General features: G+C 47.0%; 1 protein-coding gene and 1 pseudogene across 1 annotated transcript; one reads left to right on the top strand and one right to left on the bottom strand.

The window, feature by feature from the left end:
* The first annotated feature begins 50,705 nt into the window (after window positions 1–50,705).
* Window positions 50,706–52,159, top strand: LOC123127815 (putative pre-16S rRNA nuclease). The gene is made up of 6 exons (XM_044547657.1): window positions 50,706–51,079; window positions 51,169–51,228; window positions 51,328–51,440; window positions 51,579–51,647; window positions 51,782–51,833; window positions 51,916–52,159. The coding sequence occupies exons 1-6, from the start codon at window positions 50,795–50,797 to the stop codon at window positions 52,030–52,032; spliced, it is 696 nt and encodes a 231-aa protein (XP_044403592.1). The 5' UTR covers window positions 50,706–50,794; the 3' UTR covers window positions 52,033–52,159.
* A 445-nt stretch (window positions 52,160–52,604) lies between these two features.
* On the bottom strand, window positions 52,605–55,820 carry LOC123127806 (putative glucuronosyltransferase PGSIP8; annotated as a pseudogene).
* Between the last annotated feature and the right edge of the window lie 16,269 nt (window positions 55,821–72,089).

Genomic DNA, 72,089 nt, shown 5'->3' with positions numbered 1-72,089 from the left:
GGCGAGTGGGAGCATTGAACTGCGACCAGAAAAGCTTCTCCACTTCTTTATCACCTTGGCCCTCGAAAAAGTTAGCGGCGTCAGCTGTACTATTCGCCAAGTCTGCATATGCATTTGCAAGACTCCAGCGCCCAGCCAGGGGAGCATACTTCAGATCCAAAAACTTCGTCCGCAGTAAGTAGGAGTCCCCAGCCATGATTTTGTCGGCCTGTTGGAGCTCCTCCCGCATACCCCTGACCTCGGTCCGCATCTCCTTGGTGGCAATAAGTGCCTTGTCCAGCTCGGCCGAACTAGCCTTATTCTCCTTTTCAAGGAGTACTACTGGTCGGCGGCATTCTTCAACTCCTCAGCCATTTCGGCTATCTTTTCCTCGCTTCGGCGATGAGCAGCCTGTTCGGCTCTCAATTCTTCGGCCGCCTTTAGGGCAGCCGCATTGCTAGCCCAAGATTGTTCCTTGGCCTGAGCAAGTTTCGCCCTCAGGGCCTCCACGGCAGCAGCACCATCTGCAGTACAAGCACATGGCATTAACATTATGCCACTCTCGAATTTTCCCATACAACATAATAATGGAAGTAGAGCACATACCTTGTGACTCTTCCGGTCGTTTGTTTACCAGCGTGATATCAGCATCAATAGATCTGATCTGCCTCCTCAGTTCGGCAACTTCAACAGACTGGTCGGCTGCCGGATCCTTATATACCTGCGCATATGTACGGCTCAGCCATTACTATATGATCCCCCGTCTGCCGCCTATGGCGGGCAACCTGAGTCTCAGGGGCTACTATCCATAGGGAGCACACCTAGCGCGTGCTTCACAACCAAAAAATAGTGTATTTTTCACTACATACCTCAAAGCCTTTGAGCAGGCTTGTAAATGCCTCATTCAAACCGCTGGTAGCGGATGAAATCTTCGTGAGCACCATGCTCATTAAAGAGCGGTGCTCCTCCGAGAGCGCGGCTCGCTCCAGAAGGCTCGTCAGTACGCCCGGCCGGATATCGAACTGTGCCGGACCCTTCTCATCGCCCCCGTGGGAGCCAAACGCTCCGGGCTCAGGGCGACTGACGTGTTTGCTTCCGGCTTCGGCAGATCCGGACTCCTCCGTGACGACACCTTAATGTCACCCGCTTCATGAGGTGGAGAGGTGGGTGGGGTCTCACTCTCCATCATCTCCGGAGGAAGATCCCCCGAAGACGAACTCTGTCGAGAGGAGCTGCTCGCCAAACTGCAAAAGACGAAGTCCCGGTTATGAATCTTGGAGAAACACCATACCTTTGAATTAACGATTAACTTACGGCTCGGTGGAGGGCTGGCCCGTTGGTGGGTGAGGGAGTCATGGATAAGGGGGTATCCGGATAGCCGGACTATATACATCGTCCGGACTATAGAAGCGTCAAGATGCAAGACTCAAGACTTTGGCTCGTGTCCGGATGGGACTCTCCTTTGCGTGGAAGACAAGCTTGGCGATCCAGATATTATGTTTCCTTCCTTGTAAACTGACTCCATGTAAACCCTAGCTCTCCGCTGTCTATATAAACCGGAGAGCATGGCCCTTAGAAGGCCGATCACAATTAGAATCATACCATCATAGGCTAGCTCTTAGGGTTTAGCCTCTACGATCTCGTGGTAGATCTACTCTTGTATTCCACATATCTTCAATATTAATCAAGCAGGAAGTAGGGTTTTACCTCCATCGAGAGGGCCCGAACCTGGGTAAACATTATATCCCTTGCTTCCAGTTACCATCAACCTATAACGCACAGATCGGGACCCCCTACCCGAGATCCGCCGGTTTTGACACCGACATTGGTGCTTTCATTGAGAGTTCCTCTGTGTCGCCGCTGCAAGGGCTCGATGGCTCGTCTCGTTGTCAAGGACGATATCACTTCTAGGGGAGCGTTGGCTGTAGGCCAGACTCTCCGGCTTGGCGGCTTCATTATGACCGACCCATCGGCTGTCGTGCCGACGATGGCCTCTCGGGTCATCACGCATAACCTTCGCATTGGTTCGGAGCTTTCCGAACAGATGGATCCGATGGAGCTCTCCTCTCTTAACGAGCTCTTGGATCGCATCGCTGCCTTGGGAGTCGCTACGGACTATGACCGGATTGGGCTTAAACCCGACCAGAGGGACATTACATCCCCATTGGCCACCCATGAGATAGCGGCAGTGGAGGAATCACACGTGGGTCGCCCCTCAACTTTGAGGACGAATTATGTTCGGATCACCGAATTCAGTGAGCCGAACACCCACCCAAAGGACTACATGACTCAGGTCCCGGACTTAGAATCGAGCGCTGGGCCAAAGGGATTAGGTAATACTCCAGATCCCGAACTGTCAGGCTCGGTACTTCCCGTGCCCCCGGGCGTCAGATCGGATCAAAATCCGGCTTCAGCCAATGACGCCCGCTTGGACTTAATCCGTCTCTCCCGTGTCCCACAGGAGCCCCAGGAGACGGTACATCGTTACTGGGCCAGATTTCTCCTTGCTCTGAATAAGGTCAAGGACTGCCACGAGGAGGACATAGTCTCTCTTTTCTGCAGAAACTGCACGAACAAAGGACTCCTTAATGCTATAAGTCGCCGTGACATAGAGCACCTTACAGACTTAGCAACCATAGTACAAAAGTACTGTGCGATGGAAAGTGCCTGGAAAACCCAGACAAAATTTTGGGATAGTACGGCCCTCACCGGAACCCTTGTCCGAACTAAACGGCCGAAATCTCGTAAGTTGACCAACTCAATTCCCAAGAAACCAAAGCCCGCCCCAGGGCGTGGAACCGTATTGGAAGGATGTCTCAACGGGCCATGTAAGCTTCACAGCACGCCGGACGCTACGCCGACCCATAGCCTTAGAGTATGTTGGATACTCCGGCAGGTAGCTAAGAGTGGCGATGATCTCCTCGAGAGCCATAAAGCAGAACCACATCCCACCAAAGAACACAATACGATGCTAACAATCTTCGAGACCTTTGCCTCAAACAATAGGCGCAAGCGAGCGCATCGAAGCTCCGTTGAAATTTGCCATGTGGCAAAAGTAAATCCAAGGAACGACACTGCTATAACCTTCAATGCCAGTGACGAACCCCAAGTCCAGTCCGTCCGGGCGCCGGCCGCTCTGGTCCTCAGCCCAATAGTGGATGCTTTCGGCTCACTAAAGTACTCATGGATGGCAGAAGCAGATTGAACCTAATCTATGAAGAAACCCTCAAAAAGATGGAGATTGTCAAAAGCTGCATTGAACAAAGTGGCACGACCTTCAGGGGAATTATCCCTAGTCGGGAGGCTCGGTGTGCGGGAAAAATCACACTCGACGTGGTATTCGGCACCCCAGAGAATTACATGTCCGAAGAAATCACATTCCAAGTGGCTCCTTTCAACAGCGGATACCACGCCCTTCTAGGGCGGGATGCGTTTGCGATCTTTCAAGCCATACCCCATTACGGGTACATGAAGCTTAAAATGCCCGAACCCAATGGAATCATCACTCTAGCTAGTGATCCGGACGTCCCACTCCGCGCTGAAAACAAAACTGCAGCGCTGGCCTTGGAAGCATTATCCGAAGCCCTAGCGGCAGAAGAATTAACCACGCTACGCGCCACCATGGACAGGGACAACGTGATACTCGACAAGCGACCCAAGTCCACCTCATTCAAACCCGCAGATTAGATAGTCAAATTCCAAATCCACCCAACGGACCCCATGAAGACAGCTTCCATTGGGACATAGTTGAACCCCGCTATGGACGCTGCACTACGCAACTTCTTACGCGAGAATTGGGATATCTTCGCCTGTCACCCATCGGACATGCTGGGCATCCCACGTGGATTGGCCAAACACAGCCTTAACATACTAAAGGGATACAAACCTGTTAAACAGACCCTAAGGCGATTTTCGGAGCCCAAACGGCAAGCCATGGGGGAGGAGCTAGCCAAGTTACTTGAGGCCGGATTCATCAGAGATATCAAACATCCGGATTGTCTGGCGAACCTGGTAATGGTACCAAACAAGGAAAAATCCTGGCGCATGTGCGTCGACTTCAAAGACCTTAACAAGGCTTGCCCCAAGGATCCCTTTCCCCTCCCTCGCATCGATCAAATCATCGATGCCACAGCCGGACACGACTCGCTGTGTTTCCTCGACGTATACTCTGGATACCATCAAATAAAGATGGCAGAGTCCGACCAAGCTGCAACAGCTTTCATAACGCCATACGGCCCTTTCTGCTTCAACACTATGCCTTTCGGGCTTAAGAATGCCGGAGCAACCTATCAACGCATGATTCAAACATGCCTGGAAAAGCAAATCGGCAAAACAGTGGAGGCATACGTGGACGACGTAGTCGTTAAAACAAGACACGTCGAAACCCTAATTGATGACTTGAGGCTTACGTTCGACAACTTACGAACATACGACATCAAGCTGAATCCGGAGAAATGCGTTTTCGGCGTCCCCTCTGGAAAACTGCTGGGCTTCATCGTTTCCAATAGAGGAATTGAAGCTAATCCAGCAAAAATCCGAGCTTTGTCACAGTTGGCTATACCAACAGACCTCAAACACATCCAGAAATTAGCTGGATGCGTGGCTGCTTTGAGCCGCTTTATCTCCAGGTTAGGAGAAAAGGCATTGCCTCTTTATCGCCTCCTTCGGCGCACCGAACACTTCGTGTGGACGGATGCAGCCGCGGCCGGACTAGATGAAATAAAGACCTTATTGGCCAGTAATCCAGTCCTAACAGCGCCAACTATCGGCGAACCTATGCTGCTATACATAGCTGCAACACATCAAGTTGTAAGCGCAGCACTCATCGTTGAACGAGAGGTTGACGGATACAAATTCCCACTACAGAAGCCGGTTTATTACGTATCCACGGTCCTCACCCCATGCAAATCCCGATACCCACACTATCAAAAAATTGCATACGCAGTCTTCATGGCATCCCGAAAGCTACGACACTACTTTCAAGAGTGTTCGATTACGGTGGCCTCCGAAGTACCACTCAACGATATAATAAATAACCGCGATGCCACGGGCCGGATTGCTAAATGGGCCATCGAACTCCTTCCGTTTGACATAACGTACAAGCCCCGGCAGGCTATCAAGTCACAAGTATTAGCCGACTTCGTCCCTGAATGGACGGAAACCGAACTCCCTAAAGAGTACGGCGCATACTCTAACTGGATCATGCACTTTGACGGCTCTAAAATGCTGGCCGGATTGGAAGCAGGTGTAGTCCTGACTTCTCGCACCGGGGACACGGTCCAGTACGTCCTCCAAATATTATACACAGACTCCAACAATGCAGCCGAATACGAGGCTCTGTTGCACGGTCTCCGGATGGCAGTCTCTATGGGCATTCAACGCCTAGAGGTGCGCGAGGATTCAAACCTCGCAATATCACAAATAAATGGAGACTTTGATGCCAAGGATCCGAAAATGGCGGCCTATCGCAATGTTGTCCTTAAAATGTCAGTTCGGTTTGAGGGGCTCGAATTCCACCATGTGGCTCAAGAAAACAATCAAGCGGCAGATGTCCTTGCACGCATCGGCGCTAAACGCGACCCCGTCCCACCTAACATATTCCTGGAAAGGCTGTTCAAGCCATCCGTGGTATGGGAAGGGGAGTCCGGAAATACCAGCACAGATCCGAATACATCCCCAGATTCCGAACTATCAGACATAGTCGGAGGTTCTACCACCGAAATAACATCGTCAGCCCACGAAATAATGGTTGTCATCGCCTCGTGGACTGAGCCTTTCTTTGCCTACCTAAACAGGCAGGAGCTCCCTGAATACCAAAATGAAGCACACTGCATTGTCCGGCGCTCTAAAGCTTACAAAGTCCATGAAGGAGAACTCTATAAGAAAAGTACTACCGGAGTGCTCCAAAGGTGCATCTCCGAAGAGGAAGGGCGGCAGCTCTTGGCTGAAATCCATGCCGGACTGGGCGGGCACCACGCTGCGGCTCGAGCACTAGTCAGCAAGGCCTTCCGTATAGGTTTCTATTGGCCGACGGCCCGAGCAGACGCACAGGACCTTGTCCAACACTGCGTCGGTTGCCAACTCTTCGCCAATCAGAGCCATATGCCCCCTACTACTCTCCAAACAATCCCCATAACTTGGCCCTTCATGGTCTGGGGGTTGGATATGGTTGGACGCCTTAAAGGGGGAAGCCATAAGAAAAAATACTTATTGGTCATGGTGGACAAGTTCACCAAATGGATAGAAGCCAAACCAGTGAAAATAGCCGAATCCAGAACAGTTATAGACTTTATATCCGGGGTCGTACACCAATACGGTGTCCCCCACAGCATCATCACCGATAATGGCTCGAATTTCACGGCCGATGAGGTGAAATCTTGGTGCAGCAAAATGGGCATTAAGCTCGATTATGCTTTCGTCTACCATCCTCAAACAAATGGCCAGGTCGAACGGGCAAACGATCTTATTATGAGCGGCATCAAACCCAGACTAGTGCGATCCTTGACAGAGTCGGATACTCAGTGGGTCGAGGAGCTCAACTCCGTACTCTGGGGGCTGCAGACCATGCCGAATCGCACCACCGGATACACACCCTTTTTTATGGTGTACGGCGTGGAAGCAGTACTACCATGCGACATAATACATGATTCGAAGAGAAGGAAGCCGAGTTAGATCGGCAGGATAATTTGGATGCCCTGGAGGAGGAGCGGATGTCGCTAAGGCCCGTTCCGCATTCTATCAGCAACAGGCTCGACGATACCAAAGCAGAGAAGTGCGGGCCAAAACTTATAATATTGGCGAACTCGTTCTACGCTTACCAGAGAAGAAGAAGGACAAGCTCAAACCCAAGTGGGAAGGCCCCTTTATCATCGACAAATTTCTCACTGGAGGAGCGTACCGCTTACGTAATTCATCCGATAATAGACTCGAGCCGAACCCTTGGAACGCGGCTAGACTCCGGAGATTCTACGCCTAGCGCCGAACTCAGTGTTCGTCTCCTTAACCCTCTTTTTTCAATTATGCTCCCTCCCTTTTTCCTTTCTCAATCTCCTTTTTCACACAAGTATTTCATACAGTGCAGATTCCCGGCCGCACTATGTGTGTAAACTTTACCTGGGGGCTTCCTATATGGAAGCTTAATATAAATTACTTTAAGGGCTTCTTGCCCATCACACATGCGTTTCTTTTTCCATGTGTGCCTTTTCTTCACCATTATATGCATCGATATGACTTAAGACATGGCCAAGCTGGGTTGCCTGGCTCCTGTGTTTATGCCCTACGTTCCCGTTAATTCGGCTAGGGCATAAGGGGAGCACCTCTGCGATTGTTACTGCCAGTTGAGCCGGATGTGTACCTCAGACTGGGTGAAGCCGAAAGCTAGTTTCCTTAAGAGAATATTCGGTCAGTGAACAAAAGATGCCTTCGTTTATTATAACATTAATCCCCAGAAGTTTCGTATCCTGCGCTTTGGTTCGCAGTCCGGACATGTGCCTTGACACATGCTTACCCAGGGAAAGGAACCCTTAACGGAACTATTGTCCCTCGAAGATGTTTCTTGCTAACCATGCAATATAACATAACTAGTTGGGTACTTGTCTGTTCAAGCACTTATGACCCCTATGCCTGGTCTCCACGCATACTCCGATTTTATATAACCAAGCGGGTATTCGGACACACCCCAGACTTTAGGATCCGAGGGCTGAAGCGAAAAGGTCCGCCACGACAAATGATTTTAAATCCGGCTAGGGGCTACTTATGTCCATCGAATTACACAGTCATTTGGACTGACTATATTCATCCTCTATACCATCCAACAGGCTATCTAACTTACAATCCAGTTGAGAATACTTTGCGGCTAACGCCACCTGGTCATATACCAGACTCACGGGAATTTCTTGCCCATCTGGCCCGGCCGGTCCAACTTCGACCATATGGTTCGGGTCCAGCTTGGTGTAGCGCGTCTTCACCATCACCCATGCTTCTCTTGCACCTTGCTGACAGGCGGATATCTTCCACAAACGGAAGCGATGCCGTGCTCCCTGAAGCATGTCCACAAGCCCCCCCCCCATGCCCTTCGGCAGGGAGCTTGATGGCCACAAAGACCACGCAATGCCCTACATCACCTGCCGAGCTCGCTGGTGCAGTTGTGACGAGCTCGCTCGTGCAGTTGTGAGAGGTCCTGCAGTAAATCACCTGCAGATGCGGGCATCTCCTCCTCAGGGCAACCCGTCAGCATTCCTGCAACCATAACTTTTTCAATATGCTTCCTCGCTGAACTATACTACAGTTTGTTTAGGCACTTACGATAAACGTCGTGGCGAAGCCTTTTGTTCTCCTTCACAGAGTCCGCCAGTTGTGCACGATGTCTTTCATTTCCACATCCAGCCGAACATTGGCATCTTGGAGCATATTCTTATCATGCTTTACTTGCGTCAGGATGCGCTCACCGGCCTTTAGTTGCCTCTGGAGATGCGACTCGTCCTCCCTGCTGCCCTCCGGATTTACTCCGGGGTTGTCTACAGAACTCACTGTTAAATTTGTCATACTAGCCGGTTGCCAACTGGTGCATTTTCAAATAATTCAGATAAATATTACCACACGAGGCCTTCTAGGATTCCTCTAGCTTGGCAACTATGGCCCTCAGTTGAGTCTTGCACTCCTCTAGCTCCCGAGCCAATTGCTCATTCTTATCAACAAGAACCTGCGCATGAATTGATACTTAAAACTGTTGTTTCAACCGTTTCAAGTCTCAGGGGCTACTACTATATATATGCTCATCAAGCTTTCTTACCCGTATATCTTTGGTATACTGGAATGTCGCCCGGGCCAGTCCGCTTTGAGCAGCTCGGATGTATGCGTCTCCCGAATTGAAGGCATTAAACGCCTCTTCGGAGAAGATGTTGTTGCAAAGCACAGCCCGTCGACGCTGATGATCCAGGGCGCTCTCTACCTCTGAATTGGTGGCAGAGAGCATATCTGCATCCTCTGTCGGAGGACTATGAGGCATCGGCCCTACGTCCGCCTCCTCTCTCGAAGTTGGTCTTGGAGCCCGACTGGTGGAGGTGTGGTTGGCAGGATCTCCGCATACAGTCCGGATACTCCTCTTCCTGCCAAAATGTATGAAGGGCATTGTTATACTTCAAACGACAATAAAATTGCATGACAAGTTGTTTTCTTACCTCTGTAGAGGCATGTCGGCTCTAATTGCTTTCCTCTTGAGTCTGCCCAATCCGGACGGCTGTGGCTGAAGGGTCCCTAGGGGCTCGGCCCTGCGCTCCGAACGTCGCTTCCGTAAAAGCATGACATATTAGGGATAAGGTGTGACATCAGGAAAGAATTCTCTTCGGAGGATCGAGTTTTTGGCTTGGCTTACACGCGACAAAGGTAACAATCCGGGATAATCGGCGGTAATAGCCACTGGGGCACCTTCACGGCTCGTCCGATAAAATATCCTATCGACAAGCTCCACGACCGCATCTGGGTCTTCTTCGAGTCCTGGATCCAGGGCCCTTTCGGGGTCCTCTGGGTGCGGAGAAGGGCTGGTGATTCCTTCCACGTCCCTGCTCAGTTCCTGCTTGGAAATATCGACGCAGGTAACTTTAGCCAAGAACACCACAATAAGTGAAGCGATAAAATAAATGATGACTTACCCAGTTTGGGGGATTGTACATGGAGAATCCGTCCTGCGGTTTGATATGGAGGAATTCTTCCTCTTCTCCTTTGTACAGGTCGGACAGTATCCTTGCCAAAGCGGTGGGGGAGTCCGGACCCTTACGGCCGCAACGAGTGGCGTCGTTTGTCCCGTTGTAGTGCCACATGGGATTGCTCCGATATTAAAGCGGTTGCACTCCCCGCATTATGCATACTGCCATCACCTCGACTATCGTCAGTCCGGATTTGGCCAGTAACTTTATCATGTTCATCAGGAAATGTACTTCCCTGGAATCCTCTTCTTGGGGGCCTCGGGGGTGCCAGCTTAAACGTACCCTCGGCGGGGAGTTACTAAACTTGGGGAGTCCTGTCCGGACTGGATCCGGAAGGGGAGCATCGTCAATATAAAACCACTCTGAAGCCCATTTGTCTGGAGCCTTCTTGGGAGTACCGGACAGGTATCCGGTCTAAGCAATACGCCATACTTCGGCCCCGCCCACTTGACATAAGGATTCTCCCTGGTTGCGGGGGACAAGGCAGACCAGCTTCTTCCACAATCCGAAATGAGCCTCACAGCCTAGAAATAGCTCACAAAGGGCAATGTACCCTGCTATATGCAGTATGGAGGCTGGGGTAAAATTGTGCAGCTGTAGGCCGTAAAACTCCAGAAGCCCACGAAGGAATGGATGAATAGGAAACCCGACGCCCCTTAACAGATGCGGAATTAAGCATATTCGCTCCTCTGGAGACGGATTGGGGGATCTCTCTGCTTGTTCTCCGCCGTTATAGGTAGCAACTCCGGCTCGAATAGGAACCATGAATGCTGGCGGGAGGAGCCCTTGAGTTTGTAACTTTATCAAACGGCTATGAGAAACTGAACACTCTCCCCAGTCTCCCAGCTTGGGGCAGGGGGAGCGAGCAGAAGAGCTGCGACGACTGGCCATGCTGGAATGGTTTTTTTTGGGCGCTCTATTAGATGCTTCCTCGAGGAGGGAGAGTGAGGTTTGGATCTGGGAATCCCCATCTCTTCAAATAGACGGCTAGCCCGAAGGGCCGAGGGTGGCAAATGCAAAAATGCCTCGACTCCTCACATTCGCTCGACACGTGGAAATGATCATTATTGATACACTGAAGCGAGGAGTACAACATTAATGAAGATGTCGAACACTGTTTGTCGTGATGGGAACCTTGGAGTATTCAGAGGAGGAACACGCCTTGCAATGCCAAAGACAAGACTGAACGCCAGACTCATCGTCATTGAAGCCTGGTTCAATGTCTACTGAGGGAGTCCTGGATAAGGGGGTATCCGGACAGCCAGACTATATACATCGTCCGGACTATAGAAGCGTCAAGATACAAGACTCAAGACTTCGGCTCGTGTCCGGATGGGACTCTCCTTTGCGTGGAAGACAAGCTTGGCAATCCGAATATTATGTTTCCTTCCTTGTAAACCGACTCCATGTAAACCCTAGCTCTCCGGTGTCTATATAAACCGGAGAGCATGGCCCTTAGAAGGCCGATCACAATTACAATCATACCATCATAGGCTAGCTCTTAGGGTTTAGCCTCTATGATCTCGTGGTAGATCTACTCTTGTATTCCACATATCTTCAATATTAATCAAGCAGGAAGTAGGGTTTTACCTCCATCGAGAGGGCCCGAACCTCAGTAAACATTGTGTCCCTTGCGTCATGTTACCATCAGCCTAAGACGCACAGATCGGGACCCCCTACCCGAGATCCGCCGGTTTTGACACCGACAGTGGGCACGGTGCAGTGAGGGTGCCCGTCGCGGCAGAGCCCCCTGGTGATACATTCTTCCCTTGTTTGGGCATCTTCGCCTCCAAGTCTTCGGAGGCGGCCCTCTTCCTCCCGCGCGGGGAGGAGGCTTGAACCTCCCCTTCCCGACTATCATCCGTAGGAGAGGTAGCGATTACCCCGGTCTAGATGCGTAGTGTGTGAAGTTCGGCTTCACTGCCCTTCCCTTCGCCTTTCCCTGAGGGGATTTTGCTGAGCACCCGGCCAAGCATCTTGGCAACGGTCAGACCAAGCGAACCTTCAGGAAGTGGCGCCGGACACCTAATTCTCTCCGCCTTGTTGAGCCATTCCTGGCCACGGAGGGATTTTCAGAATAATAGTGATGATAAATATAAATGAAGTGTCCAGCTTTAAGGTTACTTACTTGGGCATCTAGGCGATTGCAGCTTAGGCCCGCATCCTCGGTGGCGTCCGGACACTTTACTTGTGGTCCGAAGAATAATTTACACATCCCTCCGAGCTTCAGGCCGAAGAAGTGCTTAATAGTCCGCGGACCCTCTGGATTAAACCCACATACAGAGAGGCCGGCGTTTGCATGGCAACATCCGTCAGATTAGCATCACTTGCATTATGCTGACAAGATTTATGTCCCTCTCAATGAGTTCCCAGATGCGATTCTCCAGTTCTGGTACATCACGAGCGGGCCCAAAATTCCGTCCTACGTCAGTCCAAGACGCTAACTGTGACGGAGGGCCCGAGCGGAACTCGGGGGCAGCTACCCACTTTGTGCCTCTGGGAGCTGTAACATAAAACCACCTCCGTTGCCATACGTCGGATACTTCCGGGAAAGAACCCTCTGGCCATGGGGCATCCGCATTCCTGCTTATTATGGCACCTCCGCACTCCGCATGTCGCCCCTCGATCATCCTCGGCGTCACATTGAAGGTCTTGAGCCATAAGCCGAAGTGTGGGATGACGTGGAGAAAAGCCTCGCACACAATAATGAACAACGAGATATGGAGGATGGCGTCTGGAGCCAGATCATGAAAATCCAACCCATAGTAGAACATGAGCCCCCTCACAAAGGGGTCGAGGGTGAGGCCCAGGCCTCGGAGGAAGTGAGGAACGAACACAACGCTCTCATTGGGCTCCGGCATAGGGATGACTTGTCCTGGAGCAGGAAGCATGTGCTGGATATTGGCGGTCAGGTATCCGACCTCCCTAAGCTTTGTCATGTCCTCCTCTTGTATCGATGAGGCCACCCACCGGCCTTTTGCATCGGATCCGGACATGTTGGAGGATCTGGGGTGTTGGAGCTTAGGTCTTGGGTGCTAGAACTCAAGGTGCGAGAAGAGCAAGGGAGGTGGAAAAAAGGCGTAGGCCTTGACCCCTTTATAAAAGGGCTGAATATTAAGAGTCCTCGGCATGACCGCTTGAGACTTATCTAAAATACAAGGAGTCATGCCAACGGTCGCCGTAGGGTCACACACGCCCATATTGATGAAAGATCCCGTAATAGGAGGAACACGATCTCTGCTTTGGCAGGACGTGCCAATAAAACCGCATCGCAATGCAAGTTGAGGTGGGGCAGGAAATGCTGGTTCGTGTTGGACCAGGCCATGATGCAAGGGCACGATGTACAAGGATTGCCAGCAGAACAGATTTATGCTATGTTCCCTACAATGGTGTGTGAATATCATCTTGCAGAACCGGACACTGTTCATCGTATCAGATCCGGACACGGTCTACGTGTTCGATAATTACCTTGCAGTATTCGGAGAAGGAACCCGCCTTGCAATGTCGAAGACAAGACTGCGCGTCGGACTCACTGTCATTGAAGCCTGGTTCAGGGGCTACTGAGGGAGTCCTGGATTAGGGGGTATCGGGACAGCCAGACTATATATATCGTCCAGACTATTGAAGCATGAAGATACAAGACTCAAGGCTCCGGCCCGTGTCCGTATGGGACTCTCCTTTGCGTGGAAGACAAGCTTGGCGATCCGGATATTATATTTCCTTCCTTGTAACCGACTCCATGTAAACCGTAGCCCTCTCTGGTGTCTATATAAACAGGAGAGGATGGTCCTTAGAAGGCCGATCACAATTACAATCATACCATCATAGGCTAGCTCTTAGGGTTTAGCCTCTATGATCTCGTGGTAGATCTACTCTTGTACTACTCGTATCTTCAATATTAATCAAGTAGGAAGTAGGGTTTTATCTCCATCGAGAGGGCCCGAACCTGGGTAAACATTGTGTACCTTGCTTCATGTTACCATCAGCCTAAGACACACAGATCGGGATCCCCTACCCGAGATCCGCCGGTTTTGACACCGACATGCGCGTGAGTCGACATCGAGAGAACGTGTTTGTTCGAGAGACACCGAGGAAGACTACTATATATCGATGGTGCATGTTGGCGGGAATTAAGTGAAGGGATGGTCTTATTGGTTTCAGGGATATAGGGGAAGAGTGACAAGAGGGGGTGGGGGGTAGATAGAAGGAGATTGTTAAGTGTGAGTGTGTGTTTTACCCATCGAGGCGGAAGTTATGTGCACACAAGAAGAGAACGATTTGATGTAGCATTAGGGTTCAGGGTAATTAACTATGTATGGAGACATAGAGACCTTGAACATGCATGTGTGAGAGGTATACATGTATACATGGGATGTGTGTGTGTGCGCGCGTGCATGATTGAGATAAAAAGAAAGAAGACATAAGTCATAAGATCAACGACATGGGCGAGACGGATCAGTATGACAATATGCATGCATGTGAGAATGCAGGGAAGAAGGCCCGACAATTGAGCATGTGTTTTTGTCTTTAAGAGATAGTGGCGTGGGCTGGAGCATGCATCAATGGCGAGCAGAGGGAGTGAGGCACAACGATTGTGCAAAAGAGATAAACCTATAAATGCATATGTATGGAGAGACATATATAGTGTGGGTGATAGGAAGCAAGACTGCGTGCTAGAAAGAAATGTTGACGGAGAAAGTACGGATAGATACAGATATGGAGATGCTGGCTAGAGGGACATCCGCTAGTTTGAGTGTTGGAGATGACCGCCGGGTGGTTCAAAGGGTGAAGTTATGTGTGTGTGTGAGAAATATAAAAAGAGGGCACTTGACTGCATGTAAAGACAAACATATGTAGTGTGCGTGATAGGAAGCAAGAGTGAGGGAGAGAAAGAAGGTTGATGGAGAAACAGATAAATAGAAAGATAGAGATGCTAGCTAGTGTGCGTTAGAGATAGGTGTGGATCAGAAGGCTGAGTTATGTCTGTGGGTGTGGGAGAGATAGAGAGAGGGTGCATGTGAGTCACATCAAACAAATATAAGAGAGAAATGAGATCCCGAGAGACGGAGTTTTGTGTCTGCAAGAGAGAAAGATATTTCACAACGAGAGTGATAGCTAGAGAGACATATGAGGGAACGCAAGATATCTCTATGGAGAGAGAGTGTGTGTGAGCGACATACAAGAGAACAGTGGAGAAATATGAGACCCTGGGAGACAGAGTTTGTGTTTGTGTGTGAGAAAGAGATATTTAAGAGGAAGAGTCGTAGGTTCTCATACCTAAGGAGTGTAAGACATCTCTGTATGAGGGGTGTGCGAGTGGCACACAGGGGAATAGTAGAGAGAAATGAGACCCTGGGAGACAAAGTTTTGTGTTTGTGTGAGAGAAAGAGATTCTACATGGAGAATCATAGTTAGAGACACATAGCATGGAGCGACATATACTTAGAGAGAGATAGAGTGATGAAGGTCGAGGGAGAGAGTACCGTCATTGTGTTACAAAGATAAAAGATCATTGTCGACATACAGGTAGCACGAGAGATACCCGAGAGACGATGAACGCGTATAGGTATAGAGAGATAGTCCTATATAAGCATGAGTGATAGCTATATGAGACGAATATCTAGATTAAAGGGGATTCAAATATTTAAACTGGATCAATAATATCATAACGCAAATTGGTGTATCAAACATGCATATTCATTTGAATATGGGGACATGTGTAATGTTATATGGTTTATCAATATTGGTGATCCATATATTCTTTAATTAGAAACAATGCATGGTTTATATGCAATTAATGTCTAAACGGGATACACTATAAGTTGCATGTGTGAAACACATTATACATGTTTGAGAAGTAAAAAAACCGCATGAAACACACATTAATTGGAGACAGTTAGCGAGGAATGCATACATTGGATTTCAACATAAAGTGGTTTCAAATATTTGAAAATCCAAATTGATGGATACAACCTTATGAATCTGAGATCATGCCATTTGTAAACCATATTTATGTATAAAGGGTGTTGTGCTTTTGAAAGTATATATAAAAAATGTTGTATATAGAATTTTATTGCAATCGAAAATGGATCCCGCCCAAAAAAATAGAATACAAACGGGATTCGAATTGAGTTGGCACGGTAAATGTGCACTCTGCAAAATTTGAACAAAGCGGGGAAAGTCGCATAACCGCCCGAAACCAAAATCTGTGAGATGGAAATTACTGCTGCCTATCCCTGCCATGCAAAGCTTATCTGCTCGATTTCTATAGGTTTCGATAGGGGTAGGTTCATAATTTCACTCAAATGTGACATAACTGCCTATCACCCGGATTCATACACGGTGGGCGCCAAAACACTGTGTGTCCTCGGCCGAAATCGATTACCTCCCTGATTCATACACAGTGGGCACCAAAAACAAACTCTCGTCAGCAAATATTCAGTGTATGCGAGATTACCGTCCTATCCCCAACTGACTAATATTGTTGTGATGTAGGAAATTTGAAACGGGGGCTAAGTTTGTACATTTCCTCGCATTTGAGACAAGCACGCCCTGAAGACATGGTTCCCCCTTCATCTCTACCTCCATTTCCCCATTCGTACTCCGTGGGCGCCAAAACACCCTCTCCACCCAAGCCTCCTCCATCCACCACCGCCATCCACCGCCATCCTCCTCCACCATGCCGAAGCTGATATCCAGACGCCGCCGTCCATTACAAGAGATCGACGTCTCTCATCCATGGCTTCGGACCGGGATATTTGCATCCCGTCCTCTCGCTTCATCCCCGCTGTCGTCCACCTTGCCGGCGCCGCTCCTACGACCGTCTCGTCCACCGCACCCCGCCGCCACCGTCTACCCTCCTAGATCTGCTTCCACGTTGCTGACAGCCATCGCTACTACAGCACTGTCAAATTCTCAACAGATGCATAAATGGTGCCGCACCAGAGGCGGTACTCTTTCGTATCTACTCAACTTATTTATCGCAGCAAGAAAATAGATGGCCATTGTGTTAATCTGATATCTTGTCCATCACTTACTTGCTAGTTGAAAGCAAACATTGGTTGCGAAGTTGCCTTTGTTCGGTTTGCACCTTCAGATCCGCCATGGCACGCTCAACACTATACTCCCTATGCTTATGGTTTTCCCCTTTTATATTCCACACTAGTTAAATCACATTAGACTAAATTTCAAAATTGTGTCAGTCGATTTTCCAGAGCTCGTCGGAGTTCGCCGGTGCCAACGAAGGGGCTCGGGTGGGGATGGTGGTTGTGGGGGGCGGTGGTGGGTCCTCGCCGAACCAAGAAAACTCTACACCGGTGGGGGCGGGGGTGGGGGTGGGGGTGGTGGAGAAACACCAGTGGTGGGGGCCGGTGGTTCGGCCGGCGGCCCGTGCAGTGTTCTGTATGGGAAGAATCAGAGACGAGGAAGAAGAAGGGTTAGGAGACATAGGATCTTCATCCAACCGCCTGAAATGGTCGACTGATCCAAATGATAAAAGTCATGCGACTTGCATGCAGACATGCCTTTATATTCAGTACCATCATCGTACTTGCTTAGCACTGCTCCTGAATCCATCAAGCTAAATAACGTGCCACTCATAATTCCAAACTTGTTGCTCAAGTACGAATCTGATATGATGCTGATACTACTAAAACAGATAACATTTAATTGGTTGGCTAATGTTCCTACTTTACTTTCGAAAAGCACGTGCACCACATATAGAGAGACAGCAGGGAGTTGCTTTCTTAATGCGCTCTGGTTCATCATGTGTGGGCACTGTGCAACGAACATTTTATTATCCAAAATCTGCTTGCTCTTCTTTAGCATGTTCCTCTTTCATTCTTCTTTAATAAGTACTCTCTCCGTTCCTAAATACAAGTCTTATAGGTTCCACCATGGACTACATATGGAGCAAAATGAGTAAATCTACACTCAAAAATGTATCTGGATACATCTGTATGTGATCCATAGTGGAAATCTCTACAAAGACTTATATTTTGGAACGGATGGGAGTATGATAGTAGTACAGTATGTTCCTTATAGTGAAGATGAGCAGGGACATTTGCAGTGTAGAGGTCTATACGGTCGGTTGTGATGGACACTTTGAACTCTTCGGGCCTCTTGGATTCGTAGGATTTTGTAAACATAGGAATAGGATTTGTAGTGGCCTTCCCACTTGAATCCTATAAGAATAGCAAGGAAATGCGGGGAGCTGTGTTGCCTTTGAGAGTTACACTGATATTAACAGTGTCGCACCTTCAGTTGAAGAGAGCTGGTATCTGAAGCCTTTCTAGCCGTACCGGCAATACTAGCACATATATTCCAGCAAGATCCAGTTTGCTGATTTTACTCTGATGCTTACAGTTTTCCCGTTATGTCTACACAATGATATGTGTAGCTGCTTTGTGTCGCACTAGCAGCAGTACACTCTTCAAGCTAAATACTGCAATGACTTACAAAATTGGCACTAAGGCATTGTGTGCCATTCTGGATGTAATGAAACTCATACGCTCCCCACCTGTTGATTCTTGTTCAGAATATGATCCTAATGACTATTTTAACCTCGAGGAGTCAAAGGCAGATGGCCTGTCCTGTTCACCCATCAAGGTGCATGTTCTAGTTTGGCAAGGTTTTATTGATTGCGCGTATCTTGCATATGTTGTCTTGCATTTCTTCTACTTTGTTGCACCGCCATCTACTTAGTTTACTCATCATGTATGTCGAGATGCCATGCCCATCCATTATCAATACATATTCCATATGTCATCATACCATGTTTTTCCACTCAAATGATGTTCTTGTGCATCAGACATCAAAAAGGAAGAGGGTGATTGCCGAACCTTAAGGAGCACCGACAAAGTCCTTGAAAAACGTGGTGGTGCCGGAGAAATCAGACAGCACCCCACTTATATTGGTTGTACAACCAGTGACACAAAACGTAGGACCGACTCCAGCAGACTGTACCCATACTTCACTGGCCACAGCACTAGCCCCACCACACAGGACCTGCACTCCAGCAAAAGGTATACCAATTTCAGTTGCTATAGCACCAGACGTACCACAGAAAAATCCCATTCCAGCAAAAAGTACAGCAAGTCCACCAGCCGAAGACCTATCCCAACTACAGAGACGGCCAATTCCTGTATATTAGAACCCCATTCCAGTTATTCCCAGTTTAAAAGACAATGCTTTCAATGTTGTTAGGGACTACGTGCATATATTCCCATCATGGGAAGATTATAGTGAAGACAAACACCATTTTCACATCTTCCTATCCAACTTATGTGTAAGTGCTATTATTCATGGTTATTATTTTCCTGTTTTCTGCTGATTGAACACATCAATGATTTACATTAGATTGTTGTAAGTAGGCAAGGGTCAATCTGGATAGTCATGACGAGCAAAGCTTGCTTGTGCTTTTCAAGGAAGCATTGCAGTAGTATCGGTGTTACCTGAGGAAATCACACTTTGATGGCAAGTCTATAAACGAATTTCCGGTGAAGTCTTCTGTGCTAAATTTAGAAGACATTGAATGGAAAAACCTTGTTATGCACTGGTCTTGTTCCCAGGATGAGGTACTGTCTATGAAATCACATGACAATTTGAACTTCTACTTTTCCGCATGTGCCTTACGGATCTTTTTTGCAGGAAATCTGCTCGAAGAAGAATTCCGGTTTGAAAAGAACGACAGGATATCGCAAATATGTTGTCCGCTGCTTTGCTCTTGTTAGTACATGTTGTCCTGTATCACTGTACTTGCATACATACCTGGTTCATTATGTGACAGCAGTATGCATGATAGCTTTCTTATCAATTGTTCGCTCCAAATTATCTGATCTGTATGAATGGTTACATTAGTGTAGAATATATCCAATGCTAGTGAAATTTTTTAGCTCTGCATTGTTCTTGTAAGTACCTGCTGCCCTTTATCAGTGTACTTATATTGACAGGTAGTTGTTCATGTACCATCACTCTGCAGCTTATTTTCCTTTGCCCTCCATTTTCCACACATTAGATCAATATTTACTCTTACCATAAGGTTGGATAACACCGATGGTACTGAAGAAGTTTAGCTCTGCATTGCTCTTGGCTGTACCTTTTGCCTGTATTGATGTACTTACATTTATAGATACTTGGTTATGTAGCATCACTCTTCATCTTATCTTAAATATTCTCCATTTTTTCTTATATTATCACATCTATATTTACTCTTAACGAAATGTAGAATAAAGGCAATGCTTATGAAGAAGATTCTATGGTAAACTTCTTGAATTGCCCCCCCCCATCAGCATGGACAAGGGCTTTATAGAGCCCGTCTTCACCAATAATGTAAGTTTGTCCTTCTCAAGCCTTTAAACTTTGTTGTGTATATTTGGTTAGGCATGACTGCAACAGCTGTTTATTTTTGTTGTTTGCATCAAATTGCATGTTTAAAGTTTATTATGTAGTTCATAAACAAAAGTTTGTCCTTCTCAATTTAAGTTTTCAGTTGTACAACCAAGTTCCTTCTTCATACCAAGTAAATTAAACTATACAGAGCCAGTGATCTTCTTTTGCACTGCATGTGTGCTTCTGTTCTTGATCCGTAATCCAGTGGTGTGATGAACCTACACACTAGAGCGCAGTGTCGTATTCTGCAATGTCTTAACTATGAACAATGTCATATCATACTACTATTATTTAAACCATCTCTTTATTTGCCAATCTGAAATGGGATAAATTGACAGCACACTAACCATTGATACTTATGATTTCTTGATCTGTAATCCAGTGGTGTCATGAAGGTGCCAACTCCTTCACAATGCCATTTCCTGCCATGTCTTGACCTGAACAATACCATATTGTGTTAATGCAATTTTAAATTATGTCACTTTATTCGTCAGTACGAAATGTGATGAATTGTCAGTACTGATACTTTTATGTGCAAAACCTGCCATATGTCTGCTTGTTTATCTTTCAGAGTGAGGAGGATATAAGTGTTAAACAAGCGTAGTCTCATCAGCTTGCTCAGCTGCGCGCTGCAGCTCCCCAGCAGAGCTAACCTTTCTTGAACTATATTGAAGTGTTGTTGGTTTTGTATATTATTTTGTCAGCGTGTTTATTTACACTGGTGGCGATCTTTGATGCCCAGTGTATGTAATCTGCCGTCTGCTTGTGCTTTATTATCATAGTGGCGAACTTTGATGCCCAGTGGATGTAATATGCTGTAATTTCTTTATTGTATAGTCTAGGTTTTTTCTTATTCACGATGCTATAGTTATTTTACTGTATATATATATATCCTATCTTCGCAATAAACCGGCCAAACCGTAAAATTACGATACATAATCGGGCCGTCATGCAATCACGATGTATGATCCGCATCATGGGCCCTGTCATCTTGGTCCATTAAAAGTCCTAAATGTAAACTGGACCACTAATAGATTCGGGCCTTTAATAGGCCGAGTAAACTGCCGGCCCTCTTTTAGCAAGAAAACTTAATGGGCTTTTATGAGGCTGAGAAATAGGTTGGGGCTGAAACGTGCCGAACAGCTCACGGGCCGGCAGCAGCCCGAAATGGACCCCGGCCCATGATTGTGCCAATCAAATCACGGGCTTTTAATAGGCCAAAGTTATCTCGGTCCTTGTTTGGCCCAATCAGATTATCGACCGTGAGCAGGCTGGATGCAAACCGATATGACGGGCTTTTAACAGGCCGAAATTAATATAGGGCCGAAATGATAAATGGGCCCTTAACATGCCAAAATAATGTCATGCCGAATTACTAAATGGGCCTTTAGCAAGTGGGCCAAAAAGCATAGCGTCCAGTTGACAGGTCAAATCTCATATGGGCCATAATCTAGCCCAAAGCCTCTTAAAGGGTCGGACTTGATCTGGGCCGTAATTTGGCCCAGAACATGGTAGGCTTTTAACGGGCTGGATCTCATATGGGCCATCATTAGGCCCGGAACGTGCCAGGGCATTAATGGACCGGATCAAATATGGGCCGGCATTTGACCCAAAACATGGCAGCCAGTTAATGGGTTGGCCTACTAGGGTCCTCAAAATCTTGTGGGCCTATAGCTGGGGCGGCCCATTAATGTCGGCGAAATCTTGTGGGCCTTTAGCTGGGACGGCCCATTATGGTCTGCAAAAATCTAGTGGGCCTTTACCTGGGCCGGCCCATTATGGCCCGCAAAAATCTTGTGGGCCTTTACATGGGCCGGCCCATAATGGCCCGCAAAAATCTTGTGGGCCTTTACCTGGGCCGACCCATTATGGACCGCTAAATCTTGTGAGCCTTTACCTGGGCCAGCCCATTATGGTCCGCAAAATCTCATGGGCCTTTACATGGGCCGGACCATTATGGCCCGCTAAATCTTGTGGGCCTTTAGCTGGGCCAGCCCATTATTGTCCGCAAAATCTTGTGGGCCTTTAGCTGGGCCAGCCCATTATGGTCCGCAAAATTTTGTGGGCCTTTAGTTGGGTCGGCCCATTTAAACTTTATGGGCCACTTTTGGGCCGGTCCACGTGTCGACATATCATAGGCGCATCTCGCCCATTGGATGAGTGACACCTGTACCAACGCGGAGCTGACACGTGTTTCCTCCAGCCAATGATGATTTTACACATGCAAAATCCCCATTTGTCCGGGCTGTTAACGGGTTATCGGATCCAAAACCGGACCCGAAAGCTTAACGGTGTTCCGTTACAGTGGATGCCACGTGTCGGTCACCCTTGATGAAAGCACTTCTGTGACGCGCGATTTATTTTCATGGAAGTGGACACTTCCGTGATGATAATTTTGGTAATATCATGGAACACTTCTACGATAGCACAGGTATGACTATCTTAATTCTGTCATAAAATAGTCATGGATGTACATGCATGACAAAAAACACGACCTACTATGACAAACACGTATCATCACGGAAGTGTATTTTTTTGTAGTGTTCTAGCCAAATTCTTTGCACCAAGTAGAGATACTACTTGTGCTTCCAAACATCCTTAAACCCAGTTTTGCCATGAGAGTCCATCGTACCTACCTATGGATTGAGTAAGATCCTTCAAGTAAGTTGTCATTGTTGCAAGCAATAAAAATTGCTCTCTAAATATGTATGATCTATTAGTGTGGAGAAAATAAGCTTTATACGAGCTTGTGATATGGAAGAAATAAAAGCGACGACTACATAATAAAGGTCCCTATCACAAGTGGCAATATAAAGTGACGTTCTTTTGCACTAAGATTTTGTGCATCCAACCATAAAAGCACATGACAACCTATGCTTCCCTCTGTTAAGGGCCTATCTTTTATTTTTGTCTTATACCTTATATAAGAGTCATGGTGATCTTCACCTTTCCTTTTTACACTTTATCCTTTGGCAAGCACTATGTGTTGGAAAGATCCTGATATATATATCCAATTGGACGTAGGTTTTCATAAAGCATTATTGTTGACATTACCCTTGAGGTAAAAGGTTGGGAGGCAAAACTATAAGCCCCTATCTTTCTCTGTGTCCGATTAAAACTTCATACCCATAAGTATTGCGTGAGTGTTAGCAATTGTGAAAGATTAAATGATAGTTGAGTATGCGGACTTGCTGAAAAGCTCTTATATTGACTCTTTCCAATGTTATGATAAATTGCAATTGCTTCAATGACTGAGATTATAGCTTGCTAGTTTTCAATGAAGTTTTTGATTCATACTTGACATTGTGAATAGATTGTTACTTTAAGCATAAGAAATCATATGACAATATATATGTTGTTGTTCTAAGAATGATCATGATGCCCTCATGTCTGTATTTTGTTATATCGACACCTCTATCTCTAAACATGTGGACATAGTTTTCGATATCGGCTTCCGCTTGAGGACAAGCGAGGTCTAAGCTTGGGGGAGTTAATACGTCCATTTTGCATCATGCTTTTATACCAATATTTATTGCAACATGGGCTATTACTACACATTATGTCACAATACTTATGCCTTTTCTCTCTTATTTCACAAGGTTTACATGAAGAGGGAGAATGCCGGCAGCTGGGATTCTGGGCTGGAAAAGGGGCAAATATTAGAGACCTATTCTGTACAACTCCAGAAGTCCTAAAACTCCACGAAAGTCAGTTTTGGAATATAATAAAAATATTGGGCGAAGAAAGCACCAGAGGGGGGCCACCCACTATCCACGAGGGTGGAGGGTGCGCCCTACCCCCTAGGTGTGCCCCCTGCCTCGTGGGCCACCTGGAAGCCCCCTGATGCCCATCTTCTAGTATATGGTGTCTTTTGCCCTGGAAAAAATCATAAGGAAGCTTTCGGGATGAAGCGTCGATGTCTCGAGGCGGAACCTTGGCGGAACCAATCTAGGGCTCTGGCGGAGCTGTTTTGCCGGGGAAACATCCCTCCGGGAGGGGGAAATTGTTGCCATCGTCATCACCATTGATCCTCTCATCGAGAGGGGGTCAATCTCCATCAACATCTTTTACCATCACCATCTCCTCTCAAACCCTAGTTCATCTCTTGTATCCAATCTTGGTCTCAAAACCTCAGATTGGTACCTGTGGGTTGCTAGTAGTGTTGATTACTCCTTGTAGTTGATGCTAGTTGGTTTATTCGATGGAAGATCATATGTTCAGATCCTTTATGCATATTAATACCCCTCTGATTATGAACATGAATATGATTTGTGAGTAGTTACATTTGTTCCTGAGGACATGGGAGAAGTCTTGTTATAAGTAGTCATGTGAATTTGGTATTCGTTTGATATTTTGATGAGATGTATGTTGTATTTCCTCTAGTGGTGTTATGTGAACGTAGACTACCTGACACTTCACCATTATTTGGGCCTAGGGGAAGGCATTGGGAAGTAATAAGTAGATGATGGGTTGCTAGAGCGACAGAAGCTTAAACTCTAGTTTATGCGTTGCTTCGTAAGGGGCTTATTTGGATCCATATGTTTCATGCTATGGTTAGGTTTACCTTAATTCTTGTTTCGTAGTTGCAGATGCTTGTGAGAGGGGTTAATCATAAGTGGGATGCTTGTCCAAGGAAGGTCAGTACCCAAGCACCGGTCCACCCATATATCAAATTATCAAAGTAACAAATGTGAATCATATGAGCATGATGAAAACTAGCTTGACGATAATTCCCATGTTTCCTTGGGAGCGCTTTGCTTTATATAAGAGTTTGTCCAGGCTTGTCCTTTGCTACAAAAAGGACTGGGACACCTTGCTGCACCTTGTTTACTTTTGTTACTTGTTACCCATTACGAATTACCTTATCAAAAAACTATCTGTTACCGATAATTCCAGTGCTTGTAGAGAATACCTTACTGAAAACCACTTGTCATTTCCTTCTGCTCCTCGTTGGGTTCGACACTATTACTTATCGAAAGGACTACGATAGATCCCCTATACTTGTGGGTTATCATGTTGCATCCAACCATGGCAGGTATAAAGCTAGTTATCCCTCCTGTTTCGATCCTATGACATGAAGATCAGGTTACCCCCGGGCGTGAACTCATTAATTAGGTTCCCACCTATCAACTATCTATCACTGGATGTGAAGGTCCAAGACCTCTGGTCTATTCCGACAACTGCCTAGCAGCTCAGGTTCGCGGTGCGATCTGCGCGTCCGAGTGGCAAACGCATAAGGTCATTGTTGTCTTCTGCTTACCTACAAATGGGATCGCTACCACACACCTCACCACCAGAAAACCCCATCCAGCCTGAAACATCTCTTGCACAATTATATCATCTGCCTCAAGTCGTCACCATAGACCGCATCTCACTATCGAAGTCCATCGAAGCAAAGATCTCCAAACCGTCGTTGTCATAGACCAGTGTCCTGACTTGGCCTGACTACTAGTCTCTAGAAGCGGGGAGGTGGGAGGCGGCATTTGTAGGGAAGGGAGGGGGAGGGGATTATCCCTAGTAGTGTTTCCGTGTCTACCAGAATCGCAGGAGGCTATGCCAAACACTGGATCCCGCAAAGCAATACGAGAAAGGCAACATTTGGTGTCGAGGACGAAACTGATCCAGGAGAGATGACATGACTAATTGTTTCGGTGGCAAACCCGAACAAGAGTACCCATCACCAAGGCAGCGAGATAGCCATCAGCGACTAGCATTGCCTTGCTTCCACATCCTTTTGCATCGGACTCAAGGTTAACTGCACCATCCTTGATATGGGAGCATCGATAATGTCTGCTGCAATCTTTTTATATTGCCGAGTTTTGTTGGGCTGACATGCCATAGGATGTCTTGATCTTTTGATGAGAACACGAGATCTATTTCTTGTGGGGGAGACTCTGACGATCCAAGTACACCTAATATTATAAGATGCATCTTAGCAATCGATAAATCAACCTCCAACATGTTTACAAACTATGGTAGTTGATACATCTCCATCGTATCTACTTTTTCAAACTCTTTCGCCCTTGTTTTGGACTATAATTTGCATCATTTGAATGGAATTAACCTGGACCGACGCTATTTTCGGCAAAATTGCCATGGTGTTGTTCTTGTGCAGAAATCAAAGTTCCCGGATTGACCTGAAAATTGACGAAGAATTTTTGTGGAATATATAAAAATACTGGTGGAGAAATATACCAGAGGGGGGCCACCCAGGAGTGCTATTTCTTGAGCTTGCATTGGTTTTTCCCTTGAAGAGGAAAGGGTGATGCAGCAAAGTAAAGATAAGTATTTCCCTCAGTTTGAGAACCAAGGTATCAATTCAGTAGCATAAGAACACACAAATCACCAATACCCGCACAAACAATCAAACAACTTGCACCCAACGTGATAAAGGGGTTGTAAATCCCTTCATGGTTACTTGCAAAAGTGAGATCTGATAGAGATAGATAAACAAAAGATAAAATATTTTTGGGTTTTTTGGTTTATAGATCTGAAAGTAAAATACTGCAAAATAGTAGATCGGAAACTAATATGATGGAAAATAGACCTGGGGGCAATAGGTTTCACCAGAGGCTTCTCTCAAGATGGCAAATAATATGGTGGGTGAACAAATTACTGTCGAGCAATTGATAGAAAAGCGCAAAGTTATGACGATATACAAGGAAATGATTATGAAATATAGGCATCACGTCTATGTCAACTAGACCAACTCCTGCCTCCATCTACTACTATTACTCCACACTTCGACCGACTCCTACCTGGATCTAGAGTATTAAGTTCATGAAGAGCAGAGTAACACTTTAAGTAAGATGACATGATGTAGAGGAATAAACTCAAGCAATATGATGTAAACCCCATCTTTTTATCCTTGATGGCAACAATACAATACATGCCTTGCTGCCCCTACTGTCACCGGGAAAGGACACCGCAAGATTGAACCCAAAGCTAAGCACTTCTCCTATTGCAAGAAAAATCAATCTAGTTGGCCAAACTAAACCGATAGTTCGAAGAGAATTACAAAGATATCAAATCATGCATATAATAATTCAGAGAAGATTCAAATAATATTCATAGATAAGCTGATCATAAATCCACAATTCATTGGATCTCAATAAACACATCGCAAAAGAAGATTACATCGGATAGATCTCCGAGAATATCGAGGAGAATATGGTATTGAGAATCAAAGAGAGAGAAGAAGCCATCTAGCTACTAGCTATGGACCCGTAGGTCTATGGTAAACTACTCACGCTTCATCGGAAGGGCAATAGAGTTGATGTAGAAGCCCTCCGTGATCGAATCCCCCTCCAGCAAGATGCCGGAAAAGGCCCCTAGATGGGATCACACGGGAATAGAAGGTTACGGCGGTGGAGAAGTGTTTTCGTGGATGCCTCTGGTTGTTTGGGAATATATGTGAATATATAGGAGGAAGATCTAGGTCAGGGGATCATTGAGGGGCCCACAAGGTAGGGGGCGTGCCCTACCCCCCTGGTCGTGCCCTCCCCCTTGTCGCCACCTCGTGGCTCTTCTGGCTTGGTCTCCAAGTCTCCTGGGTGTCTTCTGGTTCAAGAAAAATCACTGCGAAGGTTTTATTCTGTTCGGTATTCCTGTTCTACGAGGCTCAAAAACAAGGAAAAAACAAAAACTGGCACTAGGATCTAGGTTAATAGGTTAGTCCCAAAAATAATATAAAATAACATATTAATGCATATAAAACATGCAAAACAGATAATATAATAGCATGGAACAATCAAAAACTATAGATACGTTCAAGACGTATCAAGCATCCCCAAGCTTAATTCCTACTCGTCCTCGAGTAGGTAAATGATAAAAACAGAATTTTTGATGTGGAATTCTACCTAACATATTTATCCATGTAATTTACTTTATTGTGGCATGAATGTTCGAATCCATAAGATTCAAAACAATAGTTTAGTATTGACATAAAGAACAATAATACTTCAAGCATACTAATAAAGCAATTATGTCTTCTCAAATTAACATGGCCAAAGAAAGTTATCCCGACAAAACCATATAGTCTGGCTATGCTCCATCTTCATCACACGAAGTATTCAAATCATGCACAACCCTAGTTTCAATCAATTAATTGTTTCATACTTCAGTATTTTGAAACCTTTTCAACTTTCATGCAATACATGAGCGTGAGCCATGGACATATCACTATAGGTGGAATAGAATATTGTGGTTGTGGAGAAGACAAAAAGAAGGAGATATTCTCACATCAACTAGGCATATCAACGGACTATGGAGATTGTCGGCATTCTGGGAATGGGGGTCCCCAGACTTGCCTGCCTGCGGCCCGCGACGTAGCTCCACTAGTGGCCCAGTGCGGCCCGTCTTCATCAGCCGGCGCTCAAGACCCTCGCGAGGGGCCAATCCTCACGAGGCGGAAGACACAAGGCCTCCTCAGAATGGCCTCACCAGGCAGGCTCACGAGGGGGAGGAGAGATCAAGGCAAGGGGTACCTTGTGAGGCTCCAGTGACGCAAGCCATGACGACCAAGGCCAGGCGGGCGCCAGCGCGTGCAGTGTCCTTGTTTCCCCTTTGGTGCTAAGGGGGCAAGCGCAGGCACGGAGTACCAAGGCATCAGGCAAAGGTTTCCATATCAGTGCAACAAGACCAAGACCAGCAGGACAGCAGGATGAAGGTCATCATGGAGCCCAAGACGGTGTCACCACCAGCGCCTTTGACAGGCGAAGACCACCTTTAGTTAGGATAACTTGTACTAGCAGTCCCCTTTCAAATTGGCCATTGTTGGATCCCTTCCCGCTCAATATTTGGGGAGAGGACCAGGGCCTCTATAAATAGGACTAGCCACCACTATAGGGAGAGAGAGATCATCTCCAACTCGAGCACTATACAGCTCAAGAACACCTCACCTCTTGAGGCTAGTTCATCCACTGTACTGTTCATCATCAGCCTAAGAGGCAATACACCACCACCACACTGGAGTAGGGTATTACACCACAATGGTGGCCTGAACCAGTATAAATCTTGTGTCTCTTGTGTTGTGAGTTCATCGAACTAAGCTTAGAGATCGCAGCGAGGCTGAGAGGCGAGATTCGATAGGGGGAAATCTTCGTGCGCACCCAAGTGTTCGAACCTCAAGGGTTTTGCCGGAACCCTAAATCCGACATTTGGCGCGCTGGGTAGGGGGTGCGCCGAAGCCTTCCTTTCGTTGATCCACGTCTCATCGCTTCGCCGCATCCATGTCTGATGCCTGTCGAGCCCGCGCTGAGCGCCGAGCCGCTCTCGCCGCACGCCTCACCTAGACGGGTCCTGTCAGTGGACCTCCTCATCATTCTCCGTCGCCTACCGCCACCGGCCAGGCAGGGAACGAGCAGCAAGCATCCTCGTTGCACCCCTCAGTACAGAGGGACGGCCGCACCGCCACTCCATCACTGACCCGAGCCGGTTCATCGTCCCATGCTCGTCGCGCCCCCACAGATGCGCAGGCTGCGCTGCTCATGGTGCACGAGCTCCTGCATTACCGCCCCATCGACGACCTCTAGAAGGAAAGGCTCACTCGCAACACTGAGCTCGTCAGCGCCTCAGGGGGCTCTCCCGCGCCATCCCTCTCGTTGCCTCGCCCTCCACCAGGAACGGGCGATGTGGCTCATGGAGCGCCTCCACCACCTCTTCCCCAGGACGGCGCCCTGGCGCCAGGGTGCATGGCCCCTGGGCGTGACCCACTGCGTCCGGCTCCCGCACGAGAAGAAGGAAGCTATCAAGAAATCCCTTGGCCTCAAGAAGGCGCCCCCGTGCTCCATGCACCGGCACGACAAGACCGCGTACTGCCTATGGCGGCGGTGCGTGGGTACCATCAAGAGCAAGCTCCGCGACAGCAAGCGGCCCCGGTGACCACAGGACGCTGTCGCGCCTTCACCCCCGAGTTGTGTAGCGTCGCCTGGCCGGGCAAGTTCAAGCCGGACCTGCCTCCTCGCTATGACGGCACCCCCGACCCCGCGGAGTTCTCGCAGCTCTACGAGCTGAGCATCAAGGCAGCCAAAGGCGATGAGAAAGTCATGGCGAATTGGTTTCCCATGGCACTCAAGGACGATGCCCGCTCGTGGCTCTTGAACCTACCTCTTGGCTCGATCTCCTCCTGGGATGAGGTGCGCAGTCGCTTCGTCGCCAACTTCCAGGGCACTCGCGACTGCCCCCCGGCCGCGGGTGACCTACACCGCATCAGGCAGCAGCCTGAGGAGACCCTGCAGAAATACATCCAGTGCTTCAACAGCATCCGCCTCAAGATCCCCAAGGTGACGGACAAGGCCATCATCTCAGCGTTCTTTGATGGCGTCCGTGACGTCAAGATGAAGGAGGAACTTGCCATCCACGAGGAGTTGTGCACATCCCTGGAGCTATTCAACCTGGCGACCAAGTGTGCAAGAGCTGAGGAGGGACACCTCTCCCTCCTTGAGCTCCCAGCTACCGACCTAGAAGAAAATAAGACCAAGGTCAAGGACGTGAAGCGCAAGGGAATCGCCATGCTCGTTGCGGAACCAGACACGAAGCGCGGCAGGGACCAGCCGGAGTCGTCCAAAGGCAGCCGACCGTTCTGCGCCTACCACAACCTCCACACCCACAACACCAACGATTTCCAGGAGCTTAGGGCCGTTCGAGAAGGACGCTTCGGTCGACGCCCCGAGCACAACGACCGGGGCTACGGCCGAGGAGGAGGATGTGGCGGAGGACGATGGGACGACCGTGGCCCTCGCCAGGAGTGGCGTAACCGACCTCGTGAGGATCGCTGGCAGGACCAGCCTCGCGAGGGCGCCTGGAGGGATCAGCCTCGTGAGGACCGCCCCCAGGGTAACGCGGGCCTTCCTCCGCTGCCGCCTCCTTCAAGAAGGAATGACGACCATCATCAGGACGAGGGGGCTGGGGGCTTCTAGGAGCCATGTGCTATCGCTTGCATCTTGGGTGGAGCTCAGGCCCCAGCCTCTCATCGTATCTTCAAGCAGTTCGCTCGCGAGGTGAACGCAGCCCTCCCCAGGCTCGGGGCCACGCGCCCACTCAGGTGGTCCAAGTGTGCCATCACCTTCAGCTCGGTAGATCAACTCAAGTGCGCGGCTACTGCTGGCGTTCTCCCGATGCTCTACTTGCTAGTCATCAGTAACGTGCAAGTCACCAAGACCCGCATCGACGGCGGTGCAGGGCTTAGCGTCCTGTCCATTGAGACATTCGACAACCTTCAAGTGCCATATGATCAGCTCCAGCCTACCAAGCCCTTCTCAGGAGTTACCGACGGTTCCACCACCCCGATAGGGCTGGTCCGTCTCCCTGTCACCTTCGGACAGCGCAACAACTACCGCACCGAGCTCATAAACTTCGACGTCGCCCACATCCGCCTACCGTACAATGCCATCCTCGGGTATCCAGCCCTGGCCAAGTTCATGGCGGTGACCCACCACGGCTAAAACGTCCTCAAGATGCCAGGAAGCGGCGGAATCACCACGCTCCCCTGCGAAGAGAGAGATGTGGTGTGCTCCCTTGAGCGTGCCTTCCAAGCCACAGCAATCGAGGACCCGGATAGCAGGGACGAGAACCCTCTTGAGGCCATCCCCAAGAAGAAGAAGCAACCGCTCCACGCAGGGCCTCAGGAGGCCGGGCCTTCGGGTGGAGCCGCGTCAGGATCAGTGCCCATGCTTGGGGCACCTCCTTCCATCGCATAGGAAGGCGCGCCCGATGCCCTCCTTGGGCGGGGCTCGGGGGCTCTCTTCTGGAGGGCCTTAGACCTCGCCAACATCACGAGGGAGGCGCTCGGGCACCACTTGGAGGCGTGCTTCGCGGCACGTTTCCTTTAGGAAGGCACGGGACATGGGAAGCCCAACGTTCATGAGTTCATTGCCAAGACCACTCAGGAGCTTCAGGAAGCGAGGGCCATGCGCGACGACCGCCGCTCGCCTGGCGTGGCTCCCCATCCGGGCGAGGATGGTGGGCTGCGCGTCTGCATCGACATCCCAGGACTCAACCGAGCCGCATCTCAGGAGCGCTTCTGGCGTTCGCGCGTTGGACGTTGCGAGGGTCCGCCACACAGCTACGTTCGCATGCCTTTCGGCCTGCCAAACATGGCTGCCGCCTACCGGCATCACCTACGGAGCATCCTGGCGGCTCAGGGGGCCAGGCACCATGCTATCCTAGCAGAGATGGAGATGGTCCTCAAGGAACCACCTGGCCCCCCAGAGCCTCCTGAGGTTCAGGGCCCCGGTGGCTCGTGAGGATCGGCCCCTTCACCACGCATCTCCAGCTGCCCCAAGTCCTCCTCTACAACGGAACCAGGTGACATCTTCCAAGTTCATTTCAGCTGGGAGCGCCCTCAGAGCTGCATCATTCCCAGGTCGCGTGGGTCCGCCCCCGCGGCATGTATCTATTTTTATGTCTTTGGCTTACCTTGCTGGGGGCGCCCCTCGGGCTGCATCATTCCCAAGCCGCTTGGGTCTAACCCAGTGGCATGTATCCGTTCCACATTTACCTAAGCTGATTGCCTTTCATGCCTAACCTACCTATGATTATCACATGCTTGATTGCCATCTACCATGGGAGCCGCTCGCGCTGGTGCGACATTTGCACACGGGTCCGTCCCTACAATGCCGACAAATCTAAGCTGTCGAGCTCTGGCCCGCGGCATGCCCTGCGCACGTCACCTCACCAGGCCCTCAGTGCCCTCACCCTTCTCTCATAGCAACCAGTGGCCACTCGGCAATCATAGTGGCAACCCGTGCCTTTCTCGTGCTGATCTGCAGGAACCTCATAAGGTCTACAGCGGGAAGCACCGCGAGCCCCCTCTCCTTCCCATACGATCCGCTTGCGCGTGAAAAGGGGGGCTCCTGAGCATCTCAACTCAGGAGCTCTTACTGGCTCTCCAGCCCTCACCCCCTGGCCTTGACCACGGCATTGCAACCTGACATACCAGTGGCGGCTGAGCTCGCTCGAGGGCCGGGACCTGAGGATGCAGAGCACGAAGGAGAGTGCAGGGAAGAGGGGGAGGCTCGCACGGGCCTGACCCAGCTGTGCCACGGCGGCCGACACTCAAGTCTGGCGCAATGCAAGGGAACGACTCCAGATTACCGAGATAAGTCTCACACTTGGAAAAACTAATCATTACAACATGCAATTCTCACTTAATGCGGCCTTGGGGTAGCAATGTTGCCTTCCTTTCTTACCTCTCGGAGGCCTCTTGCGCGCTAAAGGGGACCTCCTGAGCATCGCGCCTCAGGGGCTCTTACTGGACCTCGGGCCGCTCACCTCCTAGCCTTGACCACGGCATCATGACCTGGCATACCAGCAACGGCTACAGCCTGCCTGGGGACCAGGACCTATCAGCGTAGAGCGCCAAGTCGTCGCGAGGTTAGAAAGGGGGAAACAAGCCAGCTCAGGACAAACACTCGTATGATTTCATAATAAGGATAACATCAACAAAAGACATCGCAGACCCTTTACATGCCCCCGCGGGGTGTTCCTTGATTCCTCGCAGGGAACGGAAGACAAGAACTTTGAGGAGCCCCAACTACATGCGCCTTCGTGGCCGACGCCATCATCAACAGTGGGCCATCAAAGACTGGCGCCAACCCCATCCAGATCAGCGGCGGAGACGGCCCGATGCCGCCGCCTTGCTCCGGGCACGGCGAGAGCTCGGGGGTGCGTAGCTGTCGTTGCTCGTCTCCGGAGTCTCGTAGAGTTCAGGAGTTGCTGTTGTTGTTGCTGGAAGAGTCGCTGGAGGAGTGGACGGCAGGCCCAGCCCCTGTCGTGCCGATATCTTGACTGCCCCCTCCGAGGCAGCACTCCAGGCGGCACCTTCTGCATTGAAGACCTTGAAGAACAATGTGGACGCGCCATCGTATTCAAAATGGATCACGAGGGCGCCCCCCGTTCGATAGACCCGGGCGACCTCGCCCCAGCCCCGGGTCATAAAGATCTTGCCCGGGGTAACGACTTCAACCTCCGCTCCGGTCGCCGGGGCGCCACAATCAGCGTGCTGCAGCCAAAGCTCGAGAGGCCCCCTTGGCAGCATTTCGGTGGAGAAGAACGAAGGGAAGCGGATCCAGGTGCTTGGAGTCATCGCCGCCTGCAGCACGAGCTCGCGAGAGGAGTCCACGGCATGGACTCCAGGGGCGACAGCGCACGCCCCCATGGCGCGCCGACCATAGCTGAGGCGCGAGCGGCACCGCTCACCACCCCTTTCTCCAGAGCCCTCGGCTTGGGCGCACTGGGGTAGCGGGTACCCAGGAGGTGGCCGCTCGCACCAGGGCCTCGTCATCTCCAGCCTCACGACCTTGCCACGGCGGTGGACCGGCCTCTTCTTCGGCAGGAGCAGATCGGGTCCGCCCCGGGGAACCTTCCCCTTCTCTTCGGCCGAGAATCGACGGATCGGCGCCATTGGTGGCAAGACCGGAGGTGGAGCAGGGGAGAAGAAGCAGGTGGAGCAGGAAGAGATGGGCGACGGGGGCTCTCCCCCCTCCTCATTTATAGCCCAAGGGAGGCCAACCGTCGACCTCCACGATCGCAGGTAATGATAACCCTTTTAGCATGTAGCAGGGACTCGTCGAGCCGGGCAGTTGCAGGCAGCATGGGGAAGCGAAGACGCCCATGTCCAATACGTCGCCATGCGTCGACCAAGGACGCATGCTGTTGGGGCCTGCGGCGCACTGCACTTGCCCTTTGGCTTTGTCGCTAAGCCAAGTCCGAGCGCGCCTTGGGCTCGGGGGCTACTGTCGGTGTTCTGGGAATGGGGGTCCCCAGACTTGCCTGCCTGCGGCCCACGGCATGGCTCCACCAGTGGCCCAGCGCGGCCTGTCTTCATCAGCCGGCGCTCAAGACCCTCGCGAGGGGCCAAGCCTCACGAGGCGGACGACACAAGGCCTCCTCGGAGTGGCCTCACCAGGCAGGCTCGCGAGGGGGTGGAGAGATCAAGGCAAGGGGTACCTCGTGAGGCTCCCGTGACGCAAGTCATGACAACCAAGGCCAGGCGGTCGCCAGCGCATGCAGTGTCCTTGTTTTCCCTTTGGTGCTAAGGGGGCATGCGCGGGCGCGGAGTACCAAGGCATCAGGCAAAGGTCCATATCGGTGCAACAAGACCAAGACCAGCAGGACGGTAGAACAGAGGTCATCCTGGAGCCCAAGACGGCATCACCACCAGCGCCTTTGACAGGCGAAGACCTCCTTTAGTCAGGATAACTTGTACTAGTTGTCCCCTTTCAAATTGGCCATTGTTGGATCCCTTCCCGCTCAATATTTGGGGAGAGGACCAGGGCCTCTATAAATAGGACTAGCCACCACCATAGGGAGAGAGAGATAGATCGGCTCCAACTCGAGCACTACACAGCTTAAGAACACCTCACCTCCTGAGGCTAGTTCATCCAGTGTACTGTTCATCATCAGCCCAAGAGGCAATCCACCACCACCACACTAGAGTAGGGTATTACACCATAATGGTGGCATGAACTAGTATAAATCTTGCGTCTCTTGTGTTGTGAGTTAATCGAGCTAATCTTAGAGATCGCGGTGAGGCTGAGAGGCGAGATTCGGTAGGGGGAAATCTTCGTGCACACCCTAGTGTTCGAACCTCAAGGGTTTTGCCAGAACCCTAAATCCGACAGAGATGCCCATCAATAAATATCAATGTGAGTGAGTAGGGATCGCCATGCAACAGATGCACTACAGCTATAAGTGTATGAAAACTCAAAAAGAAACTAAGTGGGTGTGCATCCAACTCGTTTGCTCACGAAGACCTAGGGCAATTTGAGGAAGCCCATATTGGAATATACAAGCCAAGTTCTATAATGAAAATTTCCCACTAGTATATGAAAATGAAAATATAGGAGACTCTCTATCATGAAGATCATGGTGCTACTTTGAAGCACAAGTGTGGAAAAAGGATAATAACATTGTCCCTTCTCTCTTTTCTCTCAATTTTTTTGGTGGGCTTCTTTGGCCTCTTTTTATTTGGGCTTCTTTGGCCTCTTTTATTTTTCATAAAGTCCGGAGACTCATCCCAACTTGTGAGGGAATCATAGCTTTCATCAACCTTTCCTCACATTGGATCATTATTCAAGAAATCTTCCGATTCAACGATTTATCGTCCGATTTATCACTACTTAGGGAATGACCTATAAGATTATGCCTTATCTTCACCGTTTATTGTTTGGGCCGATTTATCACTCCGACAAGCGATTTATCAGGAATCTACCAATAAATCAGGCCTATTCCTAACATTATGTTTGCAAAAACTATGTTTATTTGTGTTTTGTGGACCTTGTTTTGAATATGTACTATTGTCCGATTTTGTTTGTCATTATAAGAGGATTCAGAGGCTAGGAATCAAGGTAACACTTATGTCCAATATTCTTTCGGTGTTGAATATAAAATATTATAGTGCTGGGAACCTGGGATTTGCAAAAAATGGCTGATTAATAGTTGACCAATAAAATCAATTAATGGGCCGATTTCCGATTAATCTCTAATCCTTAGCTAACCGAGATGCTAACGATAAGCGATATCCACAGCATTGCATGGGACAATGCTCTAATAATGATGATCATCACACTTTTATTTACTTACAACTCAAAAATTACAACTCGATACTAGAACAAAGGTACGACTCTATATGAATGCCTCCGGTGGTGTGCCGGGATGTGCAATGACTCAAGAGTGACATGTATGAAAGAATTACGAAAGGTGGCTTTGCCACAAATAGAGTGTCAATGACATGATCATGCAAAGCAATATGATAATGATGGAACGTGTCATAGTAAAACGGAATGGTGGAAAGTTGTATGGCAATATATCTCGGAATGGCTATGGAAATGCCATAATAGGGAGGTATGGTGGATGTTTTGAGCAAGGTATATGGTGGGTGTATGGTACCGGCGAAAGTTACGTGGTACTAGAGAGGCTAGCAATGGTGGAAGGGTGAGAGTGCGTATAATCCATGGACTCAACATTAATCATAAAGAACTCACATACTTATTGCAAAATTTATTAGCTATCGAAACAAAGTACTACAGGCATGCTCCTAGGGGAAGGGTTGGTAGGAGTTAACCATCGTACGATCCCGACCTCCACACAAAGGATGACAATCAATAAATAAATCATGCTCCGACTTCATCACATAACAGTTCACCATACGTGGATGCTACGGGAATCACAAACTTTAACACAAGTATTTCTGCCAATCCACAATTACTCACTAGCATGACTCTAATATCACCATCTTTATATCTCAAAATAATCATAAGGAATCAAACTTCTCTTAGTATTCAATGCACTGTATATGAAAGTTTTTGTTATATCCCTCTTGGATGCCTATCATATTAGGACTAAATTTATAACCAAAGCAAATTACCATGCTGTTTAGAGAAACTCTCAAAATAATATAAGTGAAGCATGAGAGTTAAATAATTTCTACAAAATAAGGCCACCACCGTGCTCTAAAAAGATATAAGTGAAGCATTAGAGCAAAATTGCCTAGCTCAAAAGATATAAGTGAAGCACATAGAGTATTCTAATAAATCACGATTCATGCGTCTCCCTCTCAAAAGGTGTGTACAGAAAGGATGATTGTGGAAAACTAAAAAGTAAAGACTCATATCATACAAGATGCTCCAAGCAAAACACATATCATGTGGTGAATAAAAATATAGCCTCAAGTAAACTTACCAATAGACGAAGACGAAAGAGGGGATGCCTTCCGGGGCATACCCAAGCTTAGGCTCTTGGTTGTCCTTGAGTATTACCTTGGGGTGCCTTGTGAATCCCCAATCTTAGGCTCTTGCCACTCCTTATTCCATAGTCCATCAAATCCTTACCCAAAACTTGAAAACTTCACAACACAAAACTCAACAGAAAATCTTATGAGATCAGTTAGTATAAGAAAATAAATCACCACTTTTGATACTGTTGTGTACTCATTCTTTATTTATATTGGTGTAATATCTATTGTATTCCAACTTTTCCATGGTTCATACCCCCCGATACTACCCATATATTCATCAAAGTAAGCAAACAACACATAGAAAACAGAATCTGTTTAAAACAGAATAGTCTGTAGTAATCAGGAAACTTCGTATGCTTATGTAACTCCAAAAATTCTAAAAATTTAGGAAAACTGGGCAATTTGTGTAACAATCTTGTGCAAAAAAATCAGATCAAAATCACGCTTCTGTAAAAAATGAAAATTATTTTCCTAGGCGCAAAATTTTCTGTTTTTCAGCAAGATCAAAATAACTATCACCGTAAGCCATCCCAAAGGTCTTACTAGGCACAAAAACTAACTAAAACACAAAAACACATCTAACTAGAGGCCATATGAATTATTTATTTCAAAACAGCAAGGGACAATATTTGGTTGTCTCCCAACAAGTGCTTTTCTTTAAAGCCTTTTTAGCTAGGAAATTGAGATTTCAATGATGCTCACATTAAAGACAAGAATTGAAGCACAAAGAGAGCATCATAAAGCATGTGAAAAACAAGTTTGAGTCTAACATACTTTCTATGCATAGGCATTTTATAAGCTAACAAATTATCAAGACAAGAAAAAACTAGCATATGCAAGGAAGGAGAATAAAAGTAGACAATCTCAACATAAAGAGAGGTAATTTAGCAACATAAAAATTTCTATGACCATATTTTCCTCTCTCATAATAATTACATGTGGGGTCATATTCAGATGGAACAATATAGCTATCACATAAAATATTCTCTACATGATCCACATGCATGCAAAGTTGGCACTCTTCCAAAATAGTGGGATTATCATAAAATAAAGTCATGATCTCTCCAAACCCACTTTTATATAAAAAATCATAAGATTGATCATTCTCCAAATATGTGGTATCTAAAGTTGTCACTCTTCCAAACCCACTTTCAATATTATTGCAAGCAGTATTATCGATCTTATATTCATCATGGGGCTTAAATAAATTTTCAAGATCATAAGAAGAATCACCCCAATCATGGTCATTGCAACAAGTAGTGGTCATAGCAAAACTAGCATCCCCAAGCTTAGGGTTTTGCATATCATCAACACAATTGACATTAAAAGAATTTATAATAACATTATTGCAATCATGCTTTTCATTCAAGGATCTATCATGAATCACTTCATAATTTTCTTCTTTCAACACTTAATCACAATTTCCAGATTCACAAATTTGAAGCAAAACCTCATAAAGATAATCTAGTGCACTCAAATCACTAGCAATAGGTTCATCATAATTGGATCTCTTAAAAAGATTAGCAAGTGGATGAGGATCCATAAACCTTTGTTTCTATTTTTCAATAAACACACAAATTTACCAAGCGAACAAGCAAACAAACCAAGTAAGACATAAGGGAAACGGAAAGACGAATGGAAGAAGGCCAAATAAAAAGGCAAATCTTTACAAAAATCATTTTAGAAGTGGGCGAGAGGAAAACGAGAGGCGACTGGAGAATAATGTAATGCAAGAGATGAGAGTTTTATGATGGGTACTTGGTATGTCTTGATTTGGCGTAGATCTCCCTGGCAACGGCGCCAGAAATTCTTCTTGCCACTTCTTGAGCTTGTGTTGTTTTTTTCCTTGAAGAGAAAGGGTGAGGCAGCAAAGCAGAGATAAGTATTTCCCTCAGTTTGAGAACCAATATATCAATCCAATAGGAGAAGAACGCACAAATCACCAATACCTGCACAAACAATCAAACAACTTGCACCCAATGTGATAAAGGGGTTGTCAATCCCTTCATGGTTACTTGCAAAAGTGAGATCTGATAGAGAGAGATAAACAAAAGATAAAATATTTTTGGGTTTTTTGGTTTATAGATCTGAAAGTAAAAGATTGCCAAATAGTAGATCAGAAACTAATATGATGGAAAATAGACCCGGGGGCCATAGGTTTCACTAGAGGCTTCTCTCAAGAATGGCAAATAATACGATGGGTGAACAAATTACTGTCGAGCAATTGATAGAATATCGCAAAGTTATGACGATATACAAGGCAATGATTATGAAATATAGGCATCACGTTCATGTCAAGTAGACCGACTCCTGCCTCCATCTACTACTATTACTCCACACATCGAACGAATCCTACCTGCATCTAGAGTATTAAGTTCATGAAGAACAGAGTAACACTTTAAGTAAGATGACATGATGTAGAGGAAAAAACTCAAGCAATATGATGTAAACCCCATCTTTTTTATCCTCGATGGCAACAATACAATACATGCCTTGCTACCCCTACTATCACTGGGAAAGGACACCGCAAGATTGAACCCAAAGCTAAGCACTTCTCCTATTGCAAGAAAAACCAATCTAGTTGGCCAAACTAAACCGATAGTTCGAAGAGAATTACAAAGATATCAAATCATGCATATAAGAATTCAAAGAAGATTCAAATAATATTCATAGATAAGCTTATCATAAATCCACAATTCATCGGATCTCGACAAACAACCACGAAAGAAGATTATATTAGATAGATCTCTAAGAACATAGAGGAGAACATGGTATTGAGAATCAAAGAGAGAGAGAGAGAAGAAGCCATCTAGCTACTAGCTATGGACCCGTAGGTCTGTGGTAAACTACTCACGCTTCATTGGAAGGGCAATAGAGTTGATGTAGAAGCCCTATGTGATCGAATCCCCCTCCGGCAAGATGTCGGAAAAGGCCCCTAGATGGGATCTCATGGCAACAGAAGGTTGCGGCGGTGGAAAAGTGTTTTCGTGGATGCCTCTGGTGGTTTGCTAATATATGTGAATATATAGGAGGAAGATCTAGGTCAGGGGGTCACCAAGGGCCCACGAGGTAGGGGGCGCGCCCTACCCCCCTGGGCACGCCCTCCCCCCTTGTCGCCGCCTCGTGCCTCTTCTGACTTGGTCTCCAAATCTCCTAGGTGTCTTCTGGTCCAAGAAAAAGCATCGCAAATATTTTATTATGTTTGGACTCCGTTTGGTATTCCTTTTCTGTGGGGCTCGAAAACAAGGAAAAAAGAAACTAGCACTAGGCTCTAGGTTAATTGGTTAGTCCCAAAAATAATATAAAATAGCATATTAATGCATATAAAACATGCAAAACAGATAATATAATAGCATGGAACAATAAAAAATTGTAGATACGTTGGAGACGTATCAAGGAGCCACAAGCTCAGGGGCGCGCCTGGTGAGCTTGTGGACCCCCTGGACCTCCGGGAACCCTAACTCTGACTCCATATATACCTATTTGCCAAGAAAAAAATCAAATAGAAGGATTCATCATGTTTTACAAAACGGAGCCGCCGTCATCTCTTGTTCTTCATCGAGAGGGCTGATCTGGAGTCCGTTTGGGGCTCCGGAGAGGGGAATCCGTCACCATTGTCGTCATCAACCTTCCTCCATCACCAATTTCATGATGCTCACCGTCGGGAGTGAGTAATTCCTTCGGAGGCTTGCTGGACGGTGATGGGTTGGATGAGATTTATCATGTAATCGAGTTAGTTTTGTTAGGGCTTGATGCCTAGTATCCACTATGTTCGGAGATTGATGTTGCTATGACTTTGCTATGCTTAATGCTTGTCACTAGGTCCCGAGTGCCATGATTTTAGATCTGAACCTATTATGTTTTCATGAATATATATGTGTTCTTGATCCTATCTTGCAAGTTATACGCACCTATTACGTGTTATGATCTGCATATCCCAATGTGACAATAATTGGGATTCTTTCCGGTGATTACCGTAGTTTGAGGAGTTCATGTGTTCACTAAGTGCTAATGTTTTGTTCCGGTTCCCTATTAAAAGGAGGCATTAATATCCCTTAGTTTCCTTATGGACCCCGCTGCCATGGGAGGGTAGGACAAAAGATGTCATGCAAGTTCTTTTCCATAAGCATGTATGACTATATACGAAATACATGTCTACATTACATTGATGAATTGGAGCTAGTTGAGCGTCGCTCTAGGTTATAACTACTACATGATGAATGCCATCTGACATAATTATCCATCACAGATCCAATGCCTACGAATTTTTCACATATTGATCTTTGCTAAGTTACTTTCGCTGTGCTGCTATTACAATTACTACAAAATTGCTACTTCTACTGTTACCACTGTTACCGTTACTTTCATCCTACTTTTCTACTAAATACTTTACTGCAAATATTAAATCTTTCAGGTGTGGCTGAATTGACAACTCAACTGCTAATACTTGCGAATATTCTTTGGCTCCCCTTGTGTCGAATCAATAATTTTGGGTTGAATACTCTACCCTCAAAAACTATTGCGATCCCCTATACTTGTGGGTTATCAGTGGTGATGAGTGATATTTTTGCGCTTATTTCGCTATTTTTTTCAACCAGATAATTCCAAAATTTTTGATAGTATCACTCAGATATCGATATTGATGACTAATGAATGCAAGAAATTACAAAATTTCTTTGCTTAATGCACAAAATGGTCTTAAACATGGAAGAATGTCATCACATAGAAGAAAATACAAAGTAGGTGGACAAGGCAGGTCAACAAGAAGTGCTAGGATCAATCCAGAGTGAAAGACGAGCATGATACAAGCACACGCACTCATACCAGCGGTTGTACAACACACCGTTGGCACCAGGGTCTCCACCTAAACAACTTTTATAAAGGGAGTCATGTCAGAATCTCAATAGGGGAGCAACCATTTGTGAAACAAAGAACTAGAAGCCATCTTCCAATCTTAGTCGCCATCATTTCCTGTCTCATCTCCATAGCCGCCGCCACCACCTTCATCACCGCAACCATTCCTTCCAAGTTAGTCATACTTGCACCGATGCATCACAATAAAGACTATTGTAAGACATATTATTAGTCAATCATTCATTTTTATATTGTCTTCAATGAATTCATCTTGCGATCCAATCGACATGTGTGAGGAATTCGCTAAGGCAATGGCTTGAGGCAAGACCTTGCAACCCTATGTATTTGTGCACGGGATCGTTGGAATCACTTTGTGTATTATTTGTATATGTGTGATTGCAATGGAGTTGTCTTTTGTCTTCTTCTTGTTCTAAGGCTCTATGGGTACCCAGGATCCCGTAGAACAATCAAGGAGGAGATAAGAAGTGACGATGCCTGGAACGCTATTTTGAACAACAGTGAGAGAAATGATTAGCATGATGGCGAAAAGCAATTGCTTGAGGATAAATGAGGTGTGGCCATTAAACACCCAATACTTTTGTCTGAAGTAATTCTTAATAACCGAGGTAACCCCATGCGACGCTAAGACCATCGGTTGGACAACTGACTCTCGATGCAGGTCGTGACCGGTCGTGACATACTTTCAACACATCTCCCACTTCATTGCGTTGTGAACACATTGTAACGGTTGTCTTCCAGGGCCATGTTTATTATCAAGATGAGATCCCAAGCACAATTATAAGGTTGTGAGAGTATGATATCATACCCATGCCTATTTCAATATTAGTGTTTGCTTCCAAAAAGTTTGTTAACGGTCCAGTTAAAAACCTGGAATTTAATCAAGAGCAACAACATGTTTGCCTTTTTGTCGTAGTGCACATTCTCTCATGGGTTCAATACCCAAGGTTGCTCCGTTGGTAAAAGGTACATGAACCTTCTGCTATCCAAACCGGATCTCAAAGAGCATCAACCACATTTTCTGACTCCATTGTCTCGGAAACATTGTGTCACTAGTCACTACATTAGAGTTATTGTTTAAGTTTTTATTTCAGTTCTTATTTAATTATTGTTCTGGTCTTTTATTTGTTATTTCTAGTGTGTGTTGTTACTGGCCCATCTGCCCACACCCCAAAAAAATATCATGGCAAGAAAACTTGGAGATTTTGTTATTTCTAGTGAGAACTTTATGCATGCACCAATCACACTAGCTGTCACACGGATATGAAGGTCCAAGACCCTGTGGCCCATTCCGACAACCGCCTAGCAGCTCAGGTCCGCGGTACGATCCGCGTCCGAGTGGAGGACGCATAAGGTTGTTGTTATCAGTGCCACACACGCCTCGCCACCAGATACCCCCGGTCCGGCCTGAAGCATCTCCTGCACAATTATACACTCTGCCTCGAGTGTCACCCGTAGACCGCATCTCACTGTCGAAGGTTATCGAAGCAAAGATCTCCCAACCGTCATTGTCATTGACCAGCGTCGAGACTTGGCCTAACTACTAACCTCTACTAGTGGGAGAGGGAGGGGGAGGGAGTGCTGCTGATAGGTTTTCTCCGTGTCAGCCTAATTAGTGTTGTTAGCTATCTTTATTGTACGAGTGACTATAAATGATGACTCTAAATAAACTATAGTATTAAGCTTGCTCTTGAGGATAAGTTCTAAAAAGGTGAAAAAGTTTAAGCACCTGCTAATTAACTGGGAATTTTACAGTATTATGTACAGTTGCTTTAGTTAGTTATGAGCGAGGCACGGTCCAGATCGGGATCGATGTTGCCCATGATATTGGGAAGAGCCTGCAAAACATGAGAATCCATTCAAAGCAACCGAGCGGCTGGCGCTGCCAATTATAAAAGGTTAGCTGCTGCACAGAGTTGAAATACTTTTACAACTTGTAAAACAGCAGAGTCCCGGTCCCATGAGGCCGAAAACATACTCCACTGCGCGCCGAGAAATTAAACACTACAGGTGCAGCTCGTGCGTGCAATTAGCTGGAGTGAAGTGGAGGTAACCACACGTTGTTAAAGAATGCTACATTAACATGGGAAGTGGTGTGCGAACCAACCTGTTGTTGAGATGGTTAGGTAGACAGTGGTATCCCCAATCCATCAGGGTTCAAATTCTGGTACTTGCATTATTCCTGAATTTATCTCAGGATTTTCGGTGATGCGCTTTCAGTGGGAGGAGACGTTCCCGTCGACGAGACGTCTACGGTGGCTTCGTAAATCTCAAGATGATATGCCGGCTCAGTCTCTCGGAGGTGCTCATAGGGGTAGGGTGTGCGTGTGTGCGTTCATAGGAGTGAGTGTATGCGTGTGTATATGAGCGCTTGTGTCGATGCTCAAAAAAAAACATGGGAAGTGGTGTGACCTGCTGGGTAGTGGGGCTCTGCAGTGTGTCCTGTGTCCATGGGCTGGGGCTGCAATGCATGCACGCACGCACGCAAGTTAGTTAGATGTCGGTTGAGTGAAGTGAACACGATCAAGAGGGCCAAGCGCAATCGATCGAGCTCGAGTGCAGCCGGCGTGCAGGATGGCCCCAGCCTGGCACCTTTATTTGCTTCCGCGTCTTATTTTGCCAACCTCGTGCTTCATTAGCGTAGAGATCTTCATTGCTGCCACTGCCAGCTCGCAAAGTATCAAATAAAAAAAGGCCGTTCAATGGGACAAAGTATAGCGCATCGTACTCTCAGCAAACACGGCATACAGTGCCTTGTGCACATCACTCGGGTAGGCTCGTTTGCTTCAAACTCTATAACCATAATCAAGGGAGGCTTTCTATTAAATTTAATTGAAACCAGCAATTCTTTCACGAGAAGACAAGACGAGGTCGATGGGGAAACGAGGTCAAACAGCTTTTCTCTAAAAAAAAAACAGGTCAAACAGTATCAGCGGGGTTGTCACAAGCTCGACTGCTGTTAGCAAAAGCGAGTTGGCCAATGCACAAGGAAATGAGGAGCGGCCGCTCTCTATGCCCAACCCGCTGGCTAGCAGGCTAGTGGTCACTTTCCTACCAAGGGCATCTATAATTTAAAATTCTGCCGTCAGTTCTCGTATTAGGAGCGTCGCCCGGCGATCAAAATGGGCCATCCGTGAGTCGTTAGAGCATCTATAGCCAGATCTACCTAATCCCGGCTCAAAGCCCGAACGCATTCGTGGACTGTGACCGATCCTCTCATTTTATTGCTTTCATAATTGGATACCTCATTAGTAAATCCTTAAACCCATGCAATCACATTTCACCTGTAGTCTGCAACGTAAGCTTAATTCTTTGTAAACATCTCAATTCTATACATAACGTCCACCTACTTCATGATACATGCAATTGGACTATAAAAAAATAGCATGCTCTTTTTTTTAGAAAAGGAGGAATACCCCCGGCCTCTGCATCTGGACGATGCATACATCCATTTTATTAATTATTAACACAAGACCTTACATAGTCGTACAACAGTAAGATCAAAGCCACCATCTAAGCAACATATGTGATACTCCTATCCAGTTGATGAAGGGGCGTTGATAGTCTGGGCCTAATACCAAACAGACCTCGCAGCCAAACCTAACATCTAAGACCTGAGGTCTCAGTCAGGACGCCTGCCGGTTATGGGCACCCACCAGTCCGGCATGCTCCTCAACCAGGACGCCTGCCGGGTATGAGGCCGCCGCAACCACCTGCCACCAATCCATCTTCAGAGCTGTACTGATACATCGACCTTGCCCGGTCTAGCTGTCGCCGACGCCACCACGATGCCAGACAGTGTCGACCTCCTGCGTGTGTCCGTCACCACACATCTGACGCCAAGCCTCCGCTTCTCCATGCCGCCAAGAGCCGCCGCCATCAATATGTAGAAAGAAACACCGCTCCACCGAAGAAGCCATCCGTTGGTCCATCGAGCCCGAGTGCATCTCCAAGAATACCGCCCCCAAGGGGGTAACGGCACAAGAATGCCGCCGTCATCCGATCAACTGATCTAGGATTTTTCCCGAAGGTATTGGCTGGGTTTGGGATTTGTACCTCGATGATGCCTTCATGAAGGAAACGATGATAAGGGCATCGTCATCACCGGCTCCGACCAACGACCGAAGACCAAGTTTTCACTCGGATCCGTCTCAAGAAATGCACCTGACAACCTGTGCACTGTCTCGACCGCCTTCAAAGCTCCGGATCTAGCCGCTTAGATCCGGCGACCAACCGCAACAACAGTGCCACTGTAGGAGCCCTGGCACACCGGCCACTGCCTGAATGCGCCACCACTGGAGCCTGGGAGGAGGACTCCCACCCCACCTCACCAAACCGCGAGAGCCGCCGAGATCGATCCTGCACGCTCATCACCGTCTCTGATCGGCACCAATCTGTGGCAAAACCACGAGATCGCTGACGCAGACCCGCCTTGGATATGGACTGCACCACGCCAGGCCGCCGCGGGAAGCTCGAGGTTCACCCGCCGCCGCCCTCTAGGGCCGCCGCCCTAGGATCCTGATCTAGCCAGCCCGGACCTCCACGGCGCCCTCTTCATGCCGCCGTCGCCAGCTCGTCACTAGGCAACTGCGTCGCCGCCCAAGGCATCCACCCGAAGCACATCATCGCGCCACCATGGATCAGATCACCGATGCGTCGTCACGCGTGTGGAGGTCCCGCCCCACCCCCTTCGACGCGGTCCAGGGAGGAGAGCCTCCACCACCGCCCCCAAGCTTAGCCCAGCGGCGTCCTCCGGTGGCGGCGAAGGGAGGGAAGGGAGGTGGTGGTGACCCTGTGGCTAGGGTTTGAAGAGCCGCCCGAGTCGCTCGAGACGGGGGCGATATATGATTATTTGTTAATTTGGAAAGCTTTGTCGTCGCCCTTCTTGCCTTTGTGGCGGAAGTAGCGGTCAAAGTCGTACAATAGATCGAGCTAGATCCACTCACTATCGGTCTCCTCTTCGGGGGCAGTCTGGCAATAGCGCGGACCGTCCGGTTTTGCACCCGAAAGAGGGCACGCATCGCCTTCTTTGCCGCTTCCTCATCTAAGGAGGCGTGCGACTCCGTATCCACCGCCTCAGACTCGAGGGCCATCGTGGCCTCCTACGCCCTTTGCATCACACGGCGAACCATGCCGCACCATAGCATCCGAGGACCCATCACGCATGTTGGAGTTGACCTCGACACGGAGCCCGGCGCCGCGGGGACGATACGCCGCCAGAGGGGTTGTGCTGCCACCCTGGAGTCGAAGCGCCAGTTGGTGGTCACCGGTCCCCGCTTCCGGTGAGGCCGCAGTCACGCGCCTCGAGCCACCAGCCTCAATGGATCCGAGCGCCATTTGCATCAACGCAATGGATTCCCGCCAGCTCGAGTCCAACCTTGGTCAGGTGCACTCCTCCCGGGAACGGCGGAGAGCCAAGCGGATGGCCATCTCCTTCTCGTCCCTGCATATGATGAGGTCCCAGTCAACGAATCAGGAGTCGAATCCGCTGCACGTCGTGCCAAAAGGTCGGAGATCATCGAAATGGAGCTTGGGACCGAGTGGAGTGGAGTGACTAGTCGTTTTTTGTACGAATAGCCAGACTGACGACTTTTGAGATTCGTTGGATGTAGACTTTTGAATATCCAATGCTTTTTGGTTGTGATGCATGCGTTTGCAACTTTTTTCACATATGAAAAAAATTGCTACTGATTCAACATATTCTTGTTAACTAGAGGAGGCAGGAACTGGGCATACATTTTGGTGCATAGGGTTGGTGTAAGTGCATCTAGTGCATCCCTAGTTGGTTTTGGAGTATTGATGACAAACTTGGTTGAGGGACTAATGTATTTGTGAGATTCACAGGAGAACATATGTAGAAGTCCCTCTTGATTCTGTTTACCCATCAAAGATGACCTTTAAAAATGTATGAAGACATTGAAGACAATGGTGGCTTGCAAAGACATTCATGTCAAAGATAATGACACGTGCAAGACATTCGCTTGAAGCCAATGGAGCTCAAAGACATGGGTTTTTTCGTTGTTTCATTTTCTTCTTTCTTGAGTTGTAGGAACCACCAAACTATTAAGTTGGGTCGAGGTAAACAAAGTCAGAAAACTGACATGATGCTCAACCTAAAATCCTATGTCTTCAAGCGAAGACGAATGAGAGTAAATCTCTTCCAGAGTTGGTAGAGTCAGCTTTACTTGGAGCTCAAGTAAAGTTGCTGTGTGGGTTCAAATTCCGACCGTTAGACACGTGTCATTTCCCCAATGATCCAAGGTCATCTCGGACAAATCATGTCGGGGTGCCTCCTGGCAATAAATAGCCAACCCCTTCCACCATAAGTTGGTGGCTGCTCCGAGTTAAGAGTATGGCTTTTATCATTTGAGAGCAACCCACCTCCGAAGCCTTTGAGAGAGAATCCTTGTAAGGACAAACCCAAAACACCCAGAACCCAAAGAGTGTTAAGCATCACTGAAGCCTTTCGATTCGGCGTGAACTGAAGACTTATTACACTTGAAGACTGTGATTTCCCAGTCGGTTAGGCGTTGCGTTCTGAGCATCCAAGAGTCATTGTGGATTGCCGGTGAACAAAGTCGGTAAAGGTTTGGAAGTCTACCTTGAAGACTTACTTGACTGATTGGGCGAGGTCTAAGTGACCTTAGCTCAAGGGAAATAAGGTGAAGATGTGGTCTTCCCAGTTCAATCTCAGCCTTCCGAATCAGACGTACAGTTGTCACAGCAACTGGAACTGGTCTACCAAATCCTTGTCTTCATCGAGCACTAGTTCTATCTCTTCACTCATTTACTTACAATTTAGCTTCGTGAAGTCTGTCCTTGCTTGTTCTGTTCGAAGACATTGTGTGAAGACATTCCCTCTGATTGCATATTTGTCTTCACACTATCTTCCGACTCTGATATGTTCTACCTAGCTGTTATTTGTCTTCGTGCATTATTTGTATTGTTTTAGACACTCTTGCATGGCTAGTATAGTTTATCTTCCGAAGTATCATGTTTAGTTACTGTTTTACCTGTCCGTCTTCAAAGACATTGCCTGTTTCGAATACTTTCATAACAATCGTCTATTCACCCCTCCCTCTAGTCGATAACTAGTAGTTTCACTTGGATTTTTGTTTTTGTATTCGTATCGGCGGACATTTAGTGTGTCCGATTTGAGATATGTCGTTGGAGATGTCCTAAGTGGATGTTCATTCAGTAGAATGAAATGTTCCCGTCAACACAAGGCGCATGTGGTAACTTCGTCAATCTCAAAATGTTGAGACGGATTAATATCTTGGAGGTGCTCACAGGGATAGGGTGTGTGTGGTTCATTCATAGGGTGAGTGTGCATGCATCTATGTGGGCGTCTGTGATGGTACTACTTTTAGTAAAGAAGGATGTTGCAAACGCATGTGCCTTTTTAATAGGAGAAACCATTGGAGTTAGGGCGTTGTTGTGGAGCATAGATGTCTTTATGGCCTATCTGGCATAGTTGTTCATTATGTTGGCCGATTATCCGGGACCAGCTTGTAAGATATCCTCAGTATTACCTTGTATCGTTTGCGTGTACTGTAATTTATGTTTTATCTATGAAATGGGGGTGGAGAGAGAGAAACCACCGAAGTTGAACAGAGCAAACACATTTTTTTTTCTTAGGGAAACAGAACGACACATGTATAGCATAGTCGGCCTTGATAGCGTAGTCGTGTGCGTTTATGTTGGTTGGTTATTTTAGAATCTGCTTGTAAGATAGCCGCCTCATTACCTTATATCGTACTCCCTCTGTTTGGAAATATTTGTCGAAGAAATGCATAATTTTTTTGGATGTATCTAAAACTAAAATACGTCTAGATACAACTATTCCTCCGACAAATATTTCCGGACGGAGGGAGTACGATCGTGTACCATGATTCATGATTTGTGCTTTATCTATAAAAACGTGCCAGAGAGAAACGGCGGAGTTGAACAAACGGCGCAGTTTTTTCAGGGAACAGAATGGCACAGGTATGGTGTAGTCGGCCCTGATCATGCTACGCTGGACGGGCCGAGCAAAGTGAGCCCAAAGCTTAGCCGTAAGGGCCCTTATCCAAATCCAGCCACAACCCCTCCTCTCTCTACGCGGAACTTCGCCATGGCAACCGCGAAGCCAGTGGCGCCGGTGCCGCTCCCACCGGCCGGCGCCTACCCGCGAATCCTTCCACTGCGCCTACCGCGCCGAAGGGCAGGAACTACCAGGGCCTCGCATCTTCCCACCACCTGCAGCGGGGACGCCGGATGCGAGCTTCATACCCGTCTCCAGCCGAACGCGCGCCGGCCGCTCTGGCACGGCGGCGGGTTCAGCCTTGGCGTGGACCTGGGCGCCGCACGCACAGGGCTCGCCGTCGGCCGTGGCATCACCCAGCCCCGCCCCCTCACCGTACGCGCCCTCAAACTCAAAATCTACCACTGCGCTTTGCTCCGTTCGGGTGATTTGGGATTTGAAGATGGGTTAGTCGATTCCGCCAGGTTCTGAAGCTACGGGGGCAGAAGCTGGAGCTGATGCTACTCGATGTAGCTCAACAGCAGGTACAAATTCACTCATTTCTGTTGTTCTCTTCTCTGTGCTCTGAGTCTGCCAGGCATTTCAATCGTGCGTGAATTTGCTGCTCCTGCTCCGTTTCGCAGGAGGCGGGCGAGCTGATTATCGGGCTGCCGGTCTCGGCCGACGGGAGAGAGACGCCGCAGTCCAACAAGGTGCGGAGCGTCGTCGGAAGGCTTGCCGTCCAAGCGGCCGACAGGTGCGTGCGTTGGCGCTGCGTGGACCTCTGTCCTCTGGGTTCCCTTCAGTTTTCTTCACTTCAGAGTTCAGTCTATTTGTGGGGGTTCAGTGTTTCCGTACTGAGATTCGGCTCAGTGTGTTTGTTTGAACAGCGCAGGGGCCTGAGGGTTTATCTGCAGGATGAACATGGAACATCAATAGACGCCCTTCATTATATGATCTCAAGGTAGGTTGTCTGCCCTGTCCTGGCAAGTTTGGTACTACCTCTGGTAAACTGTACTGTACTTCGAAAACCACCGAAAAACAAGTTCGATAAATCTCACTAGGAAGTTGTCTCAGTCTGAAAATCATTTTCTTCAGCGGTGTTAAGAGGTCTGCCCGTGACGTCAAATCTGATGCGTATGCTGCTGTGGTACAATTCTGCCCTATTTCACACTTTTTACCGGCTTTTGTGTGTCCCAACTTCTAACTTGACTAGTTTACTTTGGCTGTAGATGATTCTGGATAGATACTTCTCGTCGTCAGGTCAAGGGGCTCAGATTGTTCTTCCTAGGCAACAGGAACTGCAGGACAAATTAATAGCAAAATCAAGGCAAGATGCTGAAATTTAGGAAGGGGTGTCTACCTTTTCCGACTTTAGACAACAATTTAACCACTATGTTGTGTTAGAGAGGGCTTTACATCCTGAACATATAATACAATCAGCTAACTTCAATTGACTATACAATCTCATCGTTAGCTCTATTGCAGATTTTGTATCTACACTTCGTTTTTGAGATACTTTATACCTGATCCATAGATCTCTAGATTAACGTTATGATGATCCGTCTACTTTTTGATAGCTTTCAACCGTTCGGCATCGAGTCCCCAGGACCACAAGACTTTCTTTTCCAGAAAAATGGAAAGAAAAGCTTTCAGTTAAATCAGTTATATGCATGTTTCCAGTCACGGAGACATGAAATAACTTGCTCAAACATAGTTTGAACTGTCAGACCTAGCAAGACAAATGGTAATTTACAACAGACCCATTCCCCACGGGATGCAATGGACATGCCCTTTTTTAGTTCAGTTCAGTACAGCTGATCTATCTTCTGTATCTGCATTCAAATATTAGTTGCTCAGGCAATGCTCTAAAGTTACTTCTGCTACAAAGCGGATTGCTGGAGACGAAATAGTCAGAATGAATCAAGAATCAGCTGTCCATATGATGATGATGAAGCATATCAAACCTTTACAAAAGAATCAGTACAGTTTGCTAAATTCAGTCTCAGGTGCCGGGTCACCGAGCCGGGGGAAGTGTGGATCCCTCTCAAGCATTGTTTGCAATGAGTCCATCACCCTTACGACAGATGCCCACAGGAATGGTGCAGAGCAAAACGCATAGGCGACGACCACCAGAATCCTCGCGATGCCGTCATGGTACCATGGGAATGCCATGACAAAGAGCATCCCAACAATCCCAAGCCATGCAGTGAGCACGGCAAGCGGTGGGAGCAGGAATGCATTGATCACGACCGATGAGAAGGCGAGGACACCAAACAGGTACATGGACCAACCCATGATGGGATGAACTGTGCATGGGATTACAAAGAACGGGATTGTATATGCGGCCACCATGGCCACAATACCGGCCAGCTTGATTAGCCACTGCACCAGGGCACCTTGTTTCTCAGGTCGCCGATTATAGCACAGTTTTGTCATCTGTGGCCTTGCCAATCTGGTGATGGCTATGATCGCTATGTACATTAGCAGCTCCATGAGGACCACAGGAATTTCAGCAGCATAACTGTGAAATGTGGACCAGGGAAGGAATGTTAGCAGGCAGAAATTAAATGCACAGAATGCATGTCATATGATTTCTTTTCTATCTGCTCAAGTATATATTCTGGTTCTAAATTGTTGCTTTCACTCACCCAAGATCATCCCAGCGTTGCTTGTGCCAGGAAAGGCCCAGTGGCAAGATTGGCCAGGACCACCAGTACCAGGGTTTAAACCAAGGGGCACTGGGGAATGTGATCACGCTGTTAGGCCCAACATGGAACATGCCAATGGAGTTTAAGATCTGCAATATTTCAGTAAAATGTCGGTAAATATCTTTGGAAGCAACCATACGAACGTTAGAGAATGGAGCCGAAGCGCAGAGATGCTCACAGTAGTATGATGCGTCCATCTGATAGCCGAGAGGAAGGCGATATGTTCCGTTGAGTTTGGTGCCATTTTCAGGAGGGTGGAACAATGGTTTGTCCAACAAGTCTGGGAAGCAGCCGACTAGGAAGCCTTGGTCTGCACCGTCAGAGTTGTCACGGCCAATCTCCAGGTCATGAAGCATGCCATTAAACACATCCATAGAAGGCTGTATGTTGGATAAAAACATCAACATCAGATACTATTTTTAAAGACAACTGTTATCTGCGTAAAAGATATCTTGAGGTGCATTAGCTATGATCAATGCAATTGCTCATTGCATACCTTACGATCTGAAACTATATAGACGACTATTTAAGAAAAATCTTCTGGATATGTGCTTGTGGTGGTTTAGTGGAGCTATCATGCCAACCATGCACGTGTGATTATTGGTGAGTCGATCCAAAGTCCATCTATCATTAATAGTTGCTCAACTGGCTTAATTTAGGCAGCAATATGGCTCAATTTAGGAACTGTATGTACCAAAAGGAACTGTGCTATAATCAGCATACTATAGGACGACATCTAATTCAACACAGATCGTCACATGATCAACTCAACAGGCCCATAACATTTCAAGCAGAAGAAGAATTTGACGCTTGGTACACAGGCAGTATAATTGCAAGGTACAGACCAGAAGAACTGGGGCCATACCTGGAGCACGAAAAGGCCGGTGTGGAAGTAGCATGGATTGATGAAAACAGCACAGAACTGGCCGCACTGGAAGAGCTCATCGGTGTTCTGGAGGAAGATGTTGTCGGAGTCGATCATGACGACACGCTCGTAGTCAACCAAGCTCCATGCGTAGAGCTTGTTCAGTGTCAGCTTAAACCTCCTGTTCATTCCTCCAAGGTTGCCCTCGTAAGGATTCTTCAGGTTCTCGACAACCACCACCCTCATGCCATCCTCCTCCCTCCTGTTTCCGTTCACCACCATCACAAATGTCATAATTCAATTCATACTGGTAACGGAATGCATATCTTTGTTCACGTTGCATCTTCTTTCTTTTTTGAAATAAATTAGCGATGATTGGAGCGTAGTCATGGTTCAAACCAATCATTTTCGGCTTTGACCATATCCAAACCATATATTGTGAAATCAATTTTATTGAGAGGAAGGAAAGTTGACCGCTCTAATTGGAAACCAACCGATTACTTATATGAGAAGCCACCAAACAAATACTTACTCGTCAAAGCTCACAGCATGTACTCACACGATACAGCATATTCTATGAGAGTACTAATTAGTAACAGCACACAACGGTGATGTGTCAGTCAAGAACATTTACTTAAGCAGACTGAGCACGCACTGAATATCCCGTCTGGTAAACAGCATGGAGACTATGTAAAAGAAACAGCATGGGGACTAGGTAAAAGAATTACTCCAGAAGCTTCCTAGTACTAGGTATAGTCGTATCTGCAGGTGGCCCGGTACTCGCCCCCGCAAAACGGCAAAACCATCGCGCGGACGAGTTACTTCCCAAGAACAACCCCCTCGTCTTCGCCTTCGTCCCCGCCCCCACAAGGAAAGAAACGCTTGCCATTGTCGAAAAAGAAAAGGAAAGAAACGCTTGCTTATAATAATTTAATAAAAATTAATTGCGACGCGTCAGCAATGGAGCTCCAATCCGTTTCTGCTCGCGGTCAACTGCGTCCAAACGGAAGCAAAGCGGCGGAAGGGTCCAAAGGGAGGGAGGGGCGGGCGCGCACTCACATTGCGCGGACCCAGTCGAGGGGCACGTCGGAGGAGGCGATGAGGACGCGGTCGGCGTCGGCGCCGACCCTGGAGAGGGAGCGCATCATCACGCGCACCGCCACGTAGAACTCGTAGTCCCGCGGCGTCCCCATGTACATCATCGCCGCGTACGCGTGCCGGTGGTGGCTGCCCCGCCCATCGCCCTGCCGCACGGCCACACCCCTCTGCCCGCGCTCCTCCGCCGCCCCCGCCGCCGACGCGATGACCAGCAACAAAATCGCCACCGCCACCGCCGCGAGACGCCGCGACGCAGCAGGCAGCCGCCCCATGGCCCGCCGAACGCGCGTGAACTCCCCGATCAACAAGCCGGCAGCGCCGCCGCGTGCGTGGGCGACGCTTGGAACGGCAGCGCAGCGGAGACGCTCGTCTCGGGAATTCCCTCGTCTTTATGCTTCTAGAGTAGACTTCCAGTTGGCAGAAGCAGAGGAAGGGAGAGAGGGGGGAAGAGAGTAGAGGAGCGGAAACGGGCCGGTGGTGTTTATTTATGTGCTGCTCTCCCTCCGGGCAATAATCCTAGACATACAAGGCTTTACGGGGTCCTCCGGGGGAGAGCCCGGCCCGCCCGGTCGCAATTCTCGCCTCGTTCTCGTGCGTAGTTTCGCAATAGGCTCGTGGCTTGGCATGGTGGCACAGGCCACGCGCAGCTGAGGAGCGCCCGTCGCTGGCATGTGGGGCGCGAGCACGGCGGGACCCATGCTGCAGCAGGGGGGGTGCCGGGCGTGCGACGCGTGGTGGACTGCTAAAGTGGAAGGTCACGCGCCTCTGCTTTCTCTCGCGAACGCTTCCTACTCGTAGCTTTTTTTTAGTAAAATGCACCGGTGGTCAGAACTTATCGTATACGCTCACTTTGGTCAATGTATTTAAGAATATGATCAATACGATCATTATATACGTGTTGAGGTGATTATATGGTCACTATCAGATCGTATAGCTTTGTATTACATCTATTTGACCCGTCAAAGAAGGCCTCGTCCGTTTTTTCTCTCTGACTATGTGGGCCCCACATGTCAGTGGGTGGAAGAAAGGAGTAGGGGCGAATAAAATTAGGCGCCTGTGGGGAGTCGAACCAAAGCTGTAGCGCTAGTAGGGGGGTGCCGGGCGTGCGACCCGTGGTGGATTGCTAAAGTGGAAGGTCACGCGCCTCTGCTTTCTCTCGCGAACGCTTCCTACTCGTAGCTTTTTTTTAGTAAAATGCACCGGTGGTCAGAACTTATCGTATACGCTCACTTTGGTCACTGTAAGAATACGATCAATACAGTCATTATATACGTGTCGAAGTGATTATATGATCACTATCCATTTTTTTTCTCTGACTATGTGGGCTCCACATGTCAGTGGGTGGAAGAAAGGAGTAGGGGCGAATAAAATTAGGCGCCTGTGGGGAGTCTGAACCAAAGCTGTAGCGCTAGTTGTGCGAGCAGGCAACCAGCTGCACCTGTCTATCGCCTTGTCCAGCTTGAGCAAAAAATTGTTTATATATCCTAAAGGATCCACGTGACAGCTATTGCATTTTTTTTCCTTTTGCGTGCTAACCATTTGGGATTTAAATCATAATTGTTTCGGCTTCAGTGGTAGGTCCTTTTAGGATTAAAAAAGCAGTTTTGGCATTACTGTGTACTTGTACATATGATTCACGGCCAAAATTGCATTAGCACTTCCCTTGCAAGAAAACGAGATTGGATTAGCACTTCAATTTGTTTTGTTCAATATGCACGGGTGGACAGCCGGCAGTCGCAGCGGCAGCGGCAGCTCCAGCAGATTTGGTGTGCGTCGTTGCTCTGTTTTTAGCACAAGACGACCAGAGATTTGGTGTGCGGTCATCTTGTAGCTAATTACGATGGAGTGTAGTTATCAAAATGGTTAATATATGTCTATCTAAAATTTTATTAATAAACGTTTAAATGCATAAAAATAATATACACGTGTTAAGTATTCCAAATTATGCTTATAAATGCTATCAACAGAAATATATACGTTAGCCAAATTACACTTGCGATGGTGCAATTTGGTACGGTAAAACTGATATGGAAGAAATCACTATGAATTAGAATGCACAATCATCTAAATCAATAGAATGGTCTTATATGAACATATGCAAAAAAGAAATATCCCAACGGCTGTCACGTGAATTTCTAAAGATATAAAGGCGTTTTATCCCAAGAGCCTGCGCGCACATTAGCGTGAGGTATGGGGTTCGAATCTCCACAGCAGCATTTTTATTTTCCCTCTACTTCTTACTTCCACCCACTGACAAGTAGGACCCGCATAGACAGAGAGAGAAAATAAGGTGATGAGACGCCATGTGGCTTATTTGACCAGTCAAATGGATGGAATACGGAGCTATACAATTTCACAGTGACCCTACAATCACCTCAACACGTATATAGTGACCATATCGACCGTATTCTTAAGTACAGTGACCAAAGTGAGCGTACACGATAAGTTTGATGACCATTAGTGCATTTTACTCTTTTTTTTGAAGCTAGTATAGCTGCGACCTGTGACCGTGAAAACTGAAACGTGATGTAAAAGCTTCGGCTTGGTCCACAGGGGAGAAAACGTGAAGTAAAGACGGAGGAGGAGACGCGGTTGGTTGGTGGGGTGGTGGTGGTATGGGATGGACGACTCGGATGGACCCGTTCTACGGGCTGAAAACGCTGGGATTGATTGCAGTAGCATGGGTGTTTTCAGAAATCCGTTGGTCCTCCCGGAAGCGTGCGCTCCTGCACGCGAAAACATATTTCAAATTTTGAAAAAATTTCAAACAAAAATTTGGTGCATACATCTCGACATTATATGTGTACACGTCAAGTTTCAAAGAAAACCGACATTTTTTGTGGCTTGTGTAAAAAAGACAAAAGGATTTCTTATGAAAAGCATTTTTTAATAGCGATTTTTGTCTTTTTACACGCGACACATAAACTACGGGCTGAATACAGAGCTATACAATTTCACAGTGACCCTACAATCACCTCAACACGTATATAGTGACCGTATTGACCGTATTCTTAAGTACAGTGACCAAAGTGAGCGTACATGATAAGTTTGATGACCATTAATGCATTTTACTCTTTTTGGAGCTAGTATAGCTGCGACCTGTAACCGTGAAAACTGAAACGTGATGTAAAAGCTTCGGCTTGGTCCACAGGGGAGAAAACGTGAAGTAAAGACGGAGGAGGAGACGCGGTTGGTTGGTGGGGTGGTGGCGGTATGGGATGGATGACTCGGATGGACCCGTTCTACGGGCTGAAAACGTTGGGATTGATTGCAGTAGCAGGGGTGTTTTCGGAAATCCGTTGGTCCTCCCGGAAGCGTGCGCTCCTGCACGCGAAAACATATTTCAAATTTTGAAAAAATTTCAAACAAAAATTTGATGCATACATCTCGACATTATATGTGTACACGTCAAGTTTCGAAGAAAACCGACATTTTTTGTGGCTTGTGTAAAAAAGACAAAAGGATTTCTTATGAAAAGCATTTTTTAATAGTGAATTTTGTCTTTTTACACGCGACACATAAACTGTCGGTTTTTCACGAAACAAAATGTACACGCCATGTTTTTATTTGTAATTTTTTGACATTTTAAAATATATTCAAAACACATTTCAAAAACAAGGAGTGCTCGCTCCCATGTGCCAAAACGCCACTCTCGGGTGTTTTTCTTTTCTTCGGCGGGAACAACAACAGGGGTGTTGAAAGTAACTCTTCCCAAACTACTACTGGCAGTGGCTGGTTGAGTGCATATCCAGTGATACCAGCACTGCTATGATACGGCGATCCAGTGAGATGTGGTCCGTTGGATCTGTACCCGTGGGACAGGATTTAAGATCGACACACTCCACTGATAAATATACAAAACAAGCCTTGAACTTATTGCAAATTACTAGTTTGCAACATTGCATTAAGCCATGTCAGTTCCATCTCTTTTTTTGCAGGGCATATTTCACTCTCACTGACACAGATAAATTATGAAATTAATAATACTATAATTACTGCATGCATGTGTTGATTAATCCATGCGTCTTTATCTTTGTGCTACCTCAGATGTGTTTCGCAGAGCTGCAAGAGAAAGAAACCAACAAAACATCAAGCTATTTTTTGTGTGTGCAAAACTTCACACAAATTTAACTTAAACTGATCTCTTCTTAATAATGATTGGATTTGAGATACACAAGTTTACTTATCTGGTGCCATGGGTTTTATCATAACCTATACCAAGCAAATTTACATACCTGTTATTCCTTCGTACAATTAGCTAATTGCTCGAATCAAAATCTTGTACCATATATGGCAAATTGCATACCTAGTCTGGTGCCAAGGCTACTTATTACTTGAATGAAAATCGTGTATCGTAGATGGCTAATCGCTCGAATCAAAATTGTGTATCATATTCATATACGAATAATCGCTCGAATCAAAATCGTGGTACAATGTTCCAAACCAGCCAGGTTCAATCGCCACGGGGAGCGGATATTTCAATCGGTTTCTCGCTTCTTCTACAAAAATATGTCGGGGGTGCTCGCCCCTCTCGTCTTTACTTCTAAAAGAAAAATCTTGGTACAATTAGGTTATCTGGTGCCAAGGCTGCTTATTATTTGTACATACAAGTAATAAAACGTGCAGTTCTGAACTTCCTTGCAACGACCATAATCACATTAATTAATAAAAGTTCCAAACCTCCTATTATTAGAAAGTTCACAGCCTCCTTGCAACTTCCTTGTCAATACCAGTCTACTTATGTTGTCGAGGATTGCTATGAAAATGTCTAAATATTTGCTAAAATGGTTGTTGTCAATCCACATTAAAACACATATGAGGTGTACTACCTCTTATTGTGCATTCAGCTTCAGTCTACCTTCTATAGTACAATGCTATTGGTTCGCCTTTTATTTACGCATTAACTTGTGAGTTACCCCCTCTTCTGTAATCAGGGAAAAGAGTCTGCATCAAGATTACATGTATGAGCAGCAGTATACACAGCTTTTGTGTGGCAAGATGCAAATATAGAAGGGGTCATATGTAAAATAGACAAGTACTTTAATCAGATGACTTGCATGCAGATCTGACGTACCACACAGTCTTGGAGCACCGTATCATGGTATTGACCGTATCACGGGATATTTTCGAATTGCTGGTTTAGAGCATTTAATAAATGTCTTTAAAATACTGCTACTCTATTTGTTTTTATTTACTCCGCATATTACCTTTGTCTAAAGTTAAACTTCTTTTCACCAAGTTTGTAGAAAAAATATCATCATATACACCACCAAAGCAATATCATTAGATTCGTCATTGAACATGTTTTCACGTCATATGGATTTGTTATTGTAAATGTTTGTGCTGGTTTCTATAAACTTGGACAAACTTTATAGAATTTGACTTCAGTCAAAACTATTATGCAGAGTAAATAAAAACAGAGGAAATACTGCGCAATATAGAAGAAGTAGTACTCCTTCTATCTCGGTGCATTAGGCATGCACGTAGTTTAACTAGCTAAATGAGTATTATATGTACTAAAAAGTATTTAGAAACTTCTTTTATATGAAGACGTATAACGCAGTTTTAGGAGTCAAAACGATGGTCTAAAACGACGCGCATGCCCATGCCCCATGCACCGAGACGGAGGGAGTAGTATATCTGAAAGTGTGTTATATCGACTAGAGGGGGGAGTGGATAGGCAATTTTTATAAATTTATCGTTGAGGATTTCTAGGTTAAGAAATTCCTAAGCAACGACACACTAGCAGCAGAATAAGTACTCAGGTATAAGCATAACAGAGCAAAAGCATAGTCATCATGATGAAATGAAAGACAAGCACAGAGTACAGGTAGCATGAAAACAGGATAAGCAGGATGAGACAATGTGACTGAAAAAATAGGGTTGAGGAAATAGAGAAAGTCTCCAGTCAAAGTCTTCAAACAGTAATGATCAGGTTCATCAACACATGAATGAGGAAATAAAAGAGTTGAGGAAATAGAACCAATGGCTTGGTGAAGACGATGATTTGGTAGACCAGTTTCAACTGTTGAGACAGTTGTACGTCTGGTTGGAGCGGCTAGGTATTTAAACCTGAGGGCACACAGTCCCGGACACACAGTCCTCACTATATTCTGTTGGGAAACGTTGCAGAAAATTAAAATTTTTCCTACGGTTTCACCAAGATCCATCTATGAGTTCATCTAAGCAACGAGTCAAGGGGGTGAGTTTGCATCTACATACCACTTGTAGATCGTGTACGGAAGTGTTCGAGGGAGCGGTGATGATGAAGTCGTACTCAACGTGATTCAGATCACTGATGACCAAGTGCTGAACAGACAGCACCTCCGCGTTCAACACACGTACGGTACGGGCAACGTCTCCTCCGTCTTGATCTAGCAAGGAGGAAGGATAGGTTGAGGAAGACAGCTCCACCGGCAGCACGACGGCGTGATGATGGTGGTGCAGTAGTACTCCGACAGGGCTTCGCCAAGCACGTACGGAGGAGGAGAGGTGTTGGGGAGGGGAGGGGCTGCGCCTTGGCTTGTGGTGTTGCTGCCCTCCCCTCACCCCTCTATTTATAGGGGAAGGGGCAAGGGGGGCCGGCCCTCTAGGGGAAACCCTAGAGGGGGGGCGGCGGCCAAAGGGAGAGGGGAAGAGGGGTGGCTTGCCCCCCCCCCAAGCTAGGGGGGCGCCCCCTTCCCTTGCCCTAGCCGCATGGGCCTAGGTGGGGAGGCGCGCCCAGCCCACTAGGGGCTGGCTCCCTCTCCCACACAGCTCATGTGGCCCCCCGGGAGGGGTGGCCCCTCCCGGTGGACCCCCGGAAACCTTCCGGTGGCCCCGGTACAATACCGGAATGCCCCCGAAACTTTCCGGTGTCCGTTTAACCACTTTCCATATATAAATCTTTACCTCCGGACTATTCCGGAACTCCTCGTGACGTCCGGGATCTCATCCGGGACTCCGATCAACATTCGGTAATCACATACAAGTCTTCCTAATAACCCTAGCGTCACCGAACCTTAAGTGTGTAGACCCTACGGGTTCGGGAGACATGCAGACATGACCGAGATGCTCTCAGGTCAATAACCAATAGCGGGATCTGGATACCCATGTTGGCTCCCACATGCTCCTCGATGTTGTCATCGGATGAACCACGATGCCAAGGGTTCAAGTAACCTCGTATACTATTCCCTTTGTCAGACGGTATGTTACTTGCCCGAGACTCGATCGTCGGTATCCCAATACCTCGTTCAGTCTCGTTACCGGCAAGTCACTTTACTCGTACCGTAATGCATGATCCCGTGACCAGACACTTGGCCACCTTGAGCTCATTATGATGATGCACTACCGAGTGGGCCCAGTGATACCTCTCTGTAACACGGAGTGACAAATCCCAGTCTTGATCCGAGTCAACCCAACAGATACTTTCGGAGATACCTGTAGTGCACCTTTATAGTCACCCAGTTACGTTGTGACGTTTGGTACACCCAAAGTACTCTTACGGTATCCGGGAGTTACACGATCTCATGGTCTAAGGAAGAGATACTTGACATTGAAAAAGCTCTAGCAAAACGAACTACACGATCTTGTGCTATGCTTAGGATTGGGTCTTGTCCATCACATCATTCTCCTAATGATGTGATCCCGTTATCAACGACATCCAATGTCCATAGCCAGGAAACCATGACTATCTATTGATCACAACGAGCCAGTCAACTAGAGGCTCACTAGGGACATATTGAGGTCTATGTATTCACACGTGTATTATGATTTCCGGATAATACAGTTATAGCATGAATAAAAGACAACTATCATGAACAAAGAAATATAATAATAATCCTTTTATTATTGCCTCTAGGGCATATTTCCAACAGTCTCCCACTTGCACTAGAGTCAATAATCTAGTTACATTGTGATGAATCGAACACCCATAGAGTTCTGGTGCTGATCATGTTTTGCTCGCGAGAGAGGTTTAGTCAACGGATCTGCGACATTCAGATCCGTATGTACTTTGCAAATTTCTATGTCTCCATCTTGAACATTTTCACGGATGGAGTTGAAACGACGCTTGATGTGCCTGGTCTTCTTGTGAAACCTGGGCTCCTTGGCAAGGGCAATAGCTCCAGTGTTGTCACAGAAGAGTTTGATCGGCCCCGACGCATTGGGTATGACTCCTAGGTCGGTGATGAACTCCTTCACCCAAATAGCTTCATGAGCTGCCTCCGAGGCTGCCATGTACTCCGCTTCACATGTAGATCCCGCCACCACGCTCTGCTTGCAGCTGCACCAGCTTACTGCTCCACCATTCAACATATACACGTATCCGGTTTGTGACTTAGAGTCATCCAGATCTGTGTCGAAGCTAGCGTCGACGTAACCCTTTACGACGAGCTCTTCGTCACCTCCATAAACGAGAAACATGTCCTTTGTCCTTTTTAGGTATTTCAGGATATTCTTGACCGATGTCCAGTGTTCCTTGCCGGGATTACTTTGGTACCTACCTACCAAACTTACGGCAAGGTTTACATCAGGTCTGGTACACAACATGGCATACATAATAGATCCTATGGCTGAAGCATAGGGGATGACACTCATCTCTTCTTTATCTTTTGCCGTGGTCGGGCATTGAGCTGAGCTCAATCTCACACCTTGCAATACAGGCAAGAACCCTTTCTTGGACTGATCCATTTTGAACTTCTTCAAAATCTTATCAAGGTATGTGCTTTGTGAAAGACCTATGAGGCGTCTCGATCTATTTCTATAGATCTTAATGCCTAATATATAAGTAGCTTCTCCAAGGTCCTTCATTGAAAAACACTTATTCAAGTAGGCCTTAATGCTGTCCAAGAATTATATATCATTTCCCATCAAAAGTATGTCATCTACATATAATATGAGAAATGCTACAGAGCTCCCACTCACTTTCTTGTAAACGCAGGCTTCTCCATAAGTCTGCATAAACCCAAACGCTTTGATCATCTCATCAAAGCGAATGTTCCAACTCCGAGATGCTTGCACCAGCCCATAAATGGATCGCTGGAGCTTGCATACTTTGCTAGCATTCTTAGGATCGACAAAACCTTCCGGCTGCATCATATCCAGTTCTTCCTTAAGATAACCGTTAAGGAATGCCGTTTTGACGTCCATCTGCCATATCTCATAATCATAGTATGCGGCAATTGCTAACATGATTCGGACGGACTTAAGCTTCGCTACGGGAGAGAAAGTCTCATCGTAGTCTATCCCTTGAACTTGTCGATAACCCTTAGCGACAAGTCGAGCTTTATAGATGGTAACATTACCATCCGCGTCCGTCTTCTTCTTAAAGATCCATTTGTTTTCTATCGCTCGCCGATCATCGGGCAAGTCAGTCAAAGTCCATACTTTGTTTTCATACATGGATTCTATCTCGGATTTCATGGCTTCTAGCCATTTGTTGGAATCTGGACCCGCCATAGCTTCTTCATAGTTCGAAGGTTCACCGTTGTCTAACAACATGATTTCCAGGACAGGGTTGCCGTACCACTCTGGCGCGAAACGTGTCCTGGTAGACCTACGAAGTTCATTAGCAACTTGATCCTAAGTACCTTGATCATCATCATTATTTTCCTCTTCAGTTGGTGTAGGCATTACAGGAACATTTTCCTGAGCTGCACTACTTTCCGGTTCAAGAGGTAGTACTTCATCGAGTTCTACTTTCCTCCCACTTACTCCTTTCGAGAGAAACTCCTTTTCCAGAAAGGATCCGTTCTTGGCAACAAAGATCTTGCCCTCGGATCTTAAGTAGAAGGTATACCCAATGGTTTCCTTAGGGTATCCTATGAAGACGCATTTTTCCGACTTGGGTTCGAGCTTTTCAGGTTGAAGTTTCTTGACATAAGCATCGCATCCCCAAACTTTTAGAAACGACAGCTTAGGTTTCTTCCCAAACCATAATTCATACGGTGTCGTCTCAACGGATTTAGACGGTGCCCTATTTAAAGTGAATGTTGCTGTCTCTAGAGCGTATCCCCAAAATGATAACGGTAAATCGGTAAGAGACATCATAGACCGCACCATATCCAATAGAGTGCGATTACGACGTTCGGACACACCGTTACGCTGAGGTGTTCCAGGCGGCGTGAGTTGTGGAACGATTCCACATTTCCTTAAGTGTGTACCAAATTCGTGACTTAAGTATTCTCCTCCACGATCTGATCGTAGGAATTTTATCTTTCGGTCACGTTGATTCTCTACCTCATTCTGAAATTCCTTGAACTTTTCAAAGGTCTCAGACTTGTGTTTCATCAAGTAGACATACCCATATCTACTCAAGTCATCAGTGAGAGTGAGAACATAATGATATCCTCCACGAGCCTCAACACTCATTGGACCGCACACATCGGTATGTATGATTTCCAACAAGTTGGTTGCTCGCTCCATTGTTCCGGAGAACGGAGTCTTGGTCATCTTGCCCATGAGGCATGGTTCACATGTGTCAAATGATTCATAATCGAGAGACTCTAAAAGTCCATCAGCATGGAGCTTCTTCATGCACTTGACACCAATGTGACCAAGGCGGCAGTGCCACAAGTATGTGGGACTATCATTATCAACTTTACATCTTTTGGTATTCACGCTATGAATATGTGTAGTATTACGCTCGAGATTCATTAAGAATAAACCATTGACCATCGGAGCAAGACCATAAAACATATCTCTCATATAAATCGAACAACCATTATTCTCAGACTTAAATGAGTAGCCATCTCGTATTAAACGAGATCCAGATACAATGTTCATGCTCAAACTTGGCACTAAATAACAATTATTAAGGTTTAAAACTAATCCCGTGGGTAAATGTAGAGGTAGCGTGCCGACGGCGATCACATCGACTCTGGAACCATTCCCGACGCGCATCGTCACCTCGTCCTTCACCAGTCTCCGCTTATTCCACAGCCCCTGCTGTGAGTTACAAATATGAGCAACGGCACCGGTATCAAATACCCAGGAGTTACTACGAGTACTGGTAAGGTACACATCAATTACATGTATATTGAATATACCTTTAGTGTTGCCGGCCTTCTTATCCGCTAAGTATTTGGGGCAGTTCCGCTTCCAGTGACCCTTCCCCTTGCAATAAAAGCACTCAGTCTCAGGTTTGGGTCCATTCTTTGACTTCTTCCCGGTAACTGGCTTACCAGGCGCGGCAACCTCCTTGCCGTCCTTCTTGAAGTTCTTCTTACCCTTGCCCTTCTTGAACTTAGTGGTCTTATTGACCATCAACACTTGATGTTCTTTCTTGATTTCAACCTCTGCTGACTTCAGCATGGAAAATACTTCAGGAATGGTCTTTACCATCCCCTGCATATTGTAGTTCATCACAAAGCTCTTGTAGCTTGGTGGGAGCGACTGGAGAATTCTATCAATGACCGCCTCATCAGGGAGGTTAATATTCAGCTGGGTCATACGGTTGTGCAACCCAGACATCTTGAGTATGTGCTCACTAACAGAACTATTTTCCTCCATCTTACAACTATAGAACTTGTCAGAGATGTCATATCTCTCGACCCGGGTGTGAGCTTGAAAAACTAGTTTCAGCTCTTCGAACATCTCATATGCTCCGTGATGCTCAAAACGCTTTTGGAGCCCTGGTTCTAAGCTGTAAAGCATGCCGCACTGAACGAGGGAGTAATCATCAGCACGAGACTGCCAAGCATTCATAATGTCTTAGTTCTCTGGGACGGGAGCGTCACCTAGCGGTCCTTCTAGGACATATTGTTTCCTGGCAGCTATGAGGATGATCCTCAAGTTCCGGACCCAGTCCGTATAGTTGCTGCCATCATCTTTCATCTTGGTTTTCTCTAGGAACGCGTTGAAGTTCATGTTGACATGAGCGTTGGCCATTTGATCTACAAGACATATTATGCAAAAGGTTTTAGACTAAGTTCATGATAATTAAGTTCATCCAATCAAATTATTTAATGAACTCCCACTCAGATTAGACATCCCTCTAGTCATCTAAGTGTTACACGATCCGAGTCGACTAGGCCGTGTCCGATCATCACGTGAGACGGACTAGTCATCGTCGGTGAACATTCTCATGTTGATCGTATCTTCCATACGACTCGTGTTCGACCTTTCGGTCTCCGTGTTCCGAGGCCATGTCTGTACATGCTAGGCTCGTCAAGTTAACCCTAAGTGTTTTTGCATGTGTAAAACTGTCTTACACCCGTTGTATGTGAACGTAAGGATCTATCACACCTGATCATCACGTGGTGCTTCGAAACGACGAACTTTAGCAACGGTGCACAGTTAGGGGGAACACTTTCTTGAAATTGTTATAAGGGATCATCTTATTTACTACTGTCGTTCTAAGTAAACAAGATGCATAAACATAATAAACATCACATGCAATTATATAAAGTAGTGACATGATATGGCCAATATCATATAGCTCCTTTGATCTTCATCTTCGGGGCTCCATGATCATCTTGTCACCGGCATGACACCATGATCTCCATCATCATGATCTCCATCATCATGTCTTCATGAAGTTGTCACGCCAACGACTACTTCTACTTCTATGACTAACGCGTTTAGCAAATAAAGTAAAGTAGTTTACATGGCGTTCTTCAATGACACGCAGGTCATACAAAATAAAGACAACTCCTATGGCTCCTGCCGGTTGTCATATTCATCGACATGCAAGTCGTGATTCCTATTACAAGAACATGATCTCATACATCACAATATATCATTCATCATTCATCACAACTTCTGGCCATATCACATCACATGACAATTGCTGCAAAAACAAGTTAGACGTCCTCTAATTGTTGTTGCATCTTTTACGTGGCTGCAATTGGGTTCTAGCAAGAACGTTTTCTTACCTACGAATAACCACAACGTGATCTTGTCAACTTCTATTTACCCTTCATAAGGACCCTTTTCATCGAATCCACTTCAACTAAAGTGGGAGAGACAGACACCCGCCAGCCACCTTATGCAACTAGTGCATGTTAGTCGGTGGAACCGGTCTCACGTAAGCGTACGTGTAAGGTTGGTCCGGGCCGATTCATCCCACAATACCGCTGAAGCAAGATAAGACTAGTAGCGGCAAGCAAGTTGACAAGATCTACGCCCACAACAAAAATTGTGTTCTACTCGTGCAAAGAGAACTACGCATAGACCTAGCTCATGATGCCACTGTTGGGGAATGTTGCAGAAAATTAAAATTTTTCCTACGGTTTCACCAAGATCCATCTATGAGTTCATCTAAGCAACGAGTCAAGGGGGTGAGTTTGCATCTACATACCACTTGTAGATCGTGTACGGAAGCGTTCGAGGGAGCGGTGATGATGAAGTCGTACTCAACGTGATTCAGATCACCGATGACGAAGTGCTGAACGGACAACACCTCCGCGTTCAACACACGTACGGTACGGGCGACGTCTCCTCCGTCTTGATCCAGCAAGGACGAAGGAGAGGTTGAGGAAGACAGCTCCACCGGCAGCACGATGGCGTGATGATGGTGGTGCAGTAGTACTCTGATAGGGCTTCGCCAAGCACGTACGGAGGAGGAGAGGTGTTGGGGAGGGGAGGGGCTGCGCCTTGGCTTGTGGTGTTGCTACCCTCCCCTCACCCCTATATTTATAGGGGAAGGGGCAAGGGGGGCCAGCCCTCTAGGGGAAACCCTAGAGGGGGGCGGCGGCCAAAGGGAGAGGGGAAGAGGGGTGGCTTGCCCCCCAAGCTAGGGGGGCGGCCCCTTCCCTTGCCCTAGCCACATGGGCCTAGGTGGGGAGGCGCGCCCAGCCCACTAGGGGCTGGATCCCTCTCCCACACAGCTCATGTGGCCCCCCAGGAGGGGTGGCCCCTCCCGGTGGACCCCCGGAAACCTTCCGGTGGCCCCGGTACAATACCGGAATGCCCCCGAAACTTTCCGGTGTCCGTTTAACCACTTTCCATATATAAATCTTTTCCTCCGGACTATTCCGGAACTCCTGTGACGTTCGGGATCTCATCCGGGACTCCGAACAACATTCGGTAATCACATACAAGTCTTCCTAATAACCCTAGCGTCACCGAACCTTAAGTGTGTAGACCCTACGGGTTCGGGAGACATGCAGACATGACCGAGATGCTCTCAGGTCAATAACCAATAGCGGGATCTGGATACCCATGTTGGCTCCCACATGCTCCTCGATGTTGTCATCAGATGAACCACGATGCCAAGGGTTCAAGTAACCCCGTATACTATTCCCTTTGTCAGACGGTATGTTACTTGCCCGAGACTCGATCGTCGGTATCCCAATACCTCGTTCAGTCTCGTTACCGGCAAGTCACTTTACTCGTACCGTAATGCATGATCCCGTGACCAGACACTTGGCCACCTTGAGCTCATTATGATGATGCACTACCGAGTGGGCCCAGTGATACCTCTCCGTAACACGGAGTGACAAATCCCAGTCTTGATCCGAGTCAACCCAACAGATACTTTCGGAGATACCTGTAGTGCACCTTTATAGTCACCCAGTTACGTTGTGACGTTTGGTACACCCAAAGTACTCTTACGGTATCCGGGAGTTACACGATCTCATGGTCTAAGGGAGAGATACTTGACATTGAAAAAGCTCTAGCAAAACGAACTACACGATCTTGTGCTATGCTTAGGATTGGGTCTTGTCCATCACATCATTCTCCTAATGATGTGATCCCGTTATCAACGACATCCAATGTCCATAGCCAGGAAACCATGACTATCTATTGATCACAACGAGGCAGTCAACTAGAGGCTCACTAGGGACATATTGAGGTCTATGTATTCACACGTGTATTATGATTTCCGGATAATACAGTTATAGCATGAATAAAAGACAACTATCATGAACAAAGAAATATAATAATAATACTTTTATTATTGCCTCTAGGGCATATTTCCAACATATTCTACTTGAGCTAAAGTCACACAAACCTCGCAAAATCACTCATGGTAAGTCTTCAGGTGACTTCCAAACCTTCACAGACTTGGTCACTCGGTGATCCACAATTCCTCTTGGATGCTCAGACCATGAAGCCTAACCATCTGGAGGATGCACAGTCCTCAAAGGTAACAAGCCTCGGTTCCACACAGGAACAATCTCTTCAGTGATGCTTAATCACTTTGGGTTGTAGGTGTAAGGGTTTTCCTCACTTGATGATTTTCGCTCAAAGTCTTTGGAGGATAGGATGCTTTCAATTTATAAATGTCAGATTCTCTTATAGCAGCCAACCAGCTAGTGGATGTAGGGGGCGGCTATTTATAGCCTAGGGAGTAGCCTAACATGATAAGACATAAATGCCCTTCAATGATATGACCGTTAGGTGGGTAGATATTTTGGATAGCTGGCGCATAGCACAACAACGGTCGGATATTTGAGAATCAAATTCCTCAGGGCTATCATGTTCCTCACTGTGTAGGTAATACGTACTGGGAATTTTTAACTCCTGAGTCAAAAAAAATTCCTCAGCGAACAGAAGATCTTCGTCTCTGTCACTGAAGAACTTGACTGAACTGTATGAGATTCCAATGGCTTCACTCGAAAGGATTGGGTAGGTGTAGGATTTTGAGTTGAGCATCACTCGGAAAGTGTTTCCTTAGTTTTACCACGACCCCCTTTAACAGTACGGTGTTTCCTATGGCTCAGGAAAGAGAAAATGAAACTGTGAAAACAAAAGTCTTCACGCTTCATAGTCCTCGCATGAATATCCAAGTCTTCAAGGTCACACCAATTTCTTCACTTTCAAAGTCTTCAGGAGAACCAAAGTCTTCAGTTGAAGACATACATTTTTAGGGATCGACTTTCATCGTAAATATCAAACTCGTCATCGACTTATAGAGCCTCTGTACACTCACAAACACATTAGTCCCTTAACATATAAGTCTTTAATACACCAAAATCACTAAGGGACACTAGATGCACTTACAATATCGTAGTACATTAGCACTCTCGTTGGTCTTTTTAATCTGCATATAATATTTGTTTGAAGTCCAACTTAGTTTGACCAACTTTATAAAACAATCAACACCGTCAATATGAAATCAATATCATTTGATGCGTCATGAATTTAATTTTCATATTGTATAACTTTCATATTGTTGATGTTCATATTTTTCATATAAATATGGTTAAACTCTATGACGTTTGACTTTCAAATAAATTTTATACATGGAGTAAAAAGGACTAGAATGAGTATCATACAATTACGGTCAAATTCTATTATGTTTGACTTTTAAACAAATTTTGTATTGTAAATGTTGGTACTTTTTAATATAAAAATCTAATGTGCGGACTAAAAAGGACCGGAGGGAGTATAAGTATCTGTTTAAAGCGAAAGTGAGGGGGTACTAACTTAGAGCATCTACAACCGCACCACCCAAATTCTCCCCGTACGCCTGGGAGGCAGCCCTATCACTGTCCGGACAGAAGAGAGAAAGAAAAAAAGCACCCAACCCCCACCCCACTTTGTCCCCATTTGACCTGGTTGTTCACAAATCCTCATGTCAATATCAAATATGGGGAGAGATAGGAGGATGTACGGGAAGCCCTCCGGGTAGGGTGCGGTGGAGGGGCAGATCGAGGCGAGCGCGTGAGTGAGGAGGCCGTGGCGAACCCAAATTTTGTCGTGGAGCAGTGTGTCATCTATGATGTCGTCCGCGCTCAAGCCGCCGCTCGCCAGGGAGTGGCAGCCGCGGAGGCACGGCTGCAGGTGACCGCAGAGGAGAACAACT

Source organism: Triticum aestivum, chromosome 1B, assembly GCF_018294505.1.
Source record: "Triticum aestivum cultivar Chinese Spring chromosome 1B, IWGSC CS RefSeq v2.1, whole genome shotgun sequence".
In the NCBI taxonomy this organism is placed as follows: domain Eukaryota; kingdom Viridiplantae; phylum Streptophyta; class Magnoliopsida; order Poales; family Poaceae; genus Triticum; species Triticum aestivum.
The sequence above is the reverse complement of the archived record's forward strand: the minus strand, read 5'-3'. Positions and strand labels throughout refer to the sequence as shown.

Excerpts from the sequence above, each read along its gene's own strand:
- LOC123127815 (XM_044547657.1), top strand. The coding sequence starts at position 50,795 with ATGGCAACCGCGAAGCCAGTGGCGCCGGTGCCGCTCCCACCGGCCGGC. Across the intron at positions 51,229-51,327 it reads TCGATGTAGCTCAACAGCAG|GAGGCGGGCGAGCTGATTAT; the intron begins GTACAAATTCAC and ends TCCGTTTCGCAG. Across the intron at positions 51,648-51,781 it reads CTTCATTATATGATCTCAAG|CGGTGTTAAGAGGTCTGCCC; the intron begins GTAGGTTGTCTG and ends CATTTTCTTCAG.